Source organism: Antechinus flavipes, chromosome 3 (assembly GCF_016432865.1).
Source record: "Antechinus flavipes isolate AdamAnt ecotype Samford, QLD, Australia chromosome 3, AdamAnt_v2, whole genome shotgun sequence".
Lineage (NCBI taxonomy): Eukaryota > Metazoa > Chordata > Mammalia > Dasyuromorphia > Dasyuridae > Antechinus > Antechinus flavipes.
Window position 1 is genome coordinate 605,417,316 of NC_067400.1, and position 72,089 is coordinate 605,489,404.

At 42.5% G+C, this 72,089-nt stretch overlaps 1 protein-coding gene across 2 annotated transcripts; it reads right to left on the reverse strand.

Annotated features, from left to right (window-relative positions):
- Nucleotides 1-4,820: 4,820 nt before the first annotated feature.
- Nucleotides 4,821-36,828, reverse strand: PRDM16 (PR/SET domain 16). 2 transcript variants are annotated; one of them, XM_051988748.1, is made up of 6 exons: nucleotides 33,580-36,828; nucleotides 25,460-25,544; nucleotides 19,880-20,049; nucleotides 18,257-18,334; nucleotides 7,343-7,512; nucleotides 4,821-5,134 (listed from the first exon to the last, which is right to left on the reverse strand). In XM_051988748.1, the coding sequence occupies exons 1-6, from the start codon at nucleotides 34,926-34,928 to the stop codon at nucleotides 4,956-4,958; spliced, it is 2,031 nt and encodes a 676-aa protein (XP_051844708.1). In that variant the 5' UTR covers nucleotides 34,929-36,828; the 3' UTR covers nucleotides 4,821-4,955. The 2 variants fall into 2 exon arrangements, with proteins under 2 accessions (XP_051844708.1, XP_051844707.1); XM_051988747.1 differs by having other exon boundaries at nucleotides 25,460-25,547.
- Nucleotides 36,829-72,089: the final 35,261 nt, after the last annotated feature.

Below are 72,089 nucleotides of genomic sequence, written 5' to 3' on the forward strand. Positions count from 1 at the left end.
GGGCAGGGGGTAAAACATCTGGCCTTGAGTTTTACTCTTGGGTATGTTTCCAAATTTCTTACATAGTCATCACCTGTCCATTAGACTGAGTTTCAAAGTAACTTGGTCTCCCTCAAAGGACTGTCAAATAAAGGACTCAGTAACCTCAAAGTGTCAAAGGTAAAGGACTATTTTTAATAGGAAGGAATATTTTTAATAGGATGCCAAGGATATGGAGCAGTATGGGATGTCCTGATTCTTCAGTGGAACAAGTTTCCTGTGCAAAAGGAGCCTTAATAAACCTCCAACAAAACAAAATGGAGAGGCCTTCCTCCTCAGGGCTGCCTTTTGTCACCCAGTCTAAACATATCAAGAGTGTGTTTGTTTTAGAGAATTGTGATTGATTTTCCTCCAGAGGATGGACAAACTCGCCCTCCGCTTCTCCGTAGCCAGTCTGGGCAAGAGTCCTTGCATTTGGGCTAGATGGATTTTTGTTTTTTTTCTCTAAACCTACATCAGTCAAAGTTGAAAGAGTCCTCATTTCCTCCAGGAAATACCATCAGAAAGTTTGTTTTGCTGTAGCTCACAGCTTTAACCTGAAAACTACACTGAAGACTCAGTTCCTGCTTGTGCATGACTATATCTGATACTCAGCTTGAGTAAGGGGTCTCAGTCACTACATGTATGTGTGTATTTATATACATTTATATTTATATTTACATATAAACACTCACATATATGTGTATGTATATAAATATATATATATATACACACACATAAAGAAAGACAAAAAGAGAGTGAAGAAACAGAGACAGACGGAAAGGAGACAGAAAGATACACACAGAGAGACAGAGAAGTGGAAAGATGAGACAGAGACAGAGACAGAGAGACACAAAGAGATACACCGAGAGATACAGAGACAGTGAGAGAGACAGACAGGTATACACACAGACAGGCAGAGAGAAAGTGTGAGAGACACACAGAGAGACAGAGACACAGAGAGACACACACAAAAAGACAGAGACACAGAGAGATACATACACAACCAGAAAGATATATATAGAGATAGAGAGACAAAGACAGACACAGAGAGACAGAGACAGAGACAGAGAAAGTTAGAACCTGAGGGGAAAAAAAGGATTAAAACAGGAATTCTTAATTTTTTTTTTTGGTAACAATCTGGTGAAACTTCTGAATTCCCTCTGAGAATAATATATTTAAATGCATAAAAAACTATATAGGATTACAAAGGAAACCAAATCCATTGAAATATTGAATATTAATAGCACAAGTTCATGGACCCTGAGGGTTAGAACCCCTATTTTAAAATGTTCCATTCGGCAGATGCAGCTGGAGACTCAGGAGAAGATAGAGAATGCTCCTTAAGAACATCAAGCAGAGGATAAGAGGAGAAATTTGGCCCTGGACTCAGTGCTCTGGGCTGCCCTCTGTTCTGACAGCGTGTCGGGGGAGAGGGTTTCAGTCGTCACACTGTGGAGAACACCCCACACTGATGGAATAACTCAGGGAGAAAAAGAAAGCATCTTTTGTTCGGAGTTTTCCCCTCAATCTCTCTTATCTGACAATTCATCTGTTAAATAATTGAAATAGTATGGAGAGCTTCATGGAGGGGGGAGTGATGGTGGCAGCAGCTCTTTGCAGTTAAACTTGATAGTGTGTGTGTGTGTGTGTGTGTGTGTGTACACATATACTAGCTTGTGTTTGTTTGTGCACCCAGATTTATGTCACAAGACCGAACACTGGCTAATGTCTGCAGCAGAGAGGGGAAAAAAAAAAAAACAAAACTTGCCCGTTAATGAATGAGCCTTCTCTGCACACTCCAATTCTTGAAGCTAAATGTTAGTTTAAATTAGGTTGTGCTCCTGATCACAGGTGTTTCCACAGGAAATCACTGCCTGATAATGACTTTCTGATGAAATGCAAGACTATAAAATTCAAGCCCACTTTTGAAATCTCAACAGTTTCATCTTTATTAATGACCACCCATGGACATAATGGAGACACAACCTCTTAACTAAACAAACAAGAGGATAATTGATGGGTTTGTCAATTATTTTTCCTCCTGCATTAATTAGCCAACACTTTGGTCTTTTATTTTTTAAACAGCTAAGATTCTGATCACTTGGAGAAAGCATGTTTCCTGGATAAAAGCTGGATAATGTTAATAATCCAAGCAGCTAACGTTGATATCAGCTGGATAAACACAGAACTTCTGATTCCCAGAATGATTATGGTAGCCGTCTGGATCGGGTGGTTTATAGTGACATTATCCATGTTTTTGCCCCTGCTACTGGGTATTATTTCAATCGAGTCAATCGATATTTTAAAACACCTACTATGTGCTCTATTATTGGAGAGCCATAAAGATGAGTAAATTCTCAAGTATCTTGTAGTCTCATTACTTGTCAGTTATAAAATCTTAAAATTCTAGATATTATAATAACATATTCACATTATATATTTATAATATAATTCTATAGAAGATGCAATCATGTAGCCTATATATAATTATATATGTATAATATATGAAAATATATAATTATATACTATTTAAACTGGAATGAATTGTTAGGGTTTATCATGCTTTTTTTTTTTTTTTAATAAGTGAGAAAACTGGGTCCTAAAGAGATGAAATGACCATGATTACATATTGTATTGAATGGCAAAACCAGGATTGGGAATAAAATCTTTCCAATATAAGTTTATAACACTTCATGATGATGATCTACTAAAATGCTGAGGGGTTGCTCTCGGTGTTAGAGGAGGAAGCATCCATAATGATGAAATCCAAGATACTCAAAATATTCAAGTACTTAACTGGAAAAGCAATGGTATCCCATGACATGGGAAGACCAACTATTTCAAACTTTGGATTTAATTTAATTTAAATTTGATTTTTCCCAAGGTGGGGAGGGTGCTTACCGAGGCATTTCTTGTGGCTTATGTTTAACCACGTCATTCCACTGCTCAGGAAGCTTCAATGGCTCCTTTATGTACGCCATGATAAAATACAACTCTTATTAGGGCTTCCATGTTTCTTTCCTGGTCTCTCTCCATAGTCTATGTTTCATATAAACAGGCTTGTCCATTGTTCTATCTTTTGTTCCTGGTACTTTTCATAGACAGTCCCTCAAGTCTAGAATGCTTTTCCTCCTCACCTCTTGGAGCCTGGGTTCTCTTTGAAGCATAAGTACTATACTTCCTTCAAGACCCTTTAACTAATGTTCCCATTCTTAATTTTTCTCCTCAAGAATTAAAAAAAAAATTGCATTTGTTTCACTCACTTCTCTGCATACATCTGAATGTAAGCTCCTTGAGGGCAAATATTGCTCCAGTACTTAGTCCAGTTCCTGGCACATAGTAGGTGTTTCATGACTGGTTGACAAGCAGTATCTGGCACATAGTAGGTACTTTAAAATGTTTGTGGGATTGAATTGAACTTCCTTGAATGTGAGGGAGCCATTGTGAATGAAGAGTAGGGACAAAGACATGACAAAGTTAACTTGTCTGCTGGTAACTCTTTCCTTTGGAGAGTTATCCAGCAAAATGTGTCGGGAGACCCAGTGAGATTTCCCAGCTGTTGGGTTCCTTCATATCTGGTTTCATCAGGTCAGGATGGTGAATTATGGTTTCTTGATGAGACATGGACTTGACATAATTATTAAGGGGGTTCTAGAAACTTAAGAGTTGAGGAATGAAAAGAATTTATTGCAACTGCTTCCTCATAGCACAGGGCTTCAAGAAAGTCCAGATGATGTGTGAGTGTGTGGTGGGGAGAGAGCCGGGACTAGGGATATGAAGATCCAAACTCATTTTTTAATAATCAGGTGACCAAGAAAGAAGTTACGGAATCTCTCGGAGCTTAAGAAGATTTTCTAAGGCTTAGCTACTAAATCACAGGCAGGCTGCTACCTGTCTGGGTGAAGGGAGGTCTCTCAGCAGATGCTATTAATTAATTAATTAAATTGTCTAATTAATTAAATGCATCCTTGATGCATTTAATGTACTATAAAAAAATCAAACAACAATACTGCTTTGGTGGGGGGGGGAGACGCAAGGAATAAATTTCTGGTTTGCTCAATTTGTTTTAGAAAACAAAAACAAAACCTCATCTAAAACAGAAACACTAGGAATCAAATCTCAAAGCTAAGCAAAGATTTATAAAACGATAATCAATAGATCTGTTGGGGTCCAAATAGCCAGAAACAAGGCTGCCTTGTAGTAGAGAAACGTGCGATGGACCTTGGATAGCTGGTCAGTAACTGACCTTCACTGCCATGGCCACTCAACATGGCAGGAAATCACATCTAGTACCATAACATATGGCTAACAACCCTAGTCGCAGAATCAGCACAGCCAGCGACGGAGCAAAGCGTTCTGCTGCCGAGAAGAACAATTAGCAAATTCTTGAATTGATGCCCTGTCTATATAGCACTTTTGCTAATGTTAATCATTTGCTTGTTTTAGCTTAATCTGGTTCCTTAAAGTCATTATGTCTGGGGGCAAATGAAAACATTCATTAATTGGAGCCTAAGTTTGAATTTCATAGTAGGGATGCCAACAGGGTCAATCCTTTTTTTATATTAATATGACCAATGAAAGATGAATGAATGAAAAATAGTTATTAAGCAAACTTATAAGTAGAAGCACCAAGTGCTGGAGATACAAATACAAAAATAAATATAGCCTTGAATGTTAAGGAGCTAATAAAAGAGATAATAATACGTAAACTAAAAAACAAAACAAAATAAAACCCCCAAACTAATATTCTCCATCACAGAAGAACAAACAGAAACTCAATTCAAATAAATAGGGTTTTTTTTTTTTTTTTGGACCTTAGCCAGTGCTGGGTAAAGCATCCATGTACGTACACACATACACCCTTGGCATTGTTTTGTACAATGTGAAATGGGCCCTTCGGGTCATTCATATGATAATAACTGTTATTCCATTTCTTACCTTTTATCCATTAGAGTTGATGCTTGGTTCAGCTCGCTATTTGCAATAAAGTTTCTGATTTCAGAGAAATATGAGTCCTCTTTTTCATCTAAAAGTGCATGGTTGTCTGATTCTGAGTTGGGGGAGGAAGCGCTGGTCCCAAGGTGATTCGTAATGACTCCCGCGTGCTGGCTCACTGAGAAGGAATCATGGGTGGAGAAGGAGAGCAGTGAGGAACAATAGCCTTCATTACTCTGGCTGTCCTGGAGGTTCGGAATCAGCCAAGACCCAGCCCAGCAAATCTGGGGCCAAGCGTGGAAGCAGCGCTGACCGCAAACTTAGGGTGTTTCTTTCTGAATATTTGGAAAAATCTCAGATTTTATGTTTTAATTTAATGAAAATACTTTCCTGGTCTGAACAATAGTATTCTTATGCGATCGATCTACTCACACCCTCTTTGCCATTTTTCTCTTTGCCTCGACTTCCCTCTATTCCTGGCTGAGCTCGAGGACCATCTCTGACATGAAGACACCATGTTTTTTGTGACCTCTCCAGTTCCTACATTTACTTTGAATGGACTCATTATGTATTTCGTATTTTTTTTTTTTTAAACCAATAGTCTTTAGTTCTACAGTCTTAAATATCTGCTAGTTGTTAATCTTGGATGTCATAGGATCATAGATTTAGAGGGAAAAGGGAACTTAGAGGCCACTCAGGACAACCCCTTCATTTCACAGATGAGGAAACTGAGGCTCAGTGTGAGCCTCACTGTTTGAGAGGAAAAGTGACTTTTCCATTGTCTCATAGATAAATGAATGGAAGGACTAGAACTCAGGTCCTCTGATTCCAGAACCAGTGTTTTTTTCACTGTCTAAGATGCAATGTGATTTAGGGAGAGAGAGATAGTTTTGGAGATCTGGATTCAATTTCTGACTGTGATCCATTCTGGGTGTGTGACCTTGAACATATCATTTGATTCCTCAGTGATCTAGACCAGTGGTTCTCAGTGGTTCTCAATATCTAGATGCAGGGTCCTCAAACTTTTTAAATAGGGGGCCAGTTCACTGTCCCTCAGATTGTTGGAGGGACTATAGTAAAAACAAAAACTTTGTTTTGTGGGCCTTTAAATAAAGAAACTTCATAGCCCTGGGTGAGGGGGATAATTGTCCTCAGCTGCCGCATCTAGCCAGCGGGCCATAGTTTGAGGACCCCTGAGTCTAGAGAATGCCGGAGGGTCTTTGAAACCCTTTCAGAGGGTCTACAAATTCAAAATTAGTTTTTATTTCTAACATGGTAAACACCTATAAACAGAACCCACATAAACAAAATCTCTTTGGACAGATCCTCAATAATTTGTAATAGTATAAAGATATTAAGAACAAAAGTTTGAGAAACACTGCTCTAGAACGGGATTTCTTAAAACTTTTCCCACTGGTGACACCTTTTGCCTGAGAAATTTTGATGTAATAGGTATACAAATCAAACATTTACTACTAATAAATTACAATTTCACAACCCCCCAATTCAGTTACAAGACCTCTTTTGGGGTTGTGATCTACAGTTTTAGAAGTGGGGCAACAGAGCCCTATTATTATTATTTGCAGAGGAGGTGATGACCTGCATTAATGAGGGAATTTCTTCATGGGAGAATTTGCCTATTTCAATGAAATCATTGGTTCAGTCTCTATTTCATATTTAATTATATATATATACTATGATTTGCATATATATATATACATATATATATATGTATATATATATGTGTATATATATATATATATATATATATATATATATATATATATATATATATATATATATATTCTCTTTGACAGAATGCAAGGTTCTTGGGAGCAGGGACAACTTTATTTTTGTCTCCCTCCATCCCTAGAATGGAGTTCAGTGACTGGTACACAGTAGGCCTACTTATTTTGTTTCTCCCTCCTCTCTTTCCTTCTCCTCTCCTCTCTAACTTTTTTCTTCCTCTTTCCATATTTGTCTTTTTTTTTTCCTTGTGATGCTCTGAGTGTATAGGCAGACTAGGTTGCCTGTTTTGTGTATGTCTTTTGAACTTAGAATGGCCAGAAATATTCCATTCCAAGGGCTCAGGTCATACAAAAACAGGTACAGGGCTGGGTTTGTCCTGCGGGCTAACCCTTGTTCTAGGTAGCTACGTGAATAATGTGCTAGGCTGGGAGTCAGGAAGACCTCAGACATTTAGTAGCTGTATGACCTTGGGTGACTCACTTAACCCTGCTTACCTCAGTTTCCCCATCTGTAAGAATGAGTCGGAGAAGGAAATGGCAAACAACTCCTGGGTCTTGGCCCAGAAAACCCCAAATGAGGTCACAGAGAGTGAGACGTGACTCAACAATGAGAGGAGATGGCCCAATAGTGGGTCTACCTGGAACGTTCTCGTGTTCATGCTTCTTCAGGTGTCTGTCCAAGTTGGTCTGTTGTCCAAAACACCGATTACACAGGTGACATTTAAAAGGCTTCTCCTTGTTGTGGATATTTCTCACATGCCGCTGGAGATTGGAGGAAATGCTGAATGACCGGTCGCAGTATTTACACCTGCAAGACAACCCAAGACCCATGAGTGGAGGGGAAGAGAATAAATACCCTCATTAAACGGCAGACTCCATGAGGGCGGGCAGACCCTGCAGCCCAAGCTCCAAAAACTCAGGGGGAAGGGACTCCAGAAGCATCCAGTTATTACACTTATCCAATGAATGGGAAAGCATTTTGTAGGGTACCATACAAGGGGGAAACATCCAGGTGGCTCAGTGGGTAGAGCCTTGGACATGGAGTCAGGGATATCTTGGTCAAAATCCAGCTCAGATACTTCCTAGCTATGGGATTCTAGTCTTAACCTCTGTTTGCCTCAGTTTACTCATCTGTAAAATGGAGAGAATAACTGTACCTATCTCCCAGAGTTGTGAGAAGTGAATGAGCAATGAATGGTATTTTCTACCGTCTGTTGCTGAGTGATCCCAACCAAATGCTCGGCTATTATGGCCTCTCCTCTTGGATCTCCAGACCTGCTTCTGTCAGCCTGTGCACGGAGTGAAGGCCCACGGCTCCCCCAGTCTGGCTGGGACTCAGAGTTAGGGTCCTTCTGAAGAGCCTGGAAATCATTGTAGTGCCGCAGAAGGCCTGAAGAGGGCAGCGGAGAGCCATGCAAAAGGTATAGGCTGAAGCGCTCTTGCTGACTCTCCGAGAGGGCTCAGAAACTCAGGAGGTTGGAGAGCTGGGAGGAACCTTAGAGATCCACTGCTAAGGGACCACTTCTAGAGCTGAGAAATCCAGAGAATCCAGAAAATGGGCTGGCTGTTAGGATACGGATTCCTCGGCTGCCTGAGGAGGGTCAATCTAGAAGGGACCTAAGTGGCCATCCAGCCTTTCATTTTATAGATGGGGAAACGGGAGCCCAGGGAGGTAAGGAGGCCCACATAGTACACGAGTGGCAGGATCTGAAACCACTGCCAAACAAAGACGGAGGCTTCCTGGGACTAGTTCTCATCCGATGACAATTGGCAACTTCCACGGATGATGGCATCGGATTGAACATTAATCCTTCTTTTGCTCTCGAGGCTTTTTATGAACAGTTAGCAGTGTATAGTCTCATTGCCTTTGCCATGTAAGACACACAAGAACTGTTTACCCCATTTTTCAGAAGGGAAAGCTGAGGGCCAGAGATCTTGGCAGATAAATAGGTAGTAGATAGATAGAGACTAGATAGATGGAGAGAGATAGGTGGATAGATAGAGGAGAGATAGATAGATAAAGACTAGATAGATGGAGAGAGAGATGGGTAGATAAAGTATATAGAGAGGTAGATAGAGGATAGATAGATTAAGAGATAGGTGGATAGATAGAGGAAAGATAGATAGGTAGATAGATAGAGGTAAGATTAATGGATAGAGAGATAAGTGGATAGATAGAGGCTAGATGGATAGAGAGGTAGATAAAGGCTAGAGAGATAGGTAGACAGATAAATAGGGATAGATATGTAGATAAATGAATAGTTAATTGAGTAGATAGATAATAGATGGATAGACAAATAAATAGCTGGATAGCTGGATGGATGAAAAGGCAGATAGACAGATGGGGATGAATAAACAGATATTTATAGACAAACAAGTAGATAGGAGGCAAGGAGAAACAAGAGAGATAGTGTAAACAATAACCCTTCCTTCCTTCCTTCTTTCTTTCCCTGCTTATTTTCTCGGTTGAAAAATGCTGACAGAATAAGTGATTTTTTTTGTTTGGGGGGATTTCAAGAATGTGGGGAAATGTCTAACAATCAAGCAACAAGCATTTATTAAGCAATCACCATGTGCCAGGCGCTGGGCTGGGTGTTGGGGATTCAAGGACAAAGAATGAAACAGTCCCTCCCTTCAAGGGCTCACCTTCTGTAAGAGGACACAGACTGTGTCTTATACATTCTCTGAGAGGTGCATAGGTAAGTGTGGCAGCAGAAATACAAATAGACCCAAGGCATTTGGGGAGAGAGGACAGTAGCTGGGCTAGAGGGGATCAGGAGAGGCTCCAAGCAGAACATGGTTCTGGAGCTGAGTGTTCTTAGAGGAAGAGAGATCCCATTGGGCAGAAAAGGGATTCCGTTCTAGGCGGCCAATGGGAGGCAGGGGAATGGAAGCTGGACTACTGTGGGGAGGGGGTGGGTTGACTGGACCATAGAATACAGGAAGGTGTATACCACATAATAAGGTTGGAAAGTAAGGTAGAGGTCAGGCTGTGGAGGTCTTTACAAGCCAAACAGCAGTTTATATTTGATCTGAAAGCTCAGAGAGAGAGCCTTTGAGTACAGAAATGACATGGTCAGATCTCTGCCTTAGTAAAGTAACGTTGGCAGCATGTGGAAAATATATGGACAGTGGAGAGCCTGGAGGCAGGGAGGACAATTGGGAGGCTATTTGTAAGAGTCCAGGTGAGAGGTCAGAAGGAGGCTAGTGGCTGTGGGAGGGGAGAGAAGAGAAGGGATATATCAGAGAATGTTGTGGAGGTAGGAAAGGCACTTTTTGGTACTGGTTGTCTAGATGGGGCAAGGGACAGTAAGGGCTCTTGGATGCCAGGGAGGTTCCGTCCCTGGGACAATCCCTCCATTGATGCAGGATACAGTTACCTGCCTTAGCTTAGGGACTAAGTGGTAGGCACCGAATAAATGCTTGGTGATTTGATGTGGCTTAGCAATAAGAGGATTAATGACTAGCTCAGGCTGACACAGGCAGGGAGCCTCAGAAGTCAAACTGGAACCAGAGTCTACTGCTCCCTGCCACCAAGACCCCTGCAGAATCCAGACCCTCTTAGGACATGGGCTGGGTTCTTCCGTGGCTGTGTCCGATAGACCCAACTCTGGTTCAGGGACTCTGTGGATCCCTTGAGGAAGTGTGGTCCTCGAAGGCCCCTGGAAAGCATCCACCAATCTGGGGGCTCTCTGCTCAGCCCATCAGCAATTCTGTTGGGTGTTTTCCCTAAGACAGCAAGAATTCCCTTTGGCAGGGAGGGAGGGGTGGCTGAAGTCTGAGGCTATTAGGTGCCACATGCACGCACCTTCCAGATGTGTTACAGCTGTGCCTAGGATTTGATCTCGGCAACATAAGCCCATTATTTGGGGAAAAAACAGGGAGAGCTTTATGAAACACCCTTCTGAGATGCTTATAGTTTCCATGTTCCCCCCTCTGAATGTTGCTCAGTAAAATCTAGAAGGTTTGGAGACTCACAGAAGACTGACTGAAAGGGGGAGGTGTGATTTATACTGGGGAGTCATTTTGACCCTGAGGTCATTTTGTCCATTCCTCTGCCTCTAGAAGCAATACATCTACTCCACTGCAGAGAAACGAGGTTTTGTTTTCTCTTCAAATTTCTGCTGAGGTTTCTGATGGAGATTCCATGTCATTCTAGTTTCACAAATTCCACAGACAGGTTTGTTTTTTTCTTTCCTTCCTTCCTTCTTTCCTCCCTTCCTTCCTTCCTACTTTCCTACCTTCCTTCCTTCCTACCTACCTTCTTACCTTCCTTCCTTTCTTCTTTCCTTCCTTCTTCACTTTTTCTTTCCTTCCTTCTATTCCTCTCTTCTTCCTTCCTTTCTTCCTTCCCCCTTCCCTCTCTCCTTCATTCTTCCTCTCTTTCCTTTCTTCCCTCTCTCTTTCTTTCCTTCCTTCCTTCCTTCCTTCCTTTCTTCCTTCCTTCCTTCCTTTTTTCTTTCCTTCCTTCCTTCCTTCCTTCATTCTTTCTTTCCCTCCTTATTTTCTTGATTGAAAAATGCTGTCTCCTGCTTAAACTATAAACTATGAGGATCCAGGGTCAGACACGAGAAGTGGATCACAGACTTGTTAAAATAAAAATGGGAAACAGAGGGGCTTGTGAAAGGCACTCTATCTCAAGCGTCTGGGGTCAAGAGAGGGCAAGAAGAGGGAGCCTGCATTAAATTTGGCCTCCAAAGGCCCAGATACTACATCTCTCCTGGTTTTAATCTAAATAAATGACCCAGGCATAGATGCTGACTTAAAATTTAGGGGAGCAGTGAACAGAGGGGCTGCCGGGAAGTCTGACTTTTCTGGCAGCTGGGATTTGCTTTGTGAATTGACTGACAAATGGCTAGTGGAATTTATTGTGGAGCAGTCAAAAATAATACAGCACTAAGCTCCAAAAGCTAATAAGCCAGAGCAAACAGTGAATAGCAATGAGCTATAACGGAAGGACTTTCAGAAGGACCTTGGAATAATCAGAGACATCTTTAAAGAACAGCTCCAGGAAATGGGGAGCCACTTTCAAAGGGCAGCAAATGGGATGGGGAAGGCAGATAAAAAAGGAAGCCACCCACTGCAGGTCTGAGGGAAGGTCACTGGTGGCAAGGCTGATCTGGGCTAAAGGTCTTGGGGCCCCTGGCCCTTCCTAGCACTTAGAATGAAGACACTGATCCTGCTGGCTCCATGTCGGTCCGAGGGAGTGAGATGAGAATGACTGCAGATGGGTAGGGCGAGGGAGGGATTTTTAAAAGGAAAGGAGAAAGGAGAAAGAAAGAATGAAGGAAGGGAGAAAGGGAAAGAAAAAAGAAAAGGAAGAGAAGAAGGAGGAAGGAGAGGAAGAAAAGAGGAAGAAAGGGTAAGCGAGGGAGAACGATGATGATGATGATGAAGATAATGGAATTGAAGAGATGGAGAACTGGTTTCAAAGCCAGGAAGAATTGGTACAAGTCCCATCTTCAAGGGGGGGCAGCTAGGTGTCAAAGTGGATAGTCTATGGGGCTTTCAGTCATCTCACTGAGTTCAAATCCAGCCTCAGACACTCACTCTCTAAGAAAGTGATCTTGAACAAGGTATCTCACACAGTTTGCCTCAGTTTCTTCATCTGTAAAACAAGCTGGAGAAAAAAAAATGGCAAACTACTCCAGATTTTCTGGCAAGAAAACTCCATACGGGGCCTGAAGAATCGGACATGATTGATGATGGCTTAACAACAACGCCAACAACCCACCTTTGACACATAATGGCTTCCCAGCCCTGTGGAAATAACTCATCTTCTCAGTTGACTAGGCCATTGAGGTTAAACTCAGATAGAAACAGGGGCCACTAACTTGTATACAGAGGTCCCTGAGAGCACACAGTGCCCTAGATAACTACATATCAACAGGATCTGTTTATTGTATTTATTTTGCTAACTACTTCTTAATTACGTTTTAACCTGGCTGGGGGCATTCAGGAGTGCTTCTGCATCCTGATTGATGGCTTTGCTCTAGGCAACTCTCTAGAGCTGCAGGGAGGGGACTGGCCTCCATTGGAAGAGGGAGTCTCCTCTTTGGGGGTTCTAATGACATCACGGGTTCAATCCATTTCACTCTTGCTGTTGCTACTCTTACTATTCCTACTCAAACTTTATTCCAATAAACATTTATTAAGCACCTACTGTATGCTAAGCCCTGGGGATACAGTAAATTAAAAAGACAGTCCCTGACCTCAAGAAGCTTACAATCTAAAGGGAAAAACAAACAAAAGAAGGCAAGAAAGGGAGAGTAGAATTGTTACTATTAGCTAACATTTAAATAATACCACTATACTAACTAACATCACTAACTAACACTACTAGTTAGTTAGTTCTAACTAACACCACTGTACTAAGTGCTTTCCAAGTATCTTTCATTTGATCCTCATCACAACTCTGGAAGGTAGGTTCTGTTATTATACTCACTTTACAGATGAGGCAACTGAGGCAAAAAGACTCATTGATTTCCCTAAAGTCAGACCGCTAGTAAGTGTCTAAGGCTGGATTTGAACTCAAGTTTCCTAATTCTAAAGCCAGTACTCTATTCACTATTCCTCCTAGAAATGACATCATCATAATGATGATATTTCTAAAAACTTCCATTTCTATAGCAAAGTACTTGGGTATACTTCTTTAGTCTCATAACAATCTTCTGGAGTAGGTGCTATTGTTTACTTTCTCCATTTCACAGATGAGAAAACAGAAGTCAGGGCTTAGTTCTACATTTTCTATCTGGTATCTTAGGTATGCCATTTAATTTCTCCAAGGTCTCAGTTTTCTTCTCTGTAAAAATGGGGGAGTACTGGGAGAAATGATTTCTAAGGTTCCTTTCAGCTCAAGATCTTATCTTCTCCTGGTCTCAGTTTCCCCATGGATAGCCTAGATGGCCTCTGAGGTCCCTTCTAGCTGCAGTTCTATGATATGACTAAGGAAAATGAAAGAAAGGGGAAAGAAAGTGAGCAAGGGGGAGAAGGTTAGACTGGAAAGCATCCCTGAGCCATCAGCTGAGCTTGGTTACAAAAATAAAAAATCCACCCGCAGGAGGACCATTTAAAAGCGGTCCCACACAGACTTCAGCTGTGTGCTAAATGCCCACTCTGCTCGGAGGTTTCAGCTTAATGCAGATGACAGGGCCAAAGCTCCTGAAAGGAAATGAAAGAAAAACAAACCCCGAACAGATGCCGAGGAGCAGTCGGTCCCCTACGTGGAACTGCGGCGGATCTAGCCAACAGCCTGGCAGAGGTTGGAACCCCGGGTATAATTCCCAAGTCATGCAATTGACGTGTTCCTGATGCTAACCTCCCAGAATGCCTGGGAGAAGCCCATGTCCTCCCTCCTTCCTGGGTCAGGTTTTATGTCGAAGAATGAGGTTATAGGGTTTTGCATAATAGAAGGCTCTTCTTAATGAATGAGGAGAGGAGAGCCCTTAACATCAGAGATGCTCCATAGAATTTCAGAGTGAACCAAATTGATTTTGACCTTCCAGGGAATGGCATTAGGAGAGTTAAACAGTTATCTCCCTCTACCCCAACCCTGCTTCTCAATTCTCTTTGAGAGGAAGCATGAAAGAGCAGAGTTTACGGTGTTAAAGGATCTGGATTCAAATCCCACCTCCAGTGCTTACTTTGGATAAATTCCCTAAGCTCTCTGATCTTCATGTTCCTCACCTGGAGAATGAAGGGGATAAAAATGGAGGTCTTTCCCAATTCTAAATTTAGGGTTCTAGTGATAGATGTGGTCAAATTATGTCTCATGTACTTATTAACTGTGTGAACCTGGATGGATAAACTTCATCTTTCTGAGTCTCAGTTTCTTTTTTTGTAAAAGAGCATTAATAATGGCACCGACCCCTATGGGTTTTTTTTTTATTGTGAGACTATTGTCAAGCTTTAAAACAATATAGAAACATGACACTGGCTTTTTCTCTCTCTTTTTTTTTTTTTTTTTTTACTATCTGAAATACATGCTGAAAATTTTTCATACTAAAGGGAGAGGGTTTAAAAAAGAAGATGGTTCCAATCTGAATATTTCAGCAAGATGAAGTAGCTTCCAGATCAAATATATCTCTCCCTCTCAAATAATGTCTTTATCTCTATTTTTTTTTTTTTTTGGCAAGGCAATTGGGGTTAAATGACTTGCCCACAATCACACAACTAGGCAGTGTTAAACGTCTGAGGCTGGATTTGAATTCATGTCCTTCTGACTTCAGGACTAGTATTCTATCCACTGCTCCATCTAGCTGCCTCTTGCTCCTTCTTTTTGCCTTTGAACCCTCTTTTTTGATTAAAGCTTTTTATTTCGAAATAGATACATGGATAATTTTTCACATTCACCCTTACAAAATCTTGTGTTCTAAAATTTTTTCCTCCCTTCCCCTAGACAGCCAGTAATCCAATATGTGTTAAACATGTCCTTGCCCCTTCTTTACAGTCTCTGTAGTATTTTACGTAAAGATCGGATCACAACATTTGTACCAAATACTGGATCTGTTTGCAGGTTCAAATTCTAGTTTGACTTTCTGAGCTTTGGGATTTTGGGCAGAACCATAATTCTTTGATTTAATAAGGTGCCTACCTTGCCAAGCTCTGCACTAATTACTGAGGAGACAAAGAAAAACAGTGCATGCCCTCAAAGGTTGTATATTCCATTAGCAAAACCAACACATATAGACATATACTGATATAAAATATATCAGTTTACATATACAGTTGCATATAATCGTATACAAAATATATTGGGCAAAATGTGTATATCCTATTGGAGAAAACATAAGTAGCTCAATGAAATAATATACATAAAGCACTTTGCCGGCCTTAGGTTTATATCAATGTTAGTGATCATTATTGTATATAAAATATATTAGGTAAAATATGTACATCCTATTGGAAAAAAAAACACGATAAGTAGATCAATGAAATAATTTACGTAAAGCACTTTGCTGATCTTAGGTTTATATCAATGCTAGTGATTATTATTGTATACAAAACATATTAGGTAAAATATGTACATCCTAATGGAAAAAAAAACATGATAAATAGATCAATGAAATAATATACATAAAGCACTTTGCCAGCCTTAGATTTATATCAATGCTAGTGATCATTATTGTACACAAAATATATTAGGTAAAATATGTACCTCCTATTGGAGAAAACAAGATAAGTAGATTAATGATATAAGATACATAAAGCATTTTGCCAGCCTTAGATTTATAGCAATGCTTAAATTTATATCAATAAATTTATATCAAATCATCATTATTATTATTGCTAAGAAACAAGGTAATTTGCAGAGCACTAGAAACTCAATCAACAATCATTTATTAAGTAGATCTAAAAAGTCTGCAGGAGGCTAGGATTCAGAGATGCAGCAGAGTTGAGGAAGGGGGACATTGTAGACACATATTGCAAAATTGGACTTGAATCCAGTCCTTCCTAACTCCAGATTTCTTGCTTTTTTCCATTATAGTACAATGTTTCTCAGATGAAGCCAGGATTTGCAAAAGCAAAAACACAAGCTCACACAACTTCCCAACCAATTATTGTATCCTTAGTTGGATGTCACAATTTGGAGGGAGCAAAAGAAATCAATGATCATTAAGTTCTTCTAGAAACTCGGTCTTGGTTCTCTGGGGGGCTATTTCAGCGAAACACCATGCAGAAGTAAGCTCTCTATTACAGGAAAAACACCCGGCTCATTTTGTGGGAGAAGAACAGATCGAATCGATCTTTTCTTCCCTAACCTTCGTTAAGCCATGGGTCTCCCTTTTTTGGAAGGGGCGGGGGAAGCCTCAACAAGCGATTGGTGACTAATCGTGAGTTTTCATTGATCACTGGAAGAGCAAAGCAAGGATCGCAGCAATCTGGGGAGACATATTGTGGACCACATGTGCACGATTCACAGGGAGAAGAGAGGAGCGTTTATGAGGGGTGAGAATCAACAGCCACACAAGGCTCCATCAGCATGATTTAACCTTTCTCCCAAGGTACCGAGGACTTCAGAGAGGGGCCAGATGTCTTAATTCAATTAGCATGCAAATCAACTAACCAGTGTGCATTTATCAAATGGCTTCTATACCACACACTGGAGAAACAAGGGCAAAAATGAACAGGCCCCTATGGGGTGGAAAGGGGCTGGATTGGACAGCAGAAGACCTGGATTCAAATCATTTATTCCCTAGGTGACGGGAGTGAAATGACTTTCCCTATTGAATCCTCTTCTATAAAATAAAATAGTAGATGCTTCCAAGATCCTTTCTGGCTCCAAGTCTATGATTCTCAAGGATGGATCGCTCTGATCAAAGAACCTCTCACCAAGTGACTATTATTGTTGAGAAGTACCCAACTTTATAAGAAAAGGGAAGTAGAAATGGAAAGAGGATAGTGTTGGGAAAAGGGAAAAGACAGATAAAAAGAGGGAAACTACATCCCACAAAGAGGCAAAGGAAATCTATCATATCTGAGGGAATTTAGAGAGGGGGAGGAACATTGTGTGAGAAAGTACCCAATTTTTCATGATCTCATTTTAGGATTTTTCTTGGCATAGATACTGGGGTGATTTGCCATTTCTTTCTTCAGTTCATCTTACAGATGAGGAAACTGAGGCAAGCAGGGTGAAGGGATTTGCCCGGTGTCACCCAGATAGGAAGGGTTTGAGGTCAGATTTGAACTCAGGAAGATGAAGCTTACTATGTCTAGGCCTGGTGCCTAACTTAGGGCCTTATATATTGTTAGGTTTTTCTTATTAGAAAGGCAGCTAACTGCTGTATAACGCATGGGAGATTCACAGTCAGAGATTCTGAGTTCAAATTGTGGCACTTGCTACCTAAGTGACCTTGGGAAGGGAAGGGAAGCTTGTTTCTTTATAAAATAAGGACATTGGAGCTCTGAGGTCCTTTCTTGCTCTAAGGCTCTATGAAGTTACTTGATAGCTCACCTTCCCTAGGCAAGAAATTGGTATCTCGGTAGAGGCAATACTTTAAGTCAAAAATGACTCTAATGGGGGAATTTCAGCTCTATCACTAAGTCAATGGAAGCTTAATCTGGCTATACATACAATATACTCTCTGTAGAAAAAAAAAAAGCAAACAAAATAAATTGGATTCACCCATAAAAATGGCTACCTCTCTCTCCCCCAGCTTCTTCTTCTTCCTTTTTTTTTTTTTTCCTGAGGCAATTGGGGTTAAGTGACTTGCCCAGGGTCACACAGCTAGGAAGTGTTAAGTGTCTGAGACCAGATTTGAACTCAGGTCTTCCTGACTTTAGCATCTCCCCCAGCTTCTTTGCAGAGGTGGGAGCTACAGGTGTATACCAAGCATATAGCATTAGATTTTTTCTAATAAGTTGGTTAATTTGGTTGATTTGTTTCCCTTTACTTTACTTTTTCATTCTTTGTTAGAAAGGATGACTCTCTTTGAAAGGAAAGAGGAAGGGTTACATTGGGACATGTCGGTAATTTAAAAACAAATGTATCCACAACAATTTCTTTACATTTGAAAAAAAAAAGCCTTGTCTGGAATAGGAAAATGCCTTACCTGTATGGCTGCTCCCCAGTATGTGTTCGAAGGTGTCGAGTGAGATTTGCTGATCGAGGGAAGATCTTACCACAGTACCTGGGGGAATGAACATATGGCCACCTTTAGACTCTCCGTATATCATAAAAATCCCATTTGTGTAAGCTCCAGTGAGGTCCTTCTGATGTGGCCATTTCCTAGGATCCCATTTCCAAATTTAAAATTACTCATCCACCCATAGAGGATACCATGGATAATCCCCAATAGCCAATAATTCTCAAATGTTTTCCAGATGGATTAAATATGCATTTTGTTCTTTCCCCACTCCCTCCCTCCTCACCTCTCAGAAGATCTTTTATAATTCTTATTGCTTAAGCTAAATCCGTGACCACAATGGGCCACTTGGGGTATTATTCCACTTTAAGATGTCTTCACCCTAGCCAGAAATCACCCTTTCTAACCTCCTCAAGCTACTTATGAGGTGGTGAGGGAGACACAAAACAGCATTTTTGGGATCCTGCAGTGTTCCACTAATCGTTAATTTCATTGGAACCATAACTAGGGTAGGACGACTGGGTCTCTGTGCCGGGGACATTTAAACGATACCAACAGCATTTGCAGTCTGGAGCAACAAAGGAACAATGGATCTCACCCCAAGTTCTCTACTCTATCCCATAACTCCTTTCCCTGGCCACCATCCCTTTGTATTTGAGAGCTCACTCATTAGATTGTAAACTTCTTGAGACCAAGGATTGTACCATTTTTGTATTTGTGTTTCTATCATTCTGCATAGGGTTTAACCCATAATACCCACTCAGTAAATGCCTTTCATGTCTACACAGACTCCCTTTACTATAATTCTCAATATTACAGGTTCTCTGCCCACTGGGATAAATTTAAGGGGATAGGATTTAGGTCACATATTCCAAGTGTATTTTCTGCTGCCTGTTCCAGAATTTAAAAAAAAAAAAAAAGGTCAGTGATAGCTCAACTTTGCATCCTCAGATTGTTTCATGGGATCTTCTCGTAACTAAACAGGAAAAATAGGAAACAAATGGGATACCTGACTCCTTGGGAGGGTAAGGGGTGTCAAGATTTTAACCCTTGTCCTTTGACTCCTAGAGCCAGAGCTTTTTCACACGGGAAGCACTTTGGACACAAAGATCCATCATCAACAGTGCACTTTTGGATTTTTATCATATTTGGGAATTGGGAAGGGATTGCTTTAAGACCACTCCTGCTTTCGACCTGGTTTCCAAGTGGATAATGACATTCTCCTTATCAGAATGGAAGCATCCAACAATGGTTGGATTTTTGTCTTTGTGTACCCCATGCATGGCATATAATAGACACTTAATAAATGCTTATTGAATTTAATCGAGAGGAAGGCCAATAATTCAGGGTATGGGTATGGAATAGGGTCTCTGTTCTTCTGAGTGCCAGACCTTCACCAAGGAGCCCAAGGGTTCCTGGATTGGTTCAGACCAATCAAGGGTCCAGAAGTCAACCCAAAAAGATATCAGAGAGAATGATTTAAATGATCCTAGAAAAAGCTGCTTCTGTGAAATGTAGAACTGGTTTCCAGAATGTCTTCCCTTAACCCTTCTTATGGATGCCCCACGACTTGTCCAACCTGAAAGTTACCTGCACGTGTAACGTTCTTTGCCCTTCCGGAGGATGGGGTCTGACAGCGTTGGGGGCGGGGACCTAAAACTGAAGGGATGGTGGGGGAGGGGCTGCAGGGAGCTTCCTGTGTCCGTCTTCATGCCCGCAAAGCCCTCCAGCTTCTCCGTCATGGTTTCAATGGCTGACATCTGCTCCCATACAAAAAAGAAATGATGTTAGGAAGAAGGCAACTAGCCATCAGGAAGAGCTAAGTTCAGGTTCTGCCTCTGATGTTTACTAACTATGGGGCCATGGGCAAAACTCCTTAACCTTAGTTTTGCCAAAAAATAAAATGGAAATAATACCTTTCTCAGTGGGGATTCTCAGATCAGTTAATGTAGGGAGGATACTTTGAAGATAAAGTATGATCTAAATGCTAATTGTTGGTATATGAATCACACTGTTTTCTCAGATGTTTGACCTTGTACAGCATGGGGTTGTAGAAAGAACAATGGTTTAGGAAGAAAGGGTGGAAGGTTAAAAAGATCTTGGGGTTACTTGGCTTTGGAAAAGCTCTGTGGTGAGGGCTGCAGATGGGATGAGATGGACCTGAGATTGAATCCTGGATTTTCCAGGTATTACACATGTGGTAGGGTAACTCACTTATCTCTCTGGGAGAACAAAGACTTCTCTTTCTTTCTTTCCTTCCTCCCTCCTCCTTTCTTTTCCTTTCCTTTTTCCCTTCCCTTCCTTTCCTTTCCCCTTTCCTTTCCTTTCCTCTTTCCTTTCCTTTCCCCTTTCCTTTCCTTTCCCCTTTCCTTTCCTTTCCTTTCCTTTCCCCTTTCCTTTCCTTTCCCCTTTCCTTTCCTTTCCTTTCCTTTCCTTTCTTTTCCTTTCCTTTTCCTTTCCTTTCCTTTCCTTTCCTTTCCTTTCCTTTCCTTTCCTTTCCTTTCCTTTCCTTTCCTTTCCTTTCCTTTCCCCTTTCCTTTCCTTTCCTTTCCCCTTTCCTTTCCTTTCCTTTCCTTTCCTTTCCTTTCCTTTCCTTTCCTTTCCTTTCCTTTCCTTTCCTTTCCTTTCCTTTCCTTTCCTTTCCTTTCCTTTCCTTTCCTTTCCTTTCCTTTCCTTTCCTTTCCTTTCCTTTCCTTTCCTTTCCTTTCCTTTCCTTTCCTTTCCTTTCCTTTCCTTTCCTTTCCTTTCCCTTTCCTTTCCTTTCCTTTCCTTTCTTTTCCTTTCCTTTCTTTTCCTTTCCCTTTCTTTTCCTTCCCTCCTCCTTCCCTTTCCTTCCCACTCTCCTTCCTTCCCACCTTCTTTCCATCCTCCCTATCTCTCTCTCCCTCTCGCCTCCCCTCTTTTCCTGTCACTCTCTGTCTCTTTCTCTCTGTCTGTCTCTGTCTTTATCTCTATCTCTGTCTGTCTGTCTCTCTGTTTCTCTCGCTCTCTTTTTGGTGGGAGACTGGATCATAGCTCTTAGAACTAGAAGGGACCTCTGAAGCAAGAATACTAAAGAAAATGAAAAAAAAATCAGCTCCAATCTGCACTCAGAGTTCATCAGTTCTCTCTCTGGAGGTGGAAAGCATTTTCCATCAAGAGTCCTTCAGAATTGTCTTGGATCATTGTATTGATTAGAGTAGCTAAGATCTTTCACTGTTTGACAACCACTCTAAACAAACTTTAAAAAAGAGTGAGAGGGCAGGAAATCAAGCATTCCCTTTCTTCCCCTCCTCCCTGCTCCTGATCTTGGTCTTTTCTTTTGGACACTCAGGTTCCTTCTTTAAGAGATATAAAATAAGAAACATTTAACCCCAGCCACTCAAAAAGATCTTTCACCATTGGTAGCAAAGCTTTTGGCTCACTGATAGCAAAGCTTTTGGCTGCAGCTGCCCATCACCTAACAAAACCCAGGCACTCAGGTGCCCAAGTGGAGACCTTTGTCAGAACACCTGGAGATGCCCTTTCTTATTCCTAGTGCCAGCCCTGCTTAGAGACAGCAGCTGGCAAGAAGGCTGAGGGCTTTTAAAAGCAGGGTTTAAACAGAGGCCACAGCCTGTCCTGGGGAGAGAAGCATGTTTTGCTTTTAGGGAACCACTGACTAGTTATAATTTAAAAAAATACTAAGGAGGAGAAAAGGAAAAAAAAACAGGAAGAAGAAAAAGAAGAAGAAAGGGAAATAGAGGGAGAAGAAGGAAGAGGAGAAAAGGAAGGGAGGAAGAAGGTAGAAGATAAAAAAAGAAGAGATGGAGAAGAAAGGAGGAAAGAGGAGGGAAAAGGGGGGCAAGTAGGAGAAAGGGGAGGGAGAAAAAGAGAGGAAAAAGAGAAAGAAGATAAGGAATAAGAAGTTGAAACAGAGGGAGAGTAAGTTGAGGGAGGAGGAAATCAAAGAGAAGCATTAATGGGCCAGAATCTTTAATCTCAGAGACCATGCTGGTGCTTGGGATCTTGTTGGGAGACATATCAAGGACAGATGATGCTGGGCAGTCCCTTTCCCAGTGACTCCCGTGAGCTGGCTCCACCTTTGGACTCTCCTTGCATCTGAATTTCCTTCCCTCTAAAATGAAAAGCTGGGACTACATGGTTCTAAGGTCACCGCCATTCTCACTCTACGGCCTCTTCTTGGGTCTGTCCAATCTAAGTCAATAAACACTAATGAAATGCCCATAATGTGAAGATGATGGAGGACAGGCAGCGATCCAGCCAAACATTTCCCCTTCTCCCAAACAACTTTATAGTAAAAGGGAAAATGGAGAGGGTGGGGAGCAATGCTCGAGCCTCATTCTTATTTTAAAAACAAATAAAAATCAACCCATGAAAAGCTCCACAAGAGTCTGGGTTGCTTGGATAAGTGTCAGGTTTGGAAAACAAAAATGGCAGCTTAGAGTTCAATGGGGACATAATGATTACATTGCTCCGCTTGGGAGGCAGGAAGGCTTGGATTCAAATCGTGCTTTAGATTCTTACTAACTATTCAACCTTGGGCTAGCTGCCCAATCTCTCTCAGACTCAGTTTCCTCATCTGCAAAATAGGAACAATAAGAGAACCTGCTTTATGAGAATCGAATGAGATGACATCAGCCAAATCACTCACAGCCCTATAGAAATGCTGTTATTATTCTCAGCCAGGTCCGGTGGGCAGACAGGGTCCCCTCTGCCTGCCGCTCCACCCGAGCAGCCACATCTCCCAGAAGGACCCCTTTGGGGCACAATAAGGTTATTTCATTCCCTTGGTGGGGATAAATTTCCAGCTTTCAGATCGGTTTCCTCCAGAGTGACTTACTGTACTTTGTAAATGGTATCAGTGACCAGGTGGCTTCTGACTGCTTGCCATCCCCACCCTCGGCCCGCTTGATGGAATAAGTTATTGGCAATCACCAGGCTCCCAAATCCCTCTCCTTCCCGTCCCCCACCCGCAGCCCACCTCCAACAGGGGGAGGCGACGGGAGCGAGGGTGGGGGGAGGACTCACCCACTCCCGAGGTTCTCATTGTCTGAACAATGAGACCTCTCCCGCCCTCCTGTGCCTGGGTCCACTCTTGAGAGTTTCTCACCGGCTCCCCGGTCCCAGACCGATCCTCTCTATCCCATTCCCAACAGGAACTCCTCACCATTCTCCCTGACACAAACACAGGATGTGCCTGGCTGGCTGGTGCACTTTTTCCAGCCCATTCGGAGGAAAATCAGGGGAAGTTATTAACCAAACTCTCTGGGTCCGGAGAAACAATGAGGGACAACAAGTTTAGATGTGAACAGGGGCTGGGCCCAGGTTTCACAAACCAAAGGGTTATTTATCCAAGGTGGGAAACTGCTATAAAAAGGGAACAATAGATTGAGGGCCTGGGTCCTGGCCCACAAGAGGGCCTCTGGGGCAGGTCTCAGGGAGGAAGGTACATCGGGAAAAGGAGCCAGGTCAAGTCAGTGAGGATTTATTAAGATCTTACTAAATCCTTTGCCTTAATCACTGAATGGGTGTTGCCTCAGTCAAACTGAGACCTTAGCTTAAAAAGCCCAAATCTCCCATCGCATCTGGGGCCTTCTCCCATCCTTCTGATCTATATCTGGCCACTGGACCCAGAAGGTCCTGGAGGGGAAAGTAAGTCAGGTGACCTTGCACAAACCCTCCCTCACTTAAATCCAATTCACTTGCATATCACGGCATGACACCCCTGACACAGTTCTCTTCCAGAACTAAGGACAAACAACAAAAAGGAGAAGATAGCAAAGACTGGAGGATTTGGATTTCTGACTTAAAATCTTGCCACTGCGGATGAATATCTGTAAAAGCCCCCACATGGTCCGGTACGGGGTTAGGCCCATAGTAGGGAATTAATAAAAGGGTGTTATGTGTATTGATGGTATTTATTGTCTTACATTAGACACAGGAGGGCCTCTGTTAAGGGGCCGTGAGCACACACTTGGTGGTTTGTGGGTGAATTTGGATTTTTGCAAATCTTTTTGGAAGAGGGAAGAAACTGCCATATTTATGGCATATATATATATCGGATTGTTTACTGTCTCAGGGAGGAGGGAAGGAGGAAGAATAGAATTTGGAATTTAACATTTTTTTAAATGTTAAAAAATTGTTTTTACATGTAATTGGGGAAAATATTATTTAAAGAAAAAAAAAAACTGCTGAAGGGCCAAAGTCTCGTGGAAATAGGCTCAGATCTTTCCATGTTACTAAGCATGATAAAGGTAAAGCATATAGTACAATCATCATTCTCTAGCTGAAAGATACCTTAAAGATCATTCCATCCAACTTTTCTCATTTTCCAGATGAGGAAACTGAGGCTCAGGAAGGATGGATGATTTGACCAATGTCACAAAGAGGCTTTGATGCTAAATCCAGTGTTCTTCCCTCTTCATCTGCCATTGTCTTCCCCAGAAAGAATAAAACTGTCTAGTTTGGTGTGGATCATCCAAGGAGAATGGACTCTCTTTAGAGAGACTTTTTTTTTTTTTATAGAGTCAGAGAGAAACAGAAAATCTGAATTTTTCAGCAGACCAAAGGGAGGTAAAAAGGACAGTGGGGAGAGTATGAAATGCAGATTCAGAAGACCTGGGTTCTCCGCCTGTCTCTTTCATTGATTTGAGGCCTCTGTTTTCATAGCTGTACAATGGGGATAACAAGACTTGTCCTAACTTCTTTTCCAGGAAATTATACAATATAAAGTTACATATAAAAAATAATTGGCAGACTGCAAAACACTTTTTAAAGTGCAGACTTATTATTATTTGGGCAACAAGCAAACAACTCCCGCCCCCTCAAAATTAGAAAAAAATATTTTTTTGGCTAGATATGTACAATTCTTCTAAACATATTTCCATTTCTGGCATCCTGTGCAAGAAAAATCAGATCAAAAGGGAAAAAACCACGAGGAAGGAAAAAACAAGCAAACAAACGACAACAAAAAAGTAAAAATATTATGCTTTGAACCATGTTCAGTCTCCATAGCTCTCTCTCTGGTTGTGGATGACATTTTCCATCCTGAGTCTACTGGAATTTAGGTTTCTTATTATTGGTAATAGTGATGATGAAAAGGATGATGATAGCTTATGTTCAGAGATTAGAACCCATTTAGGCTCAGCCAGTCTCCCAGACCCTCCCTCTGCTTGCCACTGGTTTTACCTGGGGGTGAAACAGCAGAGGAGATGGGCGCAGATACTTCTCCTTTAGGGCTCCCACAGGGTCAGTCACCTTCCGCTTCTCCACCCTGCTGGACAACAATACAGAGGGTTACATATACCCTACAGGGCCATAAAGTCTATTGAAATCCATTTAATAAATAGCCCACTGAGTTGGAAGCCAGTCAACCAACGTGTCTGAAAAATACAGGATGGAGCCTGTCAAAAGAATCACCTTCCCAAAGCATCCCTCTTATGTCCTTCATCTCCTTGCTCAAGAACTATCCATGGCTCCCTACTTCTTAAACATCTAGAAGACTAAATTTCAGATCTAGAACCCATGTGTTCTAGTAGCTAAGAGGCCATTTTCTTATCTGCAAATGTGTCTAAATAATACCAGTAGTACTTGACAGTGTCACCATGAGGCTCAGGGCAGATTGTGTCAATAAATAGTACTTTGAAAATTTTCAAGTGCTATTTAAATTAGTGGTTATTATTACTATGTGGGATTCAGGACTCTCCATTATCTTCCTGGTATAACCAGCTTTATCTCCCTCCCTTTGCTGCTTAAGGTTATGGATCTAAAAGGAACCACAGAACTCAGCTAATCAAAACCTCTCATTTTCTAGAAGAGAAAGCTGATTTGTCTGAGTCCTATAGACAGTAAATAGCCAAGATGAAATTTGAGCCCCCTCCTCTGATTCCAAATTCGGTGTTCTTTCCTCTACTTCACCCTGCCTAATTTCTATGTGCCTTGGGACAGAGTCAGGCTGTTCTGTAGAACTGCCCCACTCAGTCATGCTTCCTTATTCCCATCTTCTTGTGGTCCTGAGGCTGCTCCCCTCTCCAGAATGCCCTTCCCCAGCCCATCTGCCTATCCCAATCCCACCCATCCTGTAAGCCCTCCCATCCCACCTTCTCCAGGAAGCCTTCCCTGATCTTTCCAATAAAGTCCAGGTAAGACCCCAATCAGCATGGATTGCATGCTCAGTTCGGGATGCCACATTCGAGGAAGGACATTGGCAAGATGGAGAAGGTGAAGAATAACTGGAGGGCTAAGAATCTTGAGTCTGTGCCATGTAATAATCAAATAAAGGAAATGGGGATGTTTAAATGAGACAGAAGACTTGGGGGTGGGGGTGGGGGTGGGTAGAACAGGATTGCTGTTTTAAATATCTGAAGCCTGCTGGAAAGGAAAAAGAATGAAGTTTCTTCAGCTTGACCCCAGAGGGCAAAATCAGAAGCAACTGGGGAAATTTGTTAATCGATATAATAATAACAATAATTAGCATTTGTAGCGTGACTTAAGTCTGCAAAGCACTTTACAAGTATTTCATTAGATCGTCACAGCAAGTTAATATATGATAATAATAATAATTTCCATTTCTATAGCATATTAAGGCAAATATATGTATATATAATAATGTATAAATATATGTATAATATAATATGTGTATATTAGAAATATACTTTGTTATATATGATACATCTTATTGCATTACGTATTATATAGAATGAATTCTCATTTTTTCTTATATATCATATATGGTAGATTCTTATTATGTATTATCATATATAATGCATTCTCATATATATAGTGTATTGTAATGATATATTCTTAGGTACTATATATAAGGCTTTCCTATATACTATATAGAACATTCTTATTATATATTCTTATATAGCATATGTTTTCCATTATTGTATACTTTTATATATTATGTAGAATACATTCTTATATATGTTTATAGCTATATAATACATGCTTACATGTTATTTTATATCATCTGTGATGTATTCTTATATATAATATGTAATGCATTCTTAAATATGTATATTAAAACTTTATATATTATATAGGATACATTCTTACACATATTTATAGCCATATAATGCATGCTTACATATTACTTTATATCATATATGATGCATTCTTATATATAATATATAATGCATTCTTAAATATGTATATTAACTTTATATATTATAGATAATACATTCTTAATATGTTCTATATAATGTATGCTTACATATTATATACACTATATTCTCTCTCTATACATATACACACACCTATATATGTGTCTATAAATGCATTCTTCTCACAACCACCCTTTGTAGGAGATAATAATAAAAGTGTTATTTCCCCAGTTTTACAGATGAGACTCAGAGAGTTAAGTGGCTTGTCTAGGGACACACAGGCTGGAAAGTGTTGGAGCTGTCTCTTGGTGGCTGACTAGACTATAAGTCCCTGAAGGCAGCAGCAGATTTTTTTAAACTCCCACCCACTTAGCCTTTAGTGTGCTGGGTGCTCTGTAAGCTTTCAATAAAATGCTGCTGCTGATGGATGGCCTGTCTGACCTTCTGAGGTCATCTCTCCAATTTCCCTGCCTCTAGGCAGAGGCTCACCTAAATCATCCCAGACAAGAAAATATGTCATTTAAACAAAACCCTTCAGACAGTGGCAGGAGGTTAAATTTCTCTGCCCCCCAGCCCAGATTTGGTTAATGTGGCTAATTGCAAAATAAACAGATCTGCAGCCTTCCTCTAGCAATAGGCAGTGGGGTGCATGGGAATTTAGAATGGATGGGGATCCAGAGCCCCGGGGTCTGCATCACAGGTCTTTCATTACCTAGTTAAGTTGAGTTGGAGAATAAATCCAAATCAATGGAGTGGCTCCCCCCTCACATTCTCTGTCTCTGTCTTTCTGTCTCTCCTTCCCTCTCTCTGTCTCTCTCTCTCCTCTCTCTTTTATTCTCTGTCGTTCTTTCTCTCTGTCTCTTTATTTCTGTCTCTGTCTTTCTCTCTGTGTCTCTCTCTCCTTCCCTCTCTCTGTCTCTCTCTCTCTCCTCTCTCTTTTATTCTCTGTCTTTCTTTCTCTCTGTGTCTCTTTATTTCTGTCTCTGTCTTTCTCTCTGTGTCTCTCTCTCCTTCCCTCTCTCTGTCTCTCTCTCTCCTCTCTCTTTTATTCTCTGTCTTTCTTTCTCTCTCTCTTTATTTCTGTCTCTGTCTTTCTCTCTGTGTCTCTCTCTCTCCTTCCCTCTCTCTGTCTCTCTCTCTCCTCTCTCTTTTGTTCTCTGTCTTTCTTTCTTTCTGTCTCTGTCTTTCTCTCTGTGTCTTTCCTTCCTTCTCTCTGTCTCTGTCTCTCTCCTCTCTTATTCTCTGTCTTTCTTTTAGTTTAGGGATCTTGGATAAGTAAGTCACTTATGCTCTGCAGACTTCAGCTTCCTTCTCTGCCTGGGGCCATGATTGTAGGGAACACACAAGAGATGATATGTGCAAAAGAGCTTTGCTCCATATAAACGACTCCCCATTTGTAAGAGCCATTATTTCTTCACTGAGCCTCCCTAAAATGCAGGGGCTGCTGAGGAAGGCATAATTTACAGCCATCACTCTGGTGATCCAACTTTCCCCACTGAGAAGTTCAAAGAATCCTAAATCTAGTCGAACGCCCTCTGTGTATAGGTCAGGGAACAGAGGTCCTGGGAGTTTAAAGAATGTGCCCAACACGTAAATGTCTGAGGCAGGATTTGAACCCTTGCCTTTACAGCAAGTACTGTATGTTTCCTTTCCTCAGTGCTCACCGATGTTTTATACAGAACAGCTTTGCTCCCCTACATTTTCCTTCTTGTGCTCCCTTTGGGAAATGGGGCTCTGGGCAGAGCTTCAGATAACATTCACTCAAGTTTCTAGACTCCATTCAGGTTTGTAAAGCACTTCATCCAATTGCATCCCCCTGACAAGTCGGTGACATGGGTCTTATAACCATCGCCCCCATTGGATGGAAGAGAAAATGGGGGTTTAGAGAAAAGGGCTCTGCCATTGACTGTGTGACCCTGGGCAGGCCTTTTCTCCTGGTGGGAGCGGTGGGGTAGGAAGTGCCAACAGTATGGTGTCCATTATAGAGATGAGGACACTGGGTCTCTGAGAAGGCAAAAGGCTTGCCCTAGGTCACCCAGCTAGTAAGTGCCTGTGGTTGGAGTGGAACCCAGCTTTAAATATAGAATTCCTCCCCACCCCAAGTCTTTTGGCTCAGACTCGGGAGTCTGACCATGGCATATGTTACACAAACAATTTGGTTTGCAAACGATCCCACCCCTGACTCTGGCCGTCCCGAGCTGCTGGAGCCCGGCAGAATGCAGACAAACGAGGCTTCTTCCTTCCTTCCCTCGACTCACATCTGTCTCCTGGCTTTGCCCAGGAATCCAGGTCCTCTTGTTTGAATTGGCAAAGCCTGACTGAGTCTTGTTATGGTAACATTTGTCATGAAAACACACAGGGGTGGTGGAACCCTGGATGACTTGAAAATAATTTCCTTGTCCTCCTTCTGCGCCCCTTCCCATCTCCTCCCTTCCAACAGCACAGAGAGGGTGTATTGGGAGAATAAGTCCAAAGAAGTGGAGTGGCTCCCCCCTCATGTTCTCTGTCTCTGTCTGTCTCTCTCTCCTTCCCTCTCTCTGTCTCTGTCTCTCTCCTCTCTTTTTTATTCTCTTTCTTTCTCTCTCTGTCTCTATCTCTGTCTCTGTCTGTCTCTCTCTCCTTCCCTCTCTCTGTCTCTGTCTCTCTCCTCTCTCTTTTATTCTCTGTCTTTCTATCTCTCTCTGTCTCTCTTTCTCTGTCTTTCTATTGCTATCTGTCTCTGTGTGTGTTTCTCTGTCTTTGTTTCTGTCTGTCTGTCTCTATCTCTGTCCATCTCTCTCTGTGTGCGTCTCTGTCTCTGTCTCTGTCTCTTTTTCTCTCTTTCCCTTCTCTCTCCTCCCGCACCCCCACCCTACTTCCTCTTATACTTCCAAGGCTAACAATGTCAGGCACTGGGCAGAGAGCATGATCTATCTGAAGACCGAGGCCTGCCTGGAGGGACCACAGATGGTGAGCTTGTAAGCAAGTGAGAAGGGAAGCTTTGGTAGAGGAGCTGGCGGACAAAATGAGCCCCTCACTAATCTTCGTCCAAGTTGACAGCTCCTTGGCCGCTTAGACACTGACATAATTCCTTTTCCCACATTTATGAACCGCACAATAGCAGGGAACCAGGGACGGGGCAGGTGTGGGGTCCTCACCCGCCTAGTTTCCCGGAGCCCTGGTCCCCTCTGCCTCCTGATGGGTGGCTCCACTTACATTGGTTCCCCACACTGGCTAGCTTCAGAAAGAAGGGTGGGTTCTAGCTTTTGATTTAAATTTCCCTGAGAAATAGTCTCAATTCTAGACTGCTATAGCCCCTGCTTTTTAATCTGCTCCCCATCCTCATTTCCCAATATATGCCTACATATATATTATATATATGTATGTGTACATATATATATACATATCTATCTATATATCTATATATTTTTAAGAGAACAAATCTATTTATGAAAGCAAGCAGGAAAACAGTAATTGAGGAAGTCATACAAGTTAGTTTAGAAATAAAATTTCCAAGATTCAGGGGGCTTGGTTATCCAGGGAGAGGGCCATCTCATCTTGTGGGTCTCCACCTAGCAGCCTCTGGGCTTGCATTTATTAAGGATGAGTCAGAACAATGCCTTATAGGTTTAGAGTTGGGAGGGTCCCCCTGGATGTTCCTCATTTTATAGAGGAAGAAACTTACTCCAAAGCCAACTTCTTTCCTCCCATCCCATCACAGAACTGAGAGGCAAGCAGGATTTAAGGCGGGCTAGAGAAAAAAAAAGAAGTCTGGATACCTTCTACCTACTCTCAATTAGAACTGTGTCAAGAACATTCGTTTTGGACTCAGTAGATCTCAATTTGAATTCTACCACTAACTAGCTGTGTGATACTGGGCAAATCACTTTCCCTGGGCTTCTGTTTCTTTCTCTGTGAAATGTAGAATTGGATTTGCTGCTTTTTGAGGTCCCTTCCTATTTAAGATAATTTTGTCGATCTGGGTTGAGGAAGAAGTTAACAGGGGAGAAAGGAATAGGGAAGGTAGGGGAGAGAACAAGAGAGAACTGAGTTGTCACCCAAGGAAGAAGGCAGCTTTCTCACTCAGTTGTGTCTTGTTTCCTTGTGGTCTTGATTATCTAACTTCGCCTTCTCCTTTCTGGACCAGGCAATGGAAAATATAGGGTAGCGGTGCTTGGCTAGTGATCGGGGATCCCTTTTGAAAGGAATAAGTAGCATGGAGCCACATATTTCCAGGATTTGGGGTTGGATGCTGCTTTCCAAAGGACCACAATGAGGAGAAATGGGTAGAAATCAGGGGAGAAAATGAAAGAAGTCCTGAGGGATGGGAAGAGCAGAGGTTGACTCCCTTTGGGGGAAGTGAAAGAAGCCACAGGAGAAGCAGCTGGAGCTGGGGAAGAGATTAGATAAATTGGGGAGGGGAGATGAGGGAGAAGGCCCCCAGGAAGGCTGCTGAGTGCTAAAGCTGGCGGGGCTCTGAAAACATCTGTGATGTCTTAGGATCTCCTCAACTTCCCATGTAAGGCTCAGAATCACAACACAGTCCCTCACTCTGCCTCCATCACGAGCTCAGAGCGGTACTATTCCAGCATCTTCTTGTTTGGGCTCCTTACCTCCAGCCCTCCACTCTCTAATACATAACTACGAAGGCCTTTTATCCCCTCTAGATAAAAACAAAAAAGTCTCTTTTGGACTTCACAATGTGGCTCCAACCCACTAGACTGACCTCATGTCAGTAATAGTTGATATTTATATTCACTTTGTGCTAGACACTGTGTTAAGCATTCTGTGCTCTCATTATCTCACTTATTCATCCTGGTTATCTTGGGAGCAAGGTTTTATTATTACCCCCATGTTATAGATAAAGAAACTGAGACAGGCAAAGTTGAAGTGATTTGCCCAGGGTCACACAACTGGTAAGTGTCTCAGGAGGACACTCAGGTCTTCTTGACTACAAGTACATGTCTCAGACACTTTGATTTGTCACTTTGGTTTCCTGCAATCCCAATTCATTTCAAGGCTCACATCAAGTGCAACCTTCTCCAAAAAGCCTTTTGTGATCCATCCCTGGTAGGGGACAACCTTTGAAATTACTCTCTCTTTCTATATATTGAATGTATTTAGTATATGGAGTATGTGTATGTGTTGTGTACACAAATAAAATATATACATGCACTCCTATACACACATCTGGAGCTATATGTGTATATGTATCTCTTTCTATTTATCCTTCTTCACATTCTCTCTTCCTTCCTTCTCCTTCTCTCCCTCCTTTCCCTTCTTTTCCTTTCCTCCCTTCCCTCCCTCCCTTCCTTTCTCCCTCCCTCCTTCCTTCCTTCCTTCCTTCCTTCTTCCTTCCTTCCTTCCTTCCTTCCTTCCTTCCTTCTTCCTTCCTTTGCTATTCCTCAAGAACAAGCATTCCCTGCTGCTTTTGCTGGTTAGTAGGCACAAGGAAGTTTCCTTCCTTCTTCCTTCCTTCCCTCCTTTCCCTCCTTTTTTTCCTTTCCTTTCCTTTCCTTCCTTCCTATGCTATTCCTCAAGAGCAAGAATTCCCTGCTGCTTTTGCTGGTTAGTAGGCATAAGGAAGCTTCCTTCCTTTCTTCTTCCTTCCTTCCCTCCTTTCCCTCCTTCTTTTCCTTTCCCTTCTTCCTTCCTCCCTCCCTCCCTCCCTTCCTTCTTCCTTCTTCCTTCCTTCCTTTCTTCACACATACACACACATATATAAATACATACACACTATATATGAATAGATACACACATATTCATACATACTATATACACACATACATGTATACACATACATATATAAAACTATATATAAAGTTTGTAATTTCCTATCTGTGTTTTTCTACAGTAGAACATAAGCTTTTTGAAGGGAGGGACTGTTTTATATTTTGTGTCTTCAGCACCTAGCAGGGGGCCTGACATATATGTTGAATAAATGAATGGATGATTCACATGACTTGAATACATGACAGCCAGAAATGAGACCTTTGGCTATTTGGAGGGAGCCACAGCTAGGAGATTTGGCTGACGGGTCCCTGTTAGGAAACTGAAGTGGCTTGGGAGAAGGCTTAGGAGTTATCTTGGGATCACCTCAAGTGAAAATGAGACTCTGAACCTTTCCGGCCCGGTTCCAATTCCAAGTCCTCCCGAACCCTCCTCCCTCACAGTGTTTGGCACCCACCCCGGAAGCGGAGGGGTGAGGGCAGGGTATGTTAATACCTGTATATTGGGTCCATGAAAAAAGGTGACGGCTTGGCGTAGTGCAGGGAAGGCTGTTGGGGGAGCTGAGATGGCGAGATCTTGGGCAACATTTCACTGGGAAGGAGTTTCCTCTCCCCGTATATGTGGTTTTTCCGGGGCTCTCTTCCTCCGTTCTGGCTGGCCCGGATCCGGTTGCCAATGCTCAAGTCTAAAGGCTGCTCCTCTCCGGAAGCCTGGGCCTGGGGGAGGATCTTGGGGGTGGGCAAAATGGGCTTCATCTCTTTTGGTTTGGTAGTGAGATCAAAAGGGGACTCGGAGCTGGTGCTGCCCACCTTGTGGAGATCTCGGGGCGACTTTGGTTCGGCTTTGACCAGCAAGTTGTGGTTCAGGGTGCGGTCCGTGAAGGGGTAGAGAGAGTGGGGGAAGTTGGGGAGGAACTGAAACGGGAACATGGAATGATACGGGAGCGAGCCCATCTTCTTCTCCTGCATCCCCATGAAGCCGGGCCCGAAGTACTTCTCGGCGATGGAGGCGATGGCCTTGATGGAATCGTTCGCCGCTCCCGACGTGGGCAGCAGCTGCTCTTCCGGGGGAGGGAAGAAGGAATGCTGGGAGTAGAAGACGGGGACCTCGCCGAGGCTGTTGGGGGCCCCGGGAGCCCCCGAGCCGCCGCCGAAGTCCGCTTTGCCCTCGGCGCCTTTGCTCTTGTCCTTGCTCTTATCCCGGTCGCTGTCCACGTCGCTGTCCAGGTCGGAGCCCGTGCCCGTGGTGGTGTCCAGGTCGGTCCCCGTGGTCGTGTTCACGTCCTCGAAGTCGCTGCCGTCGGACATGTCGCTGTTCCGGGCCTTCAGCTTCTCCAGGTAGGAGTTGTCCAGGCCGCCCTCGAACTTCTCCTCGCCGGCCGCGCTCTGGCTGTTGTTGCTGACGGCGGAGATCAGGGGCAGCGCCGGGTTGCCCAGGGGGCTCGGGAGCTTGGCGTCTTGCGTGTGGTTGAGGGGGCTCTTGAGCAGCGGGGTGGGAGGTAGCAAAGGCGGCCGGGGGTACAGGGACGGAGGGAAGATCCCCGGGAAGCCCGGAGTGAGCGCGGGGAAGGCCGGAGGGCCGGCCGAGAAGGGCAGCCCCCCGGGATGGGGCCTGGAGGGGAAGTAGTCATTGAAAGCGAGGCCGGCGTGGTTGAGGTTGGGGGCCGCCTTGGCCTTGTCCATCATGGAGCCGGGCGTCAGGGGTAAGGCCGGGGCGAAGATGCCCCCGGGGTTGTAATGGTTCTTGCCCTCGCAGAAGCGGCGGTGCTTGTTGAGAGAGGAGGTAGTGCTGAACATCTGGCCACAGTCTTTGCACTTGATCTGGGTCCGGCAGTCCGCGTGCATCCGCTTGTGGCGGCAGAGGTTGGAGAACTGCGTGTAAGACTTGTGGCAGACCTCACCTAAAACATCAGCAGCAACCAAAGACAAAAGCAATATGAAATTACCGCGAAAGGACTGGGGGGCCGGGGTGGGGGTGGGGCGGCGGGATGTGGGGGAGGGGGGAAGAGGACGGAGACTGCCCCCAGCGTTGCCCAGCCAGCCGCCCGAGGCACGCAGGAACTGCTCCTCTTCTCTCCCGGGGTCGGGCACGCGCCGGTCTCGGCCATTTTTCCCATGTGGGACCCTAGCAAATCACTTCTGCCTGCCTCGTCTGTAAAATGGGGATAAGAAGTGCACCTGAATCCACGGGGGTGGAAGGGGAACAAGCTAGAGAGCTCGGGCAACCAGAGAAATGCTCTCGTGCCTATTAGATGGCAGAGTTTTTTGCCAAACCCGAACTCGTTTTCTGAATTAAAGCACTTTCTTTTTCCCCCAATGCTGTTGAAATCACAGATCCTTTGGGCAAAAATAATGATCAGAGCTGGCTTTTAAAGAGCCCTTGGATACTTGCGGTTGCTTTACCCACATCTCATTCAAGTTTCACAACCAGCCTGAGGTGGGTGCTGGTTACAGACAGGAAGCAGGTGTGTTGCCTAAGAAGTATGAGAAGTAGGATTGGAATCCGGGTCTTTTCTATTCCAAGGTTATGTTCTATGCTGTTCTCTCAACATTCACGGGAAAAATTGGATATTGACTTCATTTTCTGGGTAGCTTCTCCCTGCCCCCTCCCTCCTTTCCTTTTTCCCTCCCTCCTTCTTTCCTTCCTTTCTTCCTTTCATCCTTCCTTCCTTCCTTCCTTCCTTTCATCCTTCCTTCCTTCCTTCCTTCTTTCCTTCCTTCCTTCTTCCTTCCTTCCTCCCTCCTTTCCTCCCTTCCTTCCTTCCTTCCTTCCTTCCTTCCTTCCTTCCTTCCTTCCTTCCTTCCTTCCTTCCTTCCTTCCTTTCTTCTTTCCTTCCTTTCTTCCTTCCTTCCCTCTTTTCTCCCTCCCTCCATCCTTTTTCCTTCCTTCCTTTCCTCCTTCCATCCAGCACTTTTGCTTTTTGATGACAGATGAAAACAGACTGAGTAGAGTTGATAAAGGAAGTTAGTAGGAAATAGAAGAAAAGGTCAGAGGAGTCAGGAGGGGGAGCTGTAGGAGATAGGGCAAGGGGGCAGTTGATAGTTAATAAAACATCTGATGAGTAATGTAAGTACAGACCTGGAGGCCCTGAGTGAACCAGGAAAGTCACCCCTGGCACATTGAGCCACTCAGGATCCAGGCATGGCTCTGCCTGCTTTTTCAACAGGAAAGGTCAGCATCAGATAGAATGTAAGACATTAGGACAAAGTAGCTGAGACCAGATTTTATCTTTCTGCTCTTTTCCCACTGGCATGTGAAATGAACCTGTCTACAAGCATACTTTATTTTCCTTTTCCTCTTGTTTTTCTAAAATGGGGAAAGCTGTTAAAAACAAAACAAACTTGGCTCCCTTTCTCTCTCCTCCTTTTCACTTATATTCTCCCTCTCATTTTTTCTCTTTCTATTCATTCACTTTGTTTTTCCTTCTCATTCTCTCTATCATTTCTTATCTTCCCCCATTTCCCTTCTCATTTTAACTCACTAATCCTCATCTCATTCTTTCTCTCTTTTTCACATTTTCTCTCAGACTCATTTCCCTCCCTTATTATTTCTTTCTCATTCTCATTTCCTCTGATCCTCTCTAATTCTCTATCCCTGATGGGCAATTTCTTTACTTTCTTTCTTTCTCATGCTCTCGTCTTCTTCCTCCTTTTTAAAATCCTGTCTCTCATTTTCATCGACTCTGTCTCTCTCTGTCTCTGTCTCTGTCTGTCTCTGTTCTGTTTCTCTCTCTCTCTGTTTCTCTCTCTCTCTCTCTCTCTCTCTCTCTCTCTCTCTCTCTCTCTCTCTCTCTTTCTCTCCCTCTCTCCCTCCTGCTAACAATGAGTCGCCCCTCCACAGGGTTAGTTCTATAAATATGCCTCAGACCAGCCCTTGCCTTTTGCAAGGAACGAGGCCAGACTTTCTATCTCAATAAGTAATTGCCAAATGTGCACCGACACTCTAGCTGTGCACACTTGCAGGTCTACACTTAGCCCTCTGTCAGTGTCTCATTAGAGAGTTGCAGTCCTTAGCTCTGAAAATGAGGTTTGGAGCCGAATTCTGTGCCTGGGGCCAAAAGCCTTAAGAGGGGGCCTAGCATTTGATGCCCTGCCTGGGCAGAGGCGTGTTTGTGCCATGGCTTCCCACATCCCAAGGCATATTTTCTCATATAAATGAGACTCAGTCAGGCATGTGGGCATGAGGGAAAGTGAAGTTCTGGGAGAGGTCCCCAGGGGTCTTGTGGTCCTTCCAAAGACAACTCTTTAAGGAGGGTGAAGCCCTAGAGATTTGAGATGAATACTGGGGAAGAACAACTCAGACCAACCTAGATATCAAGTTTGTTTCATGGTGGCAACTTGCTTCCAGGCAGCCATGTTGGTAGGACGCAGATGCCCTGATAGTCTGGATATGTCCCCCCAAGCCGGGCTCTCAGAGGCCCCTGGCAAAGGCCAAGGTCCACTCAAATCCTGCTGCTTTCCCTCCAGCCTAATCTTCCCATCCCTGTGTTTCTTTATGGGCCATCATTGCCCAGAGGTTCACATCTGGGCTGTTGTTTCCCCTTCCCAGAGTCTCCTATTCTTAGCCTTTTGCGCAAGGAGAAGAAGTGTCCACATTCATTGTGGGCTCCCAACACAAAGGCTGGCAGATTTCTTTCCTTCTTCACAACTAAAATGACTCCCACCCTCTGTGCTCATTTTAAAAACAGCAACAAACCGAGACCCGCCCCCCCACGGCCCTCCCCTTCCCCGTCCTTTACAAGCTCACATGTGTCCAGGTACACAAAGACCTACACAGCCTTGCCCAAATACATACATTCTCCATATCCCTTCAGCCTCTGGGATGCTGATCAGGAAACTAGCTGCTGGGGCGTGGAACCAACAGACTCTTTTTCAGTGGCTAGAGTGTGGCTCTGGGGCTCTCTCCGTGTACGTATTCGTGTTGTGATATGTGACATGTCACCACGAGCCCAAAAGGACCGGCCTGATTTGAAGGCTTGGAAGTTGGATGGGACTTCTCCCTTTTGGATGGATTACTGCCCATCGAAGCCTCCCTCCTTTTCAGAAGGGTCACACTTCAGATTTATTTCAGAGTTGTTTGTATATTTTTCCTTCCAAGGGGGTGAGGGCAAACACTCCCCCCCCCCCTTTCTTAAACTTCCCCCTCACTCCTTTGGCCTGGGCCAGAGGATGCTATATGGCGGTTTGGAGGATACATAAAGGTTTATTATACATGTCTAATCTAATCTTCTACAACTGCATCTCCCTAACTGGATGAAATTTGTATAAACACAGCCACGCCAAGTTGGGGGTTTTCTCATTAGCTTGATCCCCTTCGCCAGAAGCCAAGGTCAGATGGCATGCAAGTGGGTAGAAGGCCAAGGAGCTGGGGCAGTGGCAGGGGGGAGGTGGGGGACGAGGGGAGATGGGGGATAGGACACAGCCTAAGCTTTTTCCTCTGTTCCCTTCTCTTCCCCCAGGCCCCCTCAATCCACAGAGAGTTTTTCAGTACGAGGAAAACAGTGGGTTTTGGGTGCTCTTGGGAAGTCTGAGACTTAATGTTAATATAATCTCAGCAGGACGGGGCAGAGAAGGAGATGGGAGCCAGAAAAGTAGTTGCTTTTGAACGTCATGCAGGATCCCATTTTGGGGGCTCTGTTTGCTAACTGAAACTCACACAGATATTCTTTCCCATTCCAAATCTTGCCCCCCCCCCAATAAGAGCTATCAGTACTTAAAAAACAATCAGCTTCCCTTTTAAAAGTCACAGATCTCTTCTAAGATACCGCACTTGTCCCCCCCCCCAAGCCCCAGACATCCCCCCTTCCTTCTCTTTACTGTCACCCTCACCCCACCCTTGCTCTGCACTGGGCTTCTATCCCAGAGGAAACAGACTCCCAATGTGGCTCATTGAGAGCTGTCTTGCCGGTGCCTTTTCCCAAGGTCTATGAGGGAGCCTGTCAGTGGATTTTGTTTATTTTCTTACCTATTCCTGCCCAGGAGAAGGCTTGGCTGCTAGCTTAAAAAACAAAACTGTAGGCCAGAAATGTGTTGATACTTATATGTAAGCCTGATGGAGGCCCCGAGCTGGTTGGGAAGTAAATCCTGGAGGCATTGAGGGGAGAACCTGGGGCCAAATCCACTTTATGCCCTCTCCCTCCCGTCCCTACTGACATCAGGGCATGGTGGACATCCTAGCAGCTGGGATGTAGGAAGGAGAAATGTCAATGTGTAGCTTGGAAAAGTAGGGAGGGGGAGGTCAACACTACTTTCCTTGATGATGGTGGATCAACCCTCTGTCCAGCGCTTAGCCCAGTGCCTGATGCATAGTAGGTACCTAATAAATGTTTGCTGATTGTATTATTGCCTTCCAATTCTTTTCTTCCTTCCAGAGGCCCCCATCTACTCATATTTAACATGATGGTAGGGCAAGACACTCCCCCCCCCCCCCAGACTCTGAGACATTCCAATAAATGCACATAGTAGGCAGTTTACAAATGTTTGTGGAATGAATGAAAGAAAGAGTGACCGAAATAAGTTTTCAAACCAATGGCTAGAAAAATAGAACTCAATGAGTCTCATCTTACAGAAGAAGGAAAAAAAATTCAGGAAGCAGATTCTCTTTGGCTCCCCATTAAAATCTGGGTACCTAAGGCAGAGAGCACTTTCCTGGATAAAGGGGAGTCCCTCAAATTTGTTTTGTTTTACTGTCTATCAGCTTTGTTCTCAGCTGCCAGCATAGGATGGCTCCATTCACCAACCATACCCTTCCTTGCCCCCCTCATTTGTATGCATTTTTTAAACCTCTGCTGTCTAAGACCAGAGAACTTTCTTTACAATTTCTATTTGTATTTAACATTTAATATAACATTTGGCACCTAGTAGGAGCTTCATAAATGCTTTTTTGTTCATCTATCCAGGGTCCTGATTCTTTTTGGAGTTCTGTTTGTGGGGACAGGGAGGACCTGGACCCAGAAAATTGCTTACTAGACCGTAGGAGAACCGAACCTCCTTGGAGTCATTATTGAAACATAAAGCTTCAGGGAGAAAAAACAAAGTAATATGGGTGGGGGATGGAAAGAGCAAGGACAGCAGTGCAAGAGAGCAGAAGAAGGGGGGGTGGGAGAGGGAGAGAAGTGAGGGCATAGTAGCCCCACAAGGCTTCTGGGAGATGGGGCTTTTAACTTGTCAGAAAACTCAGAAATTGCTCTGAATGTTTTCTGAAAAAACAGGGATCCTGCAAAGGAGAAGGGGGAGGAAAGGGGGGGCTGGGGAAGAGAAAGGTGGAGGGGGTGCTGCTGGGGAATTTCTTCTTGTTCTTTGACCTCCACAATTAGAGCCCTGACTCGCTCGGGAGCGAGGGAAGGAGCCTGTCAGGAGGAGCCCAATTACCCCGCCGGTTGGCCAGCCAGTCACCCCCATGACAACTTACATATGAAAGGTTTCACCGTGCTGTGGATGTGCTTGTGCTGTTTGAGGCCAGATGAGGTGGCAAAGGTTTTCCCACAGTCCGGGCAGGCGTGAGCCCTGGCGCCCACGTGCTGGGAGCGGATGTGCCGCTGCAGGTTACTGGGGTCCGTAAAGACCTGGGGGGGGAAGCTCTGTTAGTCTAGGGTCCCTGGAAGGGGGTGGATGGAGGGATGGGGGAGTAAGGAGGTATTCTTCTCGCTTACTCTGGAATGGGGAAACACCAGTCTAACAATCTGCCCTCTGCACCTCTCTGTCTCCCCAGTTTGTGCTAGGGCCCATAAATTAGGAACGGCAATGATTACTGTCCCTAAATTACAAATGGGTAAACTGAGGCTGAGTGCTGTGCAAAATATAAGTGATTAGCAAATGCTTTGATGAATCAAACTGAATTAAGTGGACAGCCCAGCATCTCAGAGACAATATTGACTTTGTACAATTTTGAACTCATGGACTATAATGCAAGATCATCAATAAAAATTGGGTAGAGAAGGGATGTATGAGAATCCATCAGCTTCTCTTCTCTCCTTCCCTCATCCCCATTCCAATTCAATGACCCAATTTCCTGGGGAAGGAAACCCAGACTGGCAGGCCTACCAACTCTTTGTGGGTGGACCAACCGTGGTGAGCTCTGGGTTAGCCTGTCATAAAAAATCAAATAGCCCACTGTGATTTCCAGACGAATGGAGACTCTCCTGGCCCAAGTCTGTCGTTCATAAGGGGTCTAAGGTCTAAAGTCCAAGAGACGGGAAGACACGAGCCTACTTAAGTATTGGGTAACCCAGGAAGGACCATCAGTAGTCTCCTAACTTTTGGCATGTTGGAGCTCAGGAAAGAGCGGCTCATATGCTACCAGGTGGAGGAACGGCAGATTTAAGCTTGCGGGACCGGTCAGGAGACCAAGTGAACGCAGAGAGAATCTGGTATCTCTCTCAAGACAAAAGCCATCATTAGAGGGCTCAGAGGAACAGTTCATTGCCTTTGTGATACCTCCCATCATGGTGGCCCAGAATCTGGCCTTTTAAAACCTTCAAGGGCCAGCTCAGATGTCACTTCCCCTTGAGACATCTATTCTACTTCCCAACCAGCAGTAAACTTGAACCCTTTGGTATAGAATGGTTGTCCTTGCACTTCGTTAGAAAGCTGTCCCCTAGGAGAGGGGCTGGCTTGGTTCTGCTGGGCCTGGAGGACCCAATAGGGTAGTTAGCCAACCTAACAATGAGAGCTGTCTATAAGAGCTGCCTCTGGAGGTAGTGAGATCCCCCTAGCTGGGGTTTTTGGGCAAAGACTACAATATTTATGCAATATTACAAAGAGGATTCTCATTTCAGGTATGGCTTGGACTCCCTGGCAAATCCCAAACTGCCTTTTGACAATCCTTTTCCAATCCTTTCCAGCCATTCACTTAGCTTTGTATTATATCCAGGGGTGTGCAGGTAAATGTTGAACAACCAGCTTTCCAGAATAAAGTTATATATTTTTAAGTTTGATCTGCATTATTGACATTTTCTCCAGCACTTTCTAAAATCTAGTCAATTAACAAAACGATAAATTAAGCCCTGACGTGTAGCATTTGCTGATTTCAATATTTCCTCATATTGAAAATTTAAAAATAAGCAAAACTAAATGATCACTAGTGTTTGAGTGATTGGAATTTGGAGCTCTCCCTGCCGGAATTCAATTCCTAGTTAGGGAATAGAGTTTGAGGCAGCAAAGAGAATGCAAGACTCCTCTTCCTGAGTTCAAATTTGACCTCAGACACTTATATATGGTTGTGTGATCCTGAGCAAGTCACTTTGCTTTGTTTGCCTCAGTTTCCTCATCTGTAAAATGATTTGGAGAAGGAAATGGCAAACTACTCTCCAGGACCTGTGTCAAGAAAACCCTAAATGGGGTCATGGAGAGTTAGACAGGACTGAAATCTGAATGAGCTAGCTCCAGCAAGACTCTAATATCGATCTCTAAATGTGTGCAAGTATGGGGTAGGTTGCCATCTTTCTTCCTTACCTCCGTTTGCTGATTTCTCTGTTCTTTTTCAACACAGCTTGTGTATCACCTTTTCTATGGGGTAGCTATTAGGCAGTTAATGCTTATTTTTACCTTTTATATTATGTGTCTATCTTGTCTGTCTTCATGAGGCACATTTTCTTCTCTATTACATAGACTGTGAATCCTCTGAAAGCAAAGGACCATTTTGTCTTTGTCTGCCCAGAGCTCACACAGTCCATATTGACTAAAGCCTTATTGATTGATTGATCCGCTTCATTATAGGGAACTTCTACACTGACGAACTCATGGATATACTTGAATATAGAGGGAGGTCTATCATCCCAGGAGGGGTCTAGGGCTTATAATGTGTCAGGATTTGAACTCAGCCTTTAATGAGCATCTGTTGAACATCATCGAGGAACATCCCACTTCCCTAACTCTACTATAAGCTTCTCTATGGCAGGGGTGATGTCTTACACATTGCCGCATGTGCCTAGCCATGGGTTGGGTGCGGAGCAGGCCCTCCATGGAGATTTGGTCCATTTCCCTTCACTAGACAGATGGAATGGCGGTCACCGGTGGGGTTGTCCTCCAGCCTCCCCCGGCACCTCGAAGACACCTCCCACCCATCTTACCTTCACACAGTTTTCACATTCAAACCGCTTGCCACTATCATGGGACATCTGGTGGCGAATCAGGTTGGACTTCCAGTTGAAGGCCTTGGGGCACTGGTCACACTTGTACTCCCGTTCCTCCGTGTGGATGATCATGTGTTGTTCTAAGCTGGGCATTGGAGAGAAGGGAGGGGTGGAGCAGGGGTCATCACCCTGTGGGTTCTCCCTTGGGGTAGAAGAACCAGGGCAAGCCCACAGGTCACGGACTCCCCAGCCCTGTTAGCCAGGACTGACCAGTCACAGCAGGTGGGAAGAGGAAGGCTCTTCTCAGGGGTGCCAGAAAACTCCTCGGGGTCCAGAAGCCCTGGGGGCCTCTAGAACCACTGTCACACCTCCCGTTCTCAGTAGGTCATATACCAGCTGCTGGAGAGTTGGGGACAGTTTCATTTTTGTCTTTGTAACCCCAAAATCTGCTAGAGTCCTTGGCAAAGAGCAGAAATCTTATAAGTGCTTGCTGAGTTGAATTGAATTAAATTGTATTTTAATGAAAAATTCACAGAATCACAGAATTTTAGAATTGGAAGGGTTACCTCATTGGCCATTTCGTCCAACCCATAGTTCAGAGAACATTTGCTGCCTGGTATCCTCCCAATTGTCTTTATTAAAAGGAAAGAGGGGAGAGAATAGAGAGGGTTTGGAAGTAGAAAGTATCCTCGACATCATTAAGTCTAACTCATATTACAGAGAGGGAAACTGAGGCCAAGACAGGGAAAATGACCCGCCTATGTTATTACAAGTGGTAAGGGGCCAAGCCAAGATATGAAATCAAGTCTTATGCCTCCAAATATGGAGTTCTTAGCAGTAAATTTTATCTGTCTATCTATGGTCTTCCTTCCTTCCTTCCTTCCTTCCTTCCTTCCTTCCTTCCTTCCTTCCTTCCTTCTTCCTTCCTTCTTCCTTCCTTCCTTCCTTCCTTCCTTCCTTCCTTCCTTCCTTCCTTCCTTCCTTCCTTCCTTCCTTCCTTCCTTCCTTCTTCCTTCCTTCCTTCCTTCCTTCCTCCTTTTCTCTCTTCCTTCCCTCTTTCCTTCCTCTCTCTCTTTCTCTCTCCCTCTCTCTTCCTTCCTTCCTTCCTTCCTTCCTCCTTCCTTCCTTCCTCCTTCCTTCCTTCCTTCCTCCTTCCTTCCTTCCTTCCTTCCTTCCTTCCTTCCTTCCTTCCTTCCTTCCTTCCTTCCTTCCTTCTTCCTTCCTTCCTTCCTTCCTTCCTTCCTTCCTTCCTTCCTTCCTTCCTTCTTCCTTCCTTCCTTCCTTCCTTCCTTCCTTCCTTCCTTCCTTCCTTCCTTCTTCCTTCCTTCCTTCTTCCTTCCTTCCTTCCTTCCTTCCTCCTCCTTCCTTCCTTCCTTCCTTCCTTCCTTCCTTCCTTCCTTCCTTCCTTCCTTCCTTCCTTCCTTCCTTCCTTCCTTCCTTCCTTCCTTCCTTCCTTCCTTCCTTCCTTCCTTCCTCCTTCCTTCCTTCCTTCCTTCCTTCCTTCCTTCTTCCTTCCCTCTTTCCTTCCTCTCTCTCTTTCTCTCTTCCTCTCTCTTCCTTCCTTCCTTCCTGAAGAGTGGGAGAGTAGATCATAGATCTAAGGATTGGAAGGGACTAAGAAGCCATCAAGTCCAACTCCCTCACTTTACAGACGATGAAAGAAAGGCCCACAGGGCTCAAGTGACACAGTCAATAAATATCTGAACAGGATTTGCACACAGGACTTCTTAATTCCAAATCTATTTATCCCCTATGTTATGTTGCATCTGTGATTTCAGAGGTGAAGGGAACTCCCAGGGAAGGAAACTCCCTTTGCTATTACTCTTTTGTACTTCTCTACAGTTTGTAGTCTTGAAGAATTGACTAAAATTTTAAGAATTTAAGTCACTTGTCCAAGGTCATATAGACAAAAAGGGTCATAAGCAGGATCTGAATTCTTGTTGACTCAAAAGCCATCCATTATGCCCTACTAGACTTGTTTGTTCCCGTGTAGTAAATGCAGGGTCCTGGAAATAGGCAGAATTTGAGGGGTCCCCACTGCTCTGACTAGAATTTAAGTTTCCTGTCTTCCGCCATATTGGTTAACCACTAGGTTCTAAGGAACAGATCAAGGCATAGAAGATATGGGTGCTCCCGTGTATTGGGGCTGCTCATAAAAGTTAGTAGCAAATGAGCGTCTTTAGAAATGAGACTCGATAAGGTGGAGAGAACACAGCTGCCCACAATGGCCAAGTCCTGTTTGGATAAATGAGTGGTTTCTAATCCACTCGGTCTCCTGGGACATCCTCCTTTGCTCATGTGTTATGACTGTTAATCTTCATGAGTAACACAGTAATACATCATGGTCTGTTAATTACAGAGACTAATAATCCATTCTGATATGGAAACTCTGGGCTTTTTAGCATCAGGAAATTGTATCTCCCTCCCCCTCCCCATTGGTAATTGTGATTTATGTGTTTATTTAAAGAAAACACAGACACTCTTGAATAGTGCTTACTGGGAAAGCATCTTGGGGGATTTGGTGAAACATTTATTTTCTCAGTCATCTGTTAAGGGTGGAGGGTTTGTGTTCCCAAGTGAGACCCTTGATGAGATCTACATAAAATTCTGAGGAATTATTTATCCAGTTCAAGGCACTAGGAAGGACCCAGGAAAGAGACATTCTAATATTTTCTGGATAAATTGAGAGAGCGAGATAATGCAATGGATAGAGCACTAAGTTTGGAGTCAGGAGGATCTGAGTGGAAATTCTGGTTCAGATACATATATCATATATAACTCTGCCTCAGTTTCCCCATTTGTAAATGGCGATGAATAATAGCACCTATCTCCTGGGGTTGTTGTGAGTCTTAAACAATATACTATTTGTAAAGTGCTAAGTAAATGCCAAGTTTTACTACTTTAAAATCTGCAAAGCATTCTGTACAGACAAAAAGTCTGACAGGCTCTTGGGAGGCTGGAGATTCTCAATACTGGAGAGCCCCCATTTCTAATGCTTCTCATCTGTGCAACCTCTCCTGTCTTCTCATGTCTGTGGACCTCAGTTTCCTTGACTGTAAAGTGAGGGGGTTGGACCAGGTAAAATTGAAGGTCCCCTCCCAGCTTTCATTCCTCTATTCCTTTTCAAAGTGCTGTTTTTAGTGGGACACTTCCTGTCAAGCCTTAGAGATTCTAAAGACTGAGGATTGGAAGGAGCTTTCTAGAGTTCAGTCCCACCTTTTTTGTGAGTTTTTGCCTCTTCAGCAATCTCAGGAAAATGATAGATCTCTTTCCGGCTTAATGGTTTTAAATACACAAGCCAAATCAAAAAGGATTTTAAAAGATTCTACTATGTGCCATACACTGTGCTAAGCACTGGAGATAAAGGTAGAAATATAATACCAGTCCTCAAACCACTTATAATGGGGTGGGAAAAATAAAATATGTAATATTTCCAAGGAAACCAACAGTTAGCAATGAAGAAAAATAAAAATATATATGTATATATGTATATATATATATATATTTCTTCATCCAAGTTCACAGATCCATTAAAAATTCACGTGTTGCCTGAGAAACATGGGTTTGAATTCCTCAGATATTTACTGATTGTGTGATCATAGGGAAGTCAATTTGCCTCTGTGCCTCAGTTTTTTCATCTGTAAATTAGGGATAATTATTACCTGACCTATTTCACAGGGCTATTGTGAGAAAAGTGTTTAATGAACATCAAAGTCCAGGAAATATATGGGAGCTACTCTTTCCACTAAATTTACTGTCATGGGCACTATTGAAGAATTAATTTCTCTACCTTTTTTAAGATCACAACCTACCAGAGAAGTCTTCATCAGTCTGTCAGTTAGGTCCTATCGAAGAAGGGGTTCTTATTCCTTTGGGGTTCATGAACTAAGGTTGATGTTTTATTTATTATTTTTGGAAACAAGTGGGGTCACACAGACTGAATTGGAACTCAAGCTCTCCTGTCTCCAGAGCTGGTGCTCTCTATCCACTGCACCACTAGCTGTCTCAGCTGTGTGTGTGTGTGTGTGTGTGTGTGTATTTGTATATATATATACAAATATATATATATATACACACACACACATATTTGTGTATATATATATACACAAATATATATATACACACACACACACACATATCACTATAATCAGTTTTTTTGATAATACTCTCATTTAATGTATTTAGAAACATGATTCTGAGAAGGGGTCAAATCCTTCATCAGTCTTTCTCTCCACAGGATCCCTGACACCCCAAAAGGTAAAGAAGGTTAGATTTTAGGTCATTTTTTTATCAATCATATTTATCTGTGCATTGTTTCCTCATTATAATGTGAGGACTCTGAAAGCAAAGACTTTTTATTTTTGGCCTTTTTTTGTATCCACAGGACCCAGCACAGCACCTGGCATACAATAAATGCTCCATAAATATTAGCTAATTTTGATGCTCGGATCAGTTTTCTCCTCTGTACAATGAGTAGACTGGACTTGAACACCTCCGCCCCCGCTCTCACTCTATGATCTTCTGGGTCCAGCTCCCAGGAAGGGATGCTGTGAAGATGGCCCAGTTGGCCAAGAGTGGAAAGACCCAATTGGGAATAAGGAGTTTTGAGGAAGGGTTTTCCAGACTTTCTTCCCTCGGGGTCACCCGGGACCAGCAGAGAGATGGTACCTGTACTTATTGGGAAACATCCTCTCACAGTCTTTGCACTCATGGATCTGCCCATCGCCGACGCCCTCCTGCTTGATCTCCTCATTCAGGGTCTCATAGAGGGTGTTGACAGAATTGCAAGTATATTTCTTATGCCGCCGCAGATCTAACTTGGACTGGAACAGCTCATCGCATTCCTCACAGCGGAACGTGCGATCCTCTGCAAGAGAAAGCACAGCATGCTGGGAAAACTTACTCGTTCAGGTGATCAATCAATCAATTAACCAATTGATTCCACAAGTATTAAATGTCCACTCTGTGCAGGTCCGAGGACATCAATATAAAGAAGGAAATAATCCCAACTTGCGGTGAGCCTTCATTCTAATAGGGAGGACAAGTACCATAAAAATACATACAACAGAGTAGGAAACTGATATACAAATAAATACCTATGCATACATGTATATACATACACTTATATGTTCACATATACAGTGCATGTATATAATTATATATATATATATATATATATTATGTCAAAGATGAATTAGATATGGGTATGGATATGGACATAGACTTAGATAATGGCAGTTGGGCAGATCAATAGATAGAGCATCAGAACCAGAGTCAGGAAAACCTGGGATCAAATCCAGCCTGAGATACTTAACTAGCTGTGTGACCCTGGTCAGATCACTCAACCCTTGTCTGACTCAGTTTCCTCATCTGTAAAATGATAGCATCTATTCCCCCAAGGTTGTTATGAACATCAAATGAGATAACATTTCTAATAAGTGCTTAGCATAATGCCTGGTATGTAGTAGGTGCTATATTGTTGCTGAGTTATGTTTGACTCTTTGTGACCTCTATGGAAAAATTGTCCATGAGGATTTTCTTGGCAAAGATACTGAAATGGTTTGCCACATTTCTCTATCTCCTCTTCGTCCTCCACCCCGCCTCCTCCTCTTTCTTCTTTTTCCTCTCTTCCTCTTTCTCTCTCTGTGTTTCTTTCTCTCTCTCTCTGTCTCTCTCTTTCTCTCTCTGTGTCTCTCTCTCTGTCTCTCTCTCTGTCTGTCTCTCTCTGTCTCTGTCTCTGTCTCTCTCTCTCTGCCTCTCTCCTCTCTCTGTCTGTCTCTGTCTCTTTGTCTCTCTTCTACAAGTCATTTTCCAAAGAGGGAACTGGCTTCCTGAGTGAGTTCTGGTAAAACAGAAGCCTCCCGAGGGCAGGGGGAGTATGTTTGTAGAAGACCAGCCTCAGAGTCAGAACCATTTCATTCAAGCCTCAATTCTTCCACTGCCTTGTCAGGAAATCCCAGGCAAGCATCTTGGTATGATACTCTACCGTGATCCCCCTAAATCTCAGTCTCACCCTCTCTAAAAAAGAAGGCGATTGGAACAGTAGCACAGATCTCTGACATCAGGCAATGCTTCTTTTTTTGTCTTTGGAGCCCCAAAACTAGCCCTTTTTTTGCATGTGAGGATGGGGAAGGAGGAAGGAGTTGGCTTTGTGATTCGACGCTACTTGTTCTGCAACTTACAGTCTTAAAGAATTGTCAGGGCCCAGAGAAATAAATCAGCTTGACCAGAGTCAATGGCCAATGGGATTTGTCCTGAGGTGGTTCTAGATTTGAGACCAGCTATCTATACATGTCTTCATTCTCCCTAGCACACAGTCGGTGTATAATACATGCTTGTTGGGTTCCCTAGCACACAGCAGGTACAAAATAAATGTTTGTTGAGTTCCAATGAATGGATTGTCTATAGATATCAAACCTCATGGTTAGAAGGGATTTCAGCAGCCATGAAGGAGAATTCTCTTTATTACATCCTGTAAATCTTCTAGTGAGGGGCAACCCAATCCATCAGGCAGCCTGCTGTGATTTGACCCTCTTCTTTACTGGTTTAGTCGAGGAGGGGCCATCCCCAGATGTCTTGACTTTAGTCAAGCTACTGAACTCCAATGACTTTGGAGGAGAGAGTGAGATTGACCACTTTGCACGGTTCTGCTCCAATCCAATGCACGTGCAAGCCATCCCTCTTGGGATGTCCTCGGAACTCTTCGAGAGTGAAGGACGAACAAGAACAAGCTAGGATCTGGACAATGCAGCTTCGTGAAAAGGGCCCAGTAGCCAAAGCACCAGGCTTCCAGAGCTGGCCCTGGCTTTGTAGCCCCTCATCTGTCGGGTGTGACCTCACCTGTCAAATGAGTGGGCACCCCTCAATGACCTCTCAGGTCATCTCCGCCTACAGATCTCTGCTCCCATGGTCCTCTCTCACCCTGAGGATGCCCGTGGCTTGTGCTGTGCCCATGACGAGACCCTTTCAAACTCAGCCTCCCCTTCGGCAGGCAGGCAGGCCGGCCAGAGCCCAAGAGCTAAGCGGATAAGTGTGAAAGGAAGTCTCCTTCATTGCTTTTCAAACACAGGCTGAAAGATGTCTGGGTCTTTTCAGCTCTCCCTCCCTCCTGCTTCCAACGGCAGCAAACCCACGGCCAGGGAACACGGGGAGAAAAACCAAGCCAAGCACTTTGTTTGGGAATTAAAAAAAAAAAAAAGGAAAAAAAAACCCAACAGCGATCTAATGCATATAATAAATTATTGTCACCAAGGTCAAACAAATTAAAAAGGGGGCAGCTATTATTAAGTTTACAAGGCAGCATCCTGAGCTCTGTGCCAAACCAAACAATCGACATAGAGCTGTAAATTTTCCAGCAGAGTGACTTCTGCAAGGGGGCCCGGGCCCATCCACAACGCCTCCAGCCCGGCAGCCTGGCCAGCGGACTCCTCTAGCGAGAGAGGCCTTCCTTCCATTGAACTGGAGTTCTGGCCCCCTCCCAGACCAAGAGTTCCCCCCCCCACCCCCCACCCCCCCGTCCCACACCCTTGGTCTGGAAATCCATTCTTCAATTCAACTTTCTTATGGCCCCAGCTGCTGGGAACCAAAGGCTGGGACCTGGAATTATTAGGGGGAGGGGGCAGATTTCTGTTTTGAGGTTTTTTTTTTGTTTGTGCCGATACGTCCTCGGCATTGTCTTAGAGGCTGGCAACGAGTATTTGGGAATGGGGTGGGAAAAAGAGAGCCAGGCAGGACTGTATTGTAGAGAATAAAAATAATAGATATTTATAAAGTTACCTGCAAAGGACTCCCTAGATATTATCTCCTTGGAGCCTGAAACAATACTCAGAGGTAGGCACCGAAAGTATTTATTAGCTTTGCGACCATGGACAACTCCACGGGCTTCCTACGTGCCTCAGTTTCCTCATCTGTCAAATGGTTATATATAACATTTATTCTGTACATTTATATGAACTAGCTGGGTGACTCTGTCTAAGTCACTTAACTCTGTCTCAGTCCTCATCTGTCAAATGGTTGGGTTATAACTAACATTTATTCCGTACATTTATACAAACTAGCTGTATGACTCTGATCAAGTCATGTCACTGGCTCAGTTTCCTCATCTGTAAAATGAGCTAAAGGAGGAAATGGCAAACCAGTCCAAAAAAAAAAAAAAAAAAAGCAAATGAGATCAGGATTAGTTGGACACAACTGAGATGACTGAACAACCACAAAAATATTTATATAGCCCTCAAGGGATTGCAAAGTTCTTTATACGTATTATCTCATTTAGTCTTCATAACAATACTATCAAATAATCCCACTTTACAGATCAAGAAACTGAGAATCAAAGAAGTTAACGGACTTGCCCAGAGTTACAAAGCTCATAAGTGTCTAAGTTTGAATTCTAGGTCCTTCTTATACCAAGTCTAAGGTTTTGTCTACTTTGGCAACTTGCTAGTGATACTAATTGTTACAGTGTCATAATTTTGTTTTAAGATTCTTAAAAAAAATAACTAACATTTACATAACACTTTGAAGTTTGCAAAATGCTTTGTATATAATAGCTCATTTGATCCTCACAATAACCCTGGGAGGTAAGTGTTGTTATTATCCCCATTTTAAAGATGAAGAAATTGAGGCTCCAAGGGTTAAGTGACTTGCTTGGGCTGAAACAACTAGCAAGTGCCTGAAGTGGATTAAAATCTTTGTTTTCCTAGCTGTATGTCCCCTTCTCTATCCACTGTGCCTCTTAGCTGGGGATAATGAGATGTCCTAACTCATAGCTCTGTATTAAGACTCACATCATCACAGGATCATAAATTTAAAACTTGAAGGGACCTTAGTAGTAATCTAGATCAACCCCTATACTTTACAGATAAGAAACTGGGACACAGAGTGGGGAGTCCAGTGAATCCATTTATCAATGAGCATTTATTAAGCTGCCTACTGTGCTCCCAGCACTGGGGTAGGCACTAGAGATTTAAAGGAAGATTAGAAATAATTACTTCAAAGATCTTAGATTCTCTTAGGGAGGAGAATATATGTGTGTGTATGGATGTGTAGATATATCTATAGCTATATCTATAAATATATATATATTTATGGGTGTGTGTGTATATATATATGTGTGTGTGTGTATGTATAGATGTATATATGTAGCTATAAGTATTAATATGTATATATATGAATATATATAGATGTTTATCTATCTATAAATATATGTGGACATATATATACATATGTATTTCTATATATCTATATATTTATGAATCTACATCTATAGCTACATATCTATAAATATATATAGATGTGTATATATCTAAAATATATATTAATATATGTGGACATGTATATATAGAAATACACATGTATTTCTATATATCTATATATCTATGAATCTATATAAATATATACAGATGTGTATGCATCTAAAATATATATGGGTGTATATATTAATATGTGTGTGCATATATATAAACATATGTGTATATATAATTATATATGGTGAATAATTATCTATCTATAAATATATGTGGGTATGCATGTATATAAATATATATACATACAAGTATTTATATGAATATATAATGTGTACATGTATATGTATGCATATGTATATATGTGTAATGTGTAAGTATATAATATGAATATACATGTAAGTATATACAACACTATATATACAGGTTTTGTTTTGGGGAGCAGGGGAAACATGAACTTTTCGAAGGCTTTAAGAAAGGCTTCAAATAGAGAGCTGGTGCTTTAGTTGGACTCTGAATAAACTTAGGATTCTAAAAGCCAGAAATGAGGAGGGAAAGGATTCCAGACCTTGGATGAACCTACACAAAGACAGAGATAAGAAATTGGGAGAGGAGGCACCTGTGAGGAAAAGCGAGAAAGCTAAGAGCCAGGTTGTGGAGGGCTTTCCCTGCCAGAAAAGTTTGAGTTTGCTTCTAGAAAGACTAGGGAGCCACAGGAGTTTGTTGAGCAAAGGAGAGACTATAGTCAGAGCTGAGTTTAAGTGACCTGCTGGCAGGCATATAGAAAGTACATACAGAGCCAGGTCACTCTACCCCATTGTATGGAAAGACCTTTCCAAACCTTCAAATGTTAGAGAGCTTTTTTATAACTACCAAAACTTGCATTTTACAGAGGAGGAACTCAGGCTAAGAAAAGGAAAGGATTCATATAGAATGGTTGGCAGAGCTGGGGAGCAAATTCTGGTCTGGTCAAAATTGAAGGCAAAGGGATCTTCTTGGTCCCCTTCCCTTTTCATTCCCCGGATACTTGAGGATGAGTAATCCTATTTTTTCAGGGGAGGGGGGTGCATAGCATGGGTTTTGGTGCTTTAGACTAAATGACTTTGAATGCCCCTTCGCTGTCTCAATGTCTATGACTGAAATGTCCACTCAATGAAGGTTGGAACATCAAGGGAGCGATTCTCTAATCAAAATCCCCTGGGAATGCCCTGCTCTACAACATGGAGCTTTTCTGCTTTCTGGTTGTTTGGTGTCAGATACATAACCAGAGCAAAGCAACTAAGACTCTATTCCAAGATACCAAAATTGGGACATTATGGACAGTTCTGTTCCGCTTTAATGTGGTCGTGGATGGTCCATTAACCAGTCATCAAGTCTTCATTAAGCACTTCTAATCTGTGCTAAATGCTAAGGATATAAAAACAAACAAATCCTAGTCCCTTATTTCAGGGATATAGATTCTAATAGAGGTAGAGGAGAGGGGAGATAACATGTAAATAACTAGACAGAGCTAAGATAGATAATGGAGGCAAAATAATTTAGAAGGGGAAGGTACTTGCAGATGGGTGTCCAGGAAGTCTACCTCCTGAGGACCATAAGCTTTTAGCTGATTCTTGAAGGAAAAGGAGAAATTAAAAGCAGAGATGAAGAGGGAAAACATTCTAGGCACAAGGGGTGGGGGGTGGGAGGGGGAAATCTCACTGTAAACATCAGGGGCTGGAGTGCTTAGTGAGAGGGACTACAAGAAGGTTAATGAAGCTGGATTCTAGAATGTGTGGGTGTTGGGGTGGAGGGAGAAGGAGAACTGGAATGAAGGAAAGAGCTTGATTGAGAACAACTTCAGATAATGAAGGAGAATTTATATTTAATTTATATAATTTATATACATAAATTATATAATATATTATATAATAATATAATTAATTATTTTTAATCTGAAAGGCCTGAATTCACTGAGCTGACATAGTTAGAGCAGCCTTCATTTTAGATAAGGGGATCTTAATAGCATCTCCCTCCCAGGGTTATTGTGAGGATCAAATGAGATGATAATTATAAATAACTTAGCATACAGTGCCTAGAACTGGTAGATGCTATATATATCTGTTACTACTGGTGCTGGTGATACTAATTGTTACAGTGTCATAATTATTATTACTGTTGTTATTATTATTATTAAAAGGACACTTGACAGCTGAGGGAAGGATGGATTGAAATGAAAAGACCTACAGCTGAGTGACAAGTTAGGAGGCTAGTATAATAGTCCAGGTAAGGATATTGAGGATCTAGACTAGGGTTATGGCTATGGGAGTAGAGAGAAGGGGATGTATACAAGAAATGTTGTGAAGGGTAAAATGTTCATGGACTGGATATGTAGCATAAGTGAGAGTGAGGGGTTGAGGATGCCTTAACTTGACTCAATTTAAATTATCCATGGAGTCAGGAAGACCTGGATTCAAATTCTGCCACAGACACTTAAATAGTTATGTGACCCTGGACAAATCACTTTGTTGTGCTTTGGTTTCTTCATCTATAAAAAGAGGGTGCCTTTAAGATCCCTTCCACCTATGTAAGTGGAAACAATTGAACTTAGCACTTAGTTGTCATGAAATTCATTAAGACACAATGGGACCAGATGGCTTGCTTCTGTTCCCAGCAGCTGCCTCGCAGCGTCCTGGGATCTCCATCCCCCTCCCGCTCCCATGAGGCACTAGCCAAGATTTTTCCCTCACTTTTCAGCTTTGCGTCTTGAGGACTAAAATCTCGCCTCCTCCATCCTCCATTTTAATTTGTACAATGAGTGGCTCCCATTGGTTAAATACAATTCTGATCTGAGGAGGCAGAACCATGAAAGGTGGGCAACAAAAAGGGATGTTCTGCTTTATAGAAACTCTACATTTGTATCATTCTTATGCAGAGCTGGAAGGGACCTTTGAGTTTATTTATCCAGTTCTGATGTGTATACCTCTTTTCTACCTCTAGAATGCAAGCATAAATCCTAGGGAAGGCCGCTGATGTTGGAAAAAAGAACACAGATTTGGATTCTGAAGATCTAGGTCCACATTCTATCCCTATCACCTAAAACCTTAGGCAAATCACTGGATGTTCTTGAGCCTCAGTTTCCTTCTCTGTAAAATGAAAGATGCAGAACTGGACCCAAGACTCTCCAAAGTTTCTGTGATTCAATACTCTCGAATAACAATCATTTCAGAAAATATAATGAAGTAGGAAGCAGACAACTTTGTTGAAATATAAAATTGATAAAGAGGCAGTGTGGTCCAATGGAGAATATACAGATAGGGGCTCCAATCCTGCTTTTCCAGGTGACCTCGGACATTTAATGTTTCTTTCTTAAGTACCTAAATTTCTCTAAGTATCTTAATTTCTGCATATATCAATGGAGAGTTTGAATTAGGTTATCTCTACTGCCCCTTCCAGTTTTAGAATTCTGTGACCTATGAAAAAATATGTCAAGGTTCTTCACAAATGACCCAAATCTTGAAGGAGTTAGGGAGTTTGGGCAACTTCCCCAAGGTCACATAAGTTAGTAACTCATATAGGGAAGATTTTAATACAGACACCCCTGACTCCAGCTCTAGATTTTAACAAGCATCTTGAGTTCAGTGTGGGGTTGAAGATCATTGATTTAGCACTTTGGACCTTAGAAGTCACCTAGTGCAATCTCCTTCTTTTAAAGAGAAGCCAACAGATTTGTCCAAAGTCACTCAGTAGCAGAGGTGGGATTTTAACCAAGATGCCCTGATTACAAGTTTAGTGCATTTCCCTTCATTGGACCAGGCTGTCTGTCTATGATGACTACGATTCTTTCATATCCTCCTTTGAGGGAGTTCATTTTTGCACAGCCCAGTTGCTCCTTTGGGACTGGAAGAAATGTAACAAAGGAGGCAGGAGAGAGTTTCTAACTAGCTCACTGTCATCATCCCACCTCTTTGGGCCCCCTGACTGTCTTGATGAATACTTCCTGGGCAGCTTGATCAGAGGCTATCATCCCTGTAGGCTATGTGAAGATGCTTAGCATTTGAGATCATCTCAGGGGTTTATTCCAACATCTTGAGCTGGAATCTTTCTGAGATGAGACATTTATATTTATTCTCTCTCTCTCTCTCTCTCTCTCTCTCTCTCTCTCTCTCTCTCTCTCTCTCTCTCTCTCTCTCTCTGTTTCTCTTTCTCTGTCTTTCTGTTTCCTCCCTGCTTTCCTTTCCTCTTCCTTCCTCCCCTCTTTTTCTCTCCCTCTCCTCCTCCCCCAGGCTCCAGTTTAGGTTATAAATTCCAGCTATTTCCCATCATTTCTATTCTGCACATTTTGGATAAAATAAAATATGACAGCTCTGGACAAATAAGAAAGAACAGAAGAAGAAAGACAACAGGAAGCAGACTAGGGGTCCTTGTGGCTTGTACCCATCCAAGCTGGAGAGGCTTCTAGTTTGCTCTAATTTTTGTCTGATTCAGTTTGATAGCATCTGGAATAAAATGAAATTGGCAGCAGGATTTTTGATGACCATTCCCTGCCTCGCCCCCACTCCCAACTCCATTGGGTGTTCTCAGAACGGAGCTCTACTCAGAGCTGCAAGGGATGCTATTGGTCATCTCCTTCAAATTCATTGTGTAAGAAGACTGTTTTTGAGAAAGCACCCTAGGGCTTTCTTTCTCTGTCCTGCTCCTTTGCTATTTCCGCCTTGAGTTCATCTGAACAATATATAAATACAGAGGAGATAAGAGAGGGGATAAGAAGATGTGAACATAAAAAAAAAATCTAGATGGCATGGGATTCTCATAATTGTGGGTTAGTATTTACTCTAAAGAGTTAAACACTATTCAGAATATACCTTTTAACTTATATTTGGGAAAGAAAAGTGACTAAGATCCAATAGTTTGTGTAATAAATATATTTTCCCATTAATTTTTTAGTTTTTACATTATTGAAGAAGTATAGGCTTGAGAAGAGAGCGGGCTAGATTTCTAGATTTTCCTGATAGAATACAAGCTCTATGAGGGCAGGGACTGTTTCATTTTTTTATTTTTATATTCCCAGCACCCAACACTGTGCCTGTCATGTAACATATATTTAACAAATCTTTGCTGACAGATTTACTTGACTTAAAATCAGGAATTTGTGTTCTTATCTTGGCTCTAGTCCTGTCTTCTCTGGGCATCAGTTTATTCTCCACTAAGAAATGGGAGATTTGGACTCTTAAGATTACTGTAAGCATTTATGTCTAGGATTCAATCATATTTATTTATTCCTTCTTTATACCTCTTGTAGGAGCATAAAAGCCAATGAGAGCCAACATGTATAAAGCGTTGACCTCATGATTAGAAAGATTCAGGTTCCAGATCTGCCTGTTATGTGACCTGAACAAGTTACTTAGGGAGTATCTCCTAAAGATTAGAGAGAGAGAGAGAGAGAGAGAGAGAGAGAGAGAGAGAGAGAGAGAGAGAGAAGGGGGAGATAGACAGAGACAGAGATAGAGATTCAGACAGAGACTGAAGAGAGAAACACAGAGACACAGAGACAGAAGGGGAGAGAGAGAGACAGGAGAGAGAGATACAGAAGAGAGAGACAGAGAGACAGAAAACATAGTAACAGAGAAATAGTGACAGAGACACAAAGACAGAGATAGACAGAAGAGAGAGACATAGAGACAGATTGAGAAGGAAGAAGAAGAAAGGAGGGAGAGGGAGGGAAGGAAGAAATGAAGGAGAGAAGGAAGGAGGAAAGGAAGGAGGAAAAGAAGGAAAGAGGGACAGAAGGAAGGAAGGAAAGGGAAGGAAGGAAAGAGGGAGGGAGGGAAGAAAGGAAGAAAGAGGGAAAGAAGGGAGGAAGGAAGGAGAGAAGGAAGAAAGGGAGGAAGGGAGAGAGAAAGGAAGGAAGGAAGGAAACTTTCTTGTCAAAAACTTCACCTGAGATACCCCAAATTCAAGAGCAGATACTTTTCTTTCCTTCTGAGGATGTGTCAAGGAAGCTCTTGGTCTACAATTTTCTTTGAGCATGGTTCCCAAATTCCCTGTTGTAGATGGGCCAGGGCTTTGGGAGAAGGCGTTTGGGTAGAGATACACACACACACACACACACACACACACACACACACACACACACACACCGCAGCCCACCACACAAACTCCGCTGATTGCAGTCAGCACGCCTTGTCTTGTTTGGCAGATCTGTGGGGCTTACACTCCTGTATCTAAAGTTCCATCAGCAACTCTCATGACAAAGCAGGAATGTAACAGAAAAATAAATCAGGGCCTAATGGCTTTCAGAGAAGCCAAGGGGAACTCAATTATGTGGCATCTACATGCTAATCTGGCAGACTTGAGTCTCAAAGGCGCTCAAGAGCCCTACTCCAAATTCCTGCAGTGATAAGGGGCGGCTGTATGTGTGTAACTGGGGTTTGGAGAAAAAGATTTTTATGATAATTATCTTTGTATGGAACATTTTTGCATTTTCTTTCTTGTGCAATTCAGAGTTTAACTGGGGGGAGCAAGGCTGGGGAGGGCAGAGGAACATTAGGGAAAGGGGGGGAGAAAGAGTATTAAAAAGTCAAATATTTGATGTTGGGCTATTATATTTCAAAAGCAATTAGCCCATAAATGTTGGAAAATTTATTAGGAGAATGTAGCTACAGGTTATTTAAAGCCAGAGGTGGAGGGGACTAGGGCTGGGGTGGGCTTTTTTTCCCCTCTGGCACCTTTTTGGAAGAATGAACATTCAATACACAAATGAAACTCCATTGTCAGACCCCGCTGCCCCGAAAGTTAAGTAGATTTATCTTTTCCAGTCTGCCTTTCCCTCCCCCCTGTGCTATCAAAGACCTATTCAGTTTTTAACACTTATTTTAAGGAAAATGAGAGCTTCCCCTTGCTGCACAAGGTCCTAGAAATTTATTTTCTCTCTCCCCCACTGCCTAATTAATACCAAACCCCAGCAAAGAGCGCAGATAGGATCAGAATCGAAACACTGCCCCTCCGCTGGATTATTTTTATTTTTTTTTGCTTGACAAGGGCATAAGATCCCAAGCAACAGGGAATGGTGGAAATTTCCCGAAAGCCCTGGGTGGCTGCCCCACGATCCTGCTGGGATTCAGGAGTGGGAAACTCGGGCAAAGAGAGAAAGTGAGATTCCCCTGCCTGGTCCCCATGGCCTCCTCGAGATTCTGACAATGGGTCTCCTGTCTGTCAGCTCCCCGTGTCCTTGGACATGGAACTGTAATATTCTCTAGGGGATTATGAAGTTCAGTATCTTAATTATATAACTTTGGTGGGTCTGGGGAAAAGCGTCAGGATAAAAAAAAAACAACCCCTACGTCCTTTCTTCTCTAGTCTAGATTGGATGGTGGGAGGTGGGAGGCAGGGGGGATGAAGCTTAAGATTTCATCATGGAGATGCTATATTCCAGCTTGCTTTGGAGGTCTTGCTTAATAGGGAAAAGTTAGCTGATTTATTAATCCTGGAGACAGGGGCTTGGTCCAGTTTGCACGACAAGATTTAATCAGTGAAATTACAGGATCTATAATCTGGATAGGACTTCAGTAGCCATGTAATTCAATGGCCAGAAATCCCTTTAAAAACATTCCCAGCAAGTTTATTGACCCTCTAGAGCCTGAATTGTTCACTTTTTTATTGTTGGTTAAAAAATGATATTGGTATATTGGTTTAAAATATCCCAAAGATTAATTGATTTTTTTTTAACATGAAGAGAAAACACTGTTAAAATGCTTTAAAATTTCGGCTTTTTTTCTGTCATATTCTAAAATATGATTTGGCCAGAAAATAGGTGAGCCAGAAAAGGAGATTCCCATTTTGGAAGCAAAGAAAAAGAAGTTCTGAAAATGATGAGAATACAAGATATACTATCTAAAGGACCCAAAGAAAAAAAATATAAATTCATTGACCATTCCTATCAGAGGATTTTTATTATTATCATCAATATCATGGTATCTATAGCACTGTCCTTGCTCTCATATTCCAGGATTTATTTCCAAGCTATTTAGTTTAAAAATATTCTTTCTTTTTTTTTTTAAAGACGTGTCCTGCCAGTATTTTGCTTAGTATGATTTAATAGTATAATCTTCTCCCCTTTAGTATGACAAAAGTTGACCGTGTGAGTCAAATACTCTAAGAGGAAACATTTAAAGTCAAGAAACTTCAATGGATAATTTCTTAAAAATAGTAAATGAGGAAGAAAGAAGGAAAAAAGGGGGCATCAGGAATAGAATAATATCTCATATAGCATTCAACCCAATCATACCTTCCCTCTCTCATCTGTAAGTTTGTCTTTAAATGCATCCATAAGGAAGAAGACCTTGAATTGCTTCTTTTTAAATGCCATGGAAAAAATGGTTAATCTTGCCAGTAAATATGAACTATGGAAAAGCCAAAGGGTCTAGGATGGATGAATGAAGGATGCAGTTACTTTGGTTAACTAGCAGTCCTGAATAGTTCATAGTACTTAGGATACTGGATATTGTCTGGTTGTTCCCCAATGAGGCAAGGAAAGGGGGACCAGAGGAACAGTTTCAGGCTGGGCAAGGACTTACCTTCAAGATTGGGCGGCATAGTCCCAAGTGAATAAGCCCCTTCCTTCATGTACAACAATAGCTCTTCTCCAGGTTCAATGTTCTTAATGACTTTATAATATATCTAGGATGGAGAAAGCAGAGACACATATAAAGTATCTTTTCTTTGGTGAGATCCTCTTTTTACATATTTATTTAGGCTCCCAAGCCATTTCCTGCTGCTGCTCACCTCCCCCCCCCCACACCCCCTCACCCTCCTTTAAGTTAATCAAGGAGGCTGGTCCGTTTGCCACTTGATTGGATTTCTAATTGCTGCTGAGAGGTATTAGTTTAGGACTTTTTTGTAGAATATACTAGATTTCGAGGAACTCAAAAATCACATTATGACTTGGATCTTAGAACAAATAAGGAACTCAAACGTCTCTGTGTGAATGTATATACATAGGTTCTTTTAATTTTATCCCATTTCCATATATTTTTCTAAAGGGAATTAAAAATGAAACAGATGCAAGAGAAAACACCAAGTTTCCATTCTGGATGTTTTTGTGTGGGGCAGGAGTAGATTATGGAGACTCTCCTAGGCTTTGATTAAGAGGATGGCCATGAGCTGTTGGTCTCAGTTTTGTTAGTTTGTTTGACGTCATTGTGACTTGTGTATTGCTTTGGCTGGGCCCTTGGGGCTTGGAGGTGAACGTGGCTGTTTATAAACAAAACCTAACACGATTGTGAAAATAATCATCAATTTACATGTCCAAACCTTCAAAGAAATCAGGCCATGGGGCTACAGAGAAACCAAATACCCTTAAGTTTCCAGTCTTTCTTTCTCCTTTGGTTTTCCTTTAGATTTCTACAGGGTTTCAGATTCCTCCATTTAAAAACCGAAGGGCAATACCAAACCTTTAGGTTCCCTCCTAGCTCTGACATTCTCAGTTGTGACATCCCTTATTCTAAGAGGCTCCCAGACTCTGACATCTAATGTTCTATCACTCTGAATGCATCTCTCTCAGGTGAATGTTGGAATCCTTAGTACGGGTGAGGTTCAGAGAAGGTTGTTTCTGAATCCCTCATTGTGAAGTTAACCTACTATTGCCACCAAGATGATATTTTGAAAAATATGGGCTACGTTACTAATGTCTTCAGGGATAGCCAGATAGTCCAGTGAATAGAGGAATGGGTTTGGAATCAGGAAGACTCATCTTTCTGAGCTGCAATCTGACTTCAGACACTTATTAGCTGTGTGATCTTAAGTGAGTCACTTAATTCTGTTTACCTCAGTTTCCCTATCTGTAAAATAAATTGGAGAAGGAAATGACAAACCACTCAGGTATCTTTGCAGAGAATACCTCAAAATGGGGTTGTGGAAAAAGTAAGACATGACTGAACAACATCGGCAAAAACTGATGTCTGGCACATAAGGGAAAAAGTTAACCTTTTTGAAAACAAATTTTTAAAATGGCTAGATTTACAAGAGCTTGGAAAGGAGGCAGTTATATGTATATATACACATATATATGTATATGTGTGTGTGTGCGCATGTGTATAAGAGGAAAAGAGAGAGAGAAAGAGAGAGACAGAGAAAGAGACGAGAGAGAGAGACAGAGAAAGAGACGAGAGAGAGAGACAGAGAGAGAGAGAGACAGAGAAGAGAGAGAGAGAGAAGAGACAGAGAGAGAGAGAGACAGAGAGAGAGAGAGAGAGAGAGAGAGAGAGAGAGAGAGAAAGAGAGAGAGAGAGAGAGAAAGAGAGAGATGGGAGACTTATCAGAGGGAGAAATTGGAATTTAAAAGAGGGCCATTCAGTGTGGCTTCAGGCAAGTTAATTAATCTCTGAACCTCTGTTTCTTCATCTGTAAAATGAGGGGACTAAACTAGATGATAACTAGATCTCTTTTCCATTTAAAAATCTGACAAACTCATGAAATGATTCCCTACAGTGGCCTAGCCCTCACTCAAGTTCCCAGATCCCAAGGACCAGGAAATCTTATTTTCTTTCCTACCATCCAGGATGAGGAACATAGAGGAGGTATTGTAGTAGAAGGGCACCCCTGTGAACCCAGCATGGTACCCTAAATTCCTGGACTTGCTCTGTAAGCATATAGATTAAAAATGTGAGACTTCAGGTTACACTTGCTTTCAACCCACAGACACTCCTTCCACCCTTCCAAAGTCCAATCATCCTCAAAGCCAATGGTGGAGGGTGAAGGTGGGATTTTAACATAATATAAAGTGATTTGTCCCCTGGGGAGACACTAGGTGATTTTGACGCTCCAATTCTAGGTCATGAGATGTAGTGAATATAAACCCTTTCTTCTAACTGTGTTTCCAGTTTCTGTCGATCAATATGACTCCGTACACATTTTTTAATATAACCATGTACTTTTGGCGGTCCTATACACAAGAAGCCCAAGGCATTAAGTATTTGCTAGTTTGAAGGCTATAGAAAGACTCATTGATCAACATCCCACTCAACTAAACCTCATGACTGGAAATCCCCCATTCTAAACGCCTCTTGGAACTTAGCACCTGCCAGAAGACATGTGGTCAAAGCCAAGACAATAAATGTGAATTGTCCTTGAGGGAGATGAAGGGCCAGGGAATACACTCCAGAGCAATAGGTTGAATCCACAGCTATGTGAAGTGAGTGTTTTCAAGGGGTGTGAAAAAGATTATAATTCCCTGTCATGGCCAACATGTGCATGGTTCTCAGGACTAAAAATAACCCTTCACCCAGAGCCTTGAACTCTACAAGGAAATGAGAATATGGTGGGAAGCTCATGAGGGCCTTTGCTGGTTCCTTTTGGACATCTGTAGAAAAGGGGAGCCTTTCTTAGCACAGCAGCATTTGGCCCTTTCTGTGGATTTTGAGGCCCTGACTTGGAGTCAGGAAGATATAGCTGCATACCCTGCATATATAAGCTGTGCGACCTAGGCAAATCATTCAACTCCTCTGTGTCCCCCAGGTGACTTAATAATAGGTTCTAAATTACATATTGCTGGATTAGCATTAGTGAAGAAAGTTTTCCATGATGGGAGAATCCCTAAATCCATGAAATAATAAAAAATATTGTAATTTTAAATAATAATCTCTAGCATTTATATAATGTCTAATGATGTTCCCAACTATTAGGGAGGTAAACGCTATTATGAGCCACATTTTTACAGATGAAAAAACTGATTGAATTCTAAGTCCAGTCCTCTAATCATTTCACTACCAAGCTGCCTATAATGATGATGATGATGATGATTTAACATTGGGCAAGATCATTTCTGAATGAGAGGAACAGGGGCCCTTTCTATGTGGCCATGTGTTCCCAAGAAACACCAGCTTGGGATGACCCCTTTCTCCCTGGGTCACTCCCTTCACCTCACCATTCCCAATTTGCTGTTGTTGGGTCGGCATCTCTGACACATACAGCATGAAGTCAGAGAATCATTAAATGACCAGAGAAAAAATATGGGGACACCCCAATCCACTCGCACAGTATATAACATAATGGGAAACCATGTTTTCACGACTCACATAAAACACAATCAAAGAGATGTTAAAAAAAAAAAAAAGAAAGAAACTCGTTACTATACACAAGAAATATCATCAGAAACCCAAGCAATAGCCATTGACTGATTTAAAGTAAACTCTCCACTAAGCCAGTCACAAATATGAAGAGATTGACTGTGTGGACTAGCCATGGTACATTAGATTAATTAATCTCCCCAGCAAATGTGATTGCCCAAGTTATGTGATTTTTTTGGTACCTGAAATGAGCATAACAGTCTAGGTCTCTTGAGTATTCACTCAGGGATATCAGCTTTAAAAAGGAAAATTTCAATAACAAACCGGAGTGATAAGTATTTATATTTTGTTATTTGGGTTATAAGTAAGCATAAACTGGAATTCATGGAGAGATCACCCAGGACAGGGTGGACAGTGTTTAAAACAGGAAATGTTAATAAGTAAAATATTACTATTTCCTTATTAAGGAGATTTTAATAAGCAGCCAGAATTTAGATTTTACCTGGGTCATAAAAGAAGTCTTCTAGGTAAATGGGTGCCTTGTATTTCCCAACAAAAGTGGAGTGAAGCAAACAGAGAGTAGCCCATTGAGCCGGGGAGAAACGGCTTCCAACCCTGCCCCTAAAGGCATCAAATCCACCAGTTGGCCAGGTGAACCCAGGCGCGTTGATTCATTTTTCAGCCAAAATGTCCTCATCTTTAAAATGGGTTATTGATCACACGAGATATGTCTAGAGCATTTTTGCGAGGCTTAATGTTCTATGGCAAGGTTAACTAATAATTAACTTCGCAGTGCTCTCGGCAACTCTTTAAAACTGGGCTGTCAAGCAAGTGCTCATCTGCATTGGACTTTTCTCACCAAGAGTTTTGTATAAGTAGAAAATCACAGGTCTGGCCAAGCTGCTTAACCTTTCCGCATCATTCTCTATGTCTATATCTATGTTTATGTCTGTCTCGATAGTTACGTACAATATGTTTATACCTGTCTCAATATACACATAATTGCTAAATATATGTATATATTCATACACACATGTGCATATATGTGTATATGTTTCACACACATTAAACACAGTTTTACAATACACACACATACATATGGGCACACATGTACAACACGTGCGTATATGTGTGCATATACCTATACAATACCATATATCCATATACTCATATAAATATGCATATATAACTGCGCAGTACAATATATGCAAATGGGATATATATATATATATATATCTGCAATACTCATATGCATGTGTACGCAATATAACACCCACATCTATTTACCTATGGACGCAATGTATGAATTTATATTTCACTTATATAAATGTTTCCGAGCTGTTCTGATGTGCTCCATTTTTATCCTTTCTATTAAACTGTTCTCATCATCTATGTTGATCAATTTTGGTTTGCTTAGTCAGCTAGTCCCCAGGCAGGCAAACTCTCCACATGCCGTTATCTCTCTCTGACTCTGTTTCTCTTTGTCTCTCTCTCCCACTCTTTTTCTCTTTCTCTAGCTCTCTTGCTCTCTGTTAGTGTCTCTCAGATTTTCTGCCTCTGTTTCTCTGTCTCTGTCTCTCACTCTCTCTCTTTTTCTCTTGCTCTAGCTCTCTTGATCTGTCTGTTAGTGTCTCTGTCTCTGTCTCTGACTCTCTGTTTTTCTCTTTCTCTGTTAGTATCTCTCAGATTTTCTACCTCTTTCTGTCTGTCTCTATCTCACTCTCTCTTTTTCTCTTGCTCTAATTCTCTCTATTAGTGTCTCTCTGTCTCTGTCTCTCACACTCTTTCTCTTTTTCTCTTGCTCTCCCTCTGTGTGTCTCTGTCTCTCTTGCTCTTTTTCTCTTGCTCTAGTTCTCTTGCTCTCTCTCTGTTAGTCTCTCTCAGATTTTCTGCCTCTGTTTCTGTCTCTGTCTGTCTCTCTGTCTCTCTTGCTCTTTTTCTCTTACTCTAGTTCTCTTGCTCTCTCTCTGTTAGTGTCTCTCAGATTTTCTGCCTCTTTCTGTCTCTGTCTCTCACTCTCTCTTTTTCTCTTACTCTAGCTCTCTTGCTCTTTTTCTCTCTAGCTCTCTTGCTTTCTCTCTCTGTAAGTATTTCTCTCAGATTTTCTGCCTCTGTTTCTGTCTCTGTCTGTCTCTCTGTCTCTCTTGCTCTAGTTCTCTTGCTCTCTCTCTGTTAGTGTCTCTCAGATTTTCTGCCTCTTTCTGTCTCTGTCTCTCACTCTCTCTTTTTCTCTTACTCTAGCTCTCTTGCTCTCTCTCTGTTAGTGTTTCTCTGAGATTTTCTGCTTCTGTTTGTCTCTGTCTATCTCTGTCTCTCACTCTCTCGCTCTTTCTCTCACTCTAGCTCTCTTGCTCTCTCTCTCTATAAGTGTCTCTCTCAGATTTTCTGCCTCTGTTTCTGTCTCTGTCTGTCTCTCTGTCTCTCTTGCTCTTTTTCTCTTGCTCTAGTTCTCTTGCTCTCTCTCTGTTAGTGTCTCTCAGATTTTCTGCCTCTTTCTGTCTCTGTCTCTGACTCTCTCTTTTTCTCTTACTTTAGCTCTCTTGCTCTCTCTCTGTTAGTGTTTCTCTGAGATTTTCTGCCTCTGTTTGTCTCTATTTCTCTCACTCTCTCCCTCTAGCTCTCTTGCTCTCTCTCTGTAAGTGTCTCTCTCAGATTTTCTGCCTCTGTTTCTGTCTCTGTCTCTTTTTCTCTTGCTCTAGTTCTTTTGCACTCTCTCTGCTAGTGTCTGTCAGATTTTCTGCCTCTTTCTGTCTGTCTCTGCCTCTCACTCTCTTTTTCTCTTGCTCTCTCTCTGTTAGTGTCTCTCTCAGATTTTCTGCCTCTGTTTCTATCTCTGTCTCTCACTCTCTTGCTCTTTTTCTCTCTAGCTCTCTTGCTTTCTCTCTCTGTAAGTATCTCTCTCAGATTTTCTGCCTCTGTTTCTGTCTCTGTCTGTCTCTCTGTCTCTCTTGCTCTAGTTCTCTTGCTCTCTCTCTGTTAGTCTCTCAGATTTTCTGCCTCTTTCTGTCTCTGACTCTCTCTTTTTCTCTTACTTTAGCTCTCTTGCTCTCTCTCTGTTAGTGTTTTTCTGAGATTTTCTGCCTCTGTTTGTCTCTATCTCTGTCTCTCACTCTCTCCCTCTAGCTCTCTTGCTCTCTTTTTGTAAGTGTCTCTCTCAGATTTTCTGCCTTTGTTTATGTCTCTGTCTGTCTCTGTCTCTGTCTCTCTTGCTCTAGTTCTCTTGCACTCTCTCTGTTAGTGTCCCTCAGATTTTCTGCCTCTTTCTGTCTGTCTCTGTCTCTCACTCTCTCTTTTTCTCTTGCTCTAGTTCTCTTGCTCTCTCTCTGTCTCTCTTGCTCTAGTTCTCTTGCTCTCTCTCAGATTTTCTGCCTCTGTTTCTCTCTCTTTCTCACACACACCGGTTTAAAAATGAAACACAGCAAAGCTCGCACAAAAGGAAAAGGGAGTTCTTTGTTAGCCGGTGACATTATATCTCTCTATGAAGAATCACCGCATGATTAAAAAAAAAACCAAAACAAAGGGATGTCCCAGGTCCGACTTAGAAGTTTCTCTTGGGGGAAACCCCCCAAGTCCCACTCAGAGCAGGAATTTGATAATGGCGCCTTGAAAGGGATGGAAGTTAAGCAGCTCTTCCTTCTGGGCTCCCTCAAGCGCCCATCAGGGGGCAGTCTTTGCTCAGTTACCTGCTCCCCGTTCCCCGGGTTTTCTGGTCGCCGCCGTTCACATCCTCCGTCCCTCCCTCCCTCCTTCCCTCCCCCCTCCCTCCCCGTTTTTTCTTATACCACTGGCCTGCCCTATCTCACTCTCTGGCTGCTTTGATTTTCGAGCTGTGCTTTGGGCCCTCGCACTCTGAAGGGCTGGGAATAATGAGGGGCAGGCGGGGAACGAGGTCCCCTTGTCTGCACCTCCCCCACCTCGAGTCCTGTCTGAACATCCCCAAAGGACCACCTCCCCGCACCCCTCCCCGGTCCCCGACTTCAGGGAGAACTCCCAAGTTCTAGGTCAGGCCAGACTCCACTGGGAGAGAGGAGCCCCCCGTGGGAAAAGAGAAAGAGAGAGGGAGAAAGAAATAGAGGAGGCAGAGATACCGAGCAGCGAGCGGAGGGTGGGGGGTGGGGGGTGGGGGCAAAAGTAGTCTAACCTTGTTTGGCTGTGATTGTTGGCTCTGCTCAGCAATCTGAGTTAAGTTTAGAGTGTGCCAGAGAGGGAGTCCGGGGTGAGCAGAGGCGATGGCAAACACCATCCTCTGGCCCTTGGGAGGGAGAGGGAAGGAGGGAGGGGAGGGGGAGGGAGGGGGAGGGCGAGCTGCAGAGGCGGGGAGCCCCGCGCCAGCCAGAGCTGGTCCTTCCTAGCTCAGTCCCTGTCCTGCGGCCGGCATCCTTGCTTTCTCTCTCTCTTCTTGTGTCTAGAGGAGGGGTTGGTAGAGTTGATCCTTCCTCACTGATCTAAGATGCAGAGCTCAGACACTCCCCCTAATCTTTCCTCTCTCGGGAGACCCTCCTTCCTCTCTCTCTCTCTCTCTCTCTCTCTCTCTCTCTCTCTCTCTCTCTCTCTCTCTCTCTCTCTCTCTCCTCTGTCTGTCTCTCTGCTCTGTCTTTGTCTCTGTGTATCTGTGTCTGTCTCTCTGTCTTCCCTCTGTAAAAAAAAGCTGTCTCTGACAAAAAAAAAAAAAAAAAAAAAAAGCTGTCCCGCTTTCTTCATGCAAAGTGAAGGGAAGCCTCAAGCTTTCAAGTTTCAAATGAGCTTGGTCATTTATTTTGTTTCTTTGGAAACTGGGACTTTCTTTCCTCTCTTGACTGGGAACCCAAGCTGGGTTTGATCCCAGTGCACAGTCTAAGAGGGCACGTTTAGGGAAACCTAACGTGTTCATAGTGGGGAGACAACAGAGATACACTGAGACCAAAAGGGAGGTGGATTTTGAGGCTGTGAGACATAGAATTGGCAATAATGTTGAACACACATGTATACATATATGAAACATAAAATTAGTTGGGGCAGGGAGGAGAAGTTTATTTAACTTTCCTTAATTTTTTCAAACTGGCTAAGTGCTGGGCTGGGGGTAGGGGAATGGGGAGAAAGAAGAGGCTAAAGAGAGAAAGAGAGAATGTGTGTGAGTGTGAGACACAGAGAGACAGAGATAGACCAAGAGACAGAGACTGAGACATAGATATACAGAAAGATGGACACACACAGTAGAGAGAGAAAGAGAGAAAAGAGACAGAGACAGAGAGAGAAAGAGAGAAAAGAGAGAGACAGAGAGAGAAAGAGAGAAAAGACACACACACACACACACACACACACACACAGAGAGAGAGAGAGAGAGAGAGAGAGAGAGAGAGAGAGAGAGAGAGAGAGAGAGAGAGCTTGAAAACTTTTCCAAACTCAGCTAGCTGGTCCTTAATTTGACAGTTCCCTTAGTACCATCCAAGCTAAAACGATTCAAAGCTCAGCTCCCTCTGACACAAAAGCTGAGCTGATCTTTTGTTTCATTTTGAACATGTCATTAAGGGGGAAAAAAACAACACACACACACAAAAACCTCTTGATGAAACTTGTGCCCCACGTACAAGGAGCCTTCCCCGGGGCAGAGAGACAGAAAGACAGAGATAGACATGCAGACAGAGCTTTCAAGATTCAAAGGTGGAGCAAAAGGTCCCGGATGGGGGAGAAGATTTCAGTGGAAACCCGATTTGCCCGGGCAATGGGGCGCCTGTTCCTTTCCTGACACTATGGGACTCATTACAACCCCACCATTCACTGTACTGCACCTCGACTGCTTCTAGTTTGAACCAGCAATAAATTATTAGAAAAACCTCATAAAAATTCCTTAACGCATTTTTATAACCTTTCTTCTCATTTTCCATCCCTAGAATGGTGACATCCCTGATTGGACGGGGGGTCCAGGGCACGAGAAACCTTCCTCGTTCTTGATGGATATATACAGGACAATTTTGTTCTCAAACCAAAGATCAAACTTTTGTTTTTCAGGAAAGAATCTATTCAACTGGCTTCTCTGTCTGTCTTTGTCTGTTTCTGTCTATCTGTCTCTCTTTTCCCTTAACAATAACCTTGGAGAAAGACATTCAGCACTGTATGCTGCAACTTAAAAACAATATATTTTTCCTTTCTTTTCTAAGTTTCCCATTTCAAAATAATTTTTTTGTCATAATATTTGAGTTGTTTAAGGGCAGACTTGTACACAAATATGTAAATCTACCTTTATGCCTATGTATTTGATATGTATATGGTAACAAAAATTTAAATAAATATATAACGAGATATAATAATAACAAGCATTTATATAGTATTTTAAGGTTTCTAAAGCTATTTACAAATATTCTCATTTGATCCCCATAACAACCTGGGGAGGTAAAAGGAGTCATTATTTTTTTTCCATAAATCTATAGATATACACAGATCTAGATGACATAAACTCAAATAGAGATATAAAAGATGTGGAAATAGCAATAGATGTAGAAATATATAACTAGCCATAGAGATTCATAAAGATGAGCATAAATATAAAAATAGAATTCTATCTACATAAACATAACTCTATAGATATAGCTATGTGCAGAGATATTTACAGATAGATATATTTAGATTTGAATATACAAAGTAATAGACACTTATAAATGTATACCGTTGTAGATGTATACAAATACATAGAAACAGATATACAGAAAAGGCAAAAACTTTTAGACATACACACACATATAAAATTATGGACATTTATAGATAGCTGTAGATCAACATAACTGGGTGTTTCAAAGATTGTTGTAAGGTTTATAGCTTGAATTCATAAAGACTTTGGGACACCCTGTATTTGGGACGGGGATGATCTAATTTTCATTTTCTTTCTTGATCAAAAATCTGAGGAGGAAATAACGAACAATTAACAGTGGAGCTTCCTGTTTATTTAATAAATATTAATTATAAAGTCCTATGCTTTTAAAAAAAATTTTAAAATGACTTAATGTGGTATCTACCTTCCATTGTTCCCCATGAGACTCCAGCGGGATTTACTGAACATAGGGGATCTCTCTCTGTTCATCTGTCTTTTTCTCTCCAATAGACAAATACACACGCAGACCATCCTTCAGAGTTGTGTCTCTGGCTAGTTCCTGCCAGTTTTCTTCTCCCCAATATAAGGAAGGGCTTAATTGTAGGTAAATCAACTTCAGAACTAAACCAAGGGCACCATTCTCCATATGAGGCTGAACTACAGCCTCAGACAAGTTTGATTTTACCCAGCTCACGTTCACTGTGACCGAGTTCCTTCTTAAAACACTATTTTCCAACAAGTTCATTTTTCAATTGAAAAAAAAGTTGAAAGCCGTTATTGCAGGGGAATATATTTCTTTTCATTTTTACTAGTTAAGTATTTTTTTAAACATGAAATTAATTTCCTGGGAAAGATGTTTTAGAAATGGTATTGCAGATCCCACAATTTCCATGGCCGCTGAACCTTAGAAGTCTTAGATTCACACCAGAAGAAAATGTCTTTCCAATTTCACAAAGTCGAAACCATGCTAAAGCTGGGAACTAGAAATCAAGTTAACAAGTAAGCAATACACTGTACTTTTTTTTTTTTTTTTGAATGAACAATTCTCTCCGAAATTCATCAGCATGCTAAAGAGCTCTGGGCCT

Excerpts from the sequence above, each read along its gene's own strand:
- PRDM16 (XM_051988747.1), bottom strand. The coding sequence starts at position 34,928 with ATGCACGCGGACTGCCGGACCCAGATCAAGTGCAAAGACTGTGGCCAG. Across the intron at positions 25,548-33,579 it reads TTCATGGACCCAATATACAG|CAGGGTGGAGAAGCGGAAGG; the intron begins GTATTAACATAC and ends ATTGTTGTCCAG. Across the intron at positions 20,050-25,459 it reads CTCTGCTGTTTCACCCCCAG|ATGTCAGCCATTGAAACCAT; the intron begins GTAAAACCAGTG and ends GTATGGGAGCAG.